Below are 72,089 nucleotides of genomic sequence, written 5' to 3' on the forward strand. Positions count from 1 at the left end.
TATGATACATAAATTTCCAATCAATGGGAAGTTCTTAAAAAAGCATTCTCTAGTTACTTGGGAGATACAAGAATAAGAAATATTTCATTAAGTCTGCAAAAAAAAAAAAATATGTATACAAAAAGTCAACCAGCCAACAAGTCGGCACCGGGAATATAATCTATGAGCCAAAATAACTTAATTGATAAGCCCAATGTTTAAGACAACTCTTCAATTCATATGGCCGATAAAGGTTATCTATGTTTGATGGCTACCTAGGCAACTATGAAATATAGACAACGTCCTTCGATGTATAAATTTTTTGATGAAATGATCAACTCGGCACCTGATAGTTGACGGTTTTATTCTGGTTTAGCATTCCAAGACAAAATTTAGAATCAAAGTGAAGAACTTACAAAGGCCGAGGTGACATCTTGGGCTGGGATGTTGAGATCCTGGTCTTGAGGATGAACCGGCGTCTCATGGTCACTTATTCCCTTGTAGAAGCCACTGGCTCAATGGCTGGTCTCTCAACAACCGCCTCAGGATTCGCATGACTAATAGCCTCCACTAGTAGTTGGATATCCTGGTCTAAATTAGGCGTGGAGGATATGACACCTTTGCCTTTGTTAAGAAGGAGGAGATCCTCATTTGTTTGCTCAGCCGGTCGAGGACGCATCATCAGCGGGACCAGCTCACTGTTGTTTTCCTGGTAACAAAAAATGATTAAATACCAATAAAAAATGTTTAAGGAAAGAGAAGCTTTGAAAACTCCGTACGCCTTTTGGAATATTCGACATCGGAATAATTTTTGGATTAGGAGAGGGAGTCACTTCGTCCAAAACTATGGTCGCCTCCTTCAGAATAACAGTTGTTCGGCCAACGTTTGCAACAAAAGGGATGGTCGAGGCTTGGACCACAAACTTCTCGGTTACTAGAGTAACGACTTGTTTAGCCACAATAGCAGTTTGCACCATGGGTTGAATTATGGTCGTATTATTAACATTTGGGGCTGAGGAATTTTGCGGTGTCCCTGTTGGGACCTCAACGCCAAGGGTAGGATGAGAAGCGTCAGGACTTAAAGTTCATGTTTCCTGGCGGGAAATGACAAGGATCTCACGTTCCCTTTTCTTGGCTCTCTTCTTTATCCATTTCATGGGTCAAGCAACTTTATCAGTTATCTCGGCCAAATGATGAAGCCATTTACCCACCGCTATCGGTTCAGCAGCAACGTCCGCTGAAGTTAGAGTGATCGAAGTCATCTTGGGAGAATAGGCTATAACAACAATGGCCTTCTTTGGTGGAAGGGCGATGTTTTATTATATTCGTGACCATCGCGACTACTTCGGCCCACATTTTATCGAGCAACCACTTGGAAAAACTAATTGAGAGTAGGACAAAGATGTTTGGTCAAGTATGTGTCTATATATATATATATATATATATAAGGTAGTGGTACCGTGGGTTTCAAAAGTATTCAGCTGAAGGTAGAATTTAATGCACCGTTCTTGAAACTATTGCTTTACTTCCTTACATTCCCTTTCTAAATAGCCAGAAAGTCGCTCTCAACTTAAAAACGAGCGAGAAGTGAGCAAAGGCATATGACAACCCTGAAAATAGCCTAGTTGTCAAGCCACAAAATGAGGATGGTAGACTTCCCAACTGGCCTGCCGAGCTTCACAACCAAAAGGAATGTCACAAGCTAGCACGAATGATCCCTACGTTTGCAGAAGATTGGTGTCTTCTATTTCCTCCTATGTGGATATAGGAAGCTGGATGGAGGATGGATAATTTCTTCGACAACAGATCAGGAATTCATTGTTGGTAAGGTCGTCTATGCCGAAGAAATATTTAAAAATTTCTTTGACTGAGTAAGTCAGGTTTAGGCGTGAAGCAGTTGAAGACCAATTGCTTTAGATGAGTCGAAGTTAAAGTTCTCTGGCCTCAGGATGGCAAAATAGACTTATAGCTAAAGTTGAAATACCCAGAGTGGGCCGTTCTGATGCAAGTTGATTTTTCCAACGGTTGCCTTGGCCAAACAGAACGTAAAGTTGGCAAAGATGGTGGGGCTAAGGGCCAGAGTATGACACTAGCCAGGGCTTTAACCACTGGCATATTTCGGCAAGGCATTTGTTCAACTTGGTACCAAAGATGAACTTGTTGTACCAATAGAACAAGAAGGCCTCGTGTGCAGAAATTCTTGTGCAACTTGGTTACTTCATCTTTTGATACTTCGCCTTGGTTATCTTTTTTCAAAACTTCAAAAATGTGCTCATCGAAGACTGTTTTTAAAATCCAAGTCAAATTGATACCGAGATATAGTGGTATCTATTAGAAAACCAAATGGTGAGGTGCCGAGGATAGTCGTCATGTCTATAACTGTTGGACCAATGGGGTTAAGAGAAAGCACCATAGTGTTGGTGGCCGAGCACCAAAAGCTCATAGTGACCATCAAGAGTTCTTGGTCTATGATGACCTCAATGGTCGAGATGTTAATGGCGTTGAAGATGCCAAGTGACTTCTAGTCGTCGCCGAAGTGTGGTTCCATTCGACTAACCTAAGCAGCCTAGGCTGCAGGAGCCGAAGACCAGGCTCCTTAAGGTTTGGCCAATTCCTATTTCAACCAATCATATCCTTGGAATAAAGGACTCAGGCAGTGGTCATTCAGCATTTCAGTGATGACCTATGGGACATTGTCTTTAAACAAATGACCCAGGATCTGGTGATAGACGACTGAATCTTCTTCAAATCGGAGGGTTTTGATGGCAATTCGGTCAATGAAATCGTGACATTTGTCACATTCTTCTACAAGCTTCGTGATGAAGGTATTGGCAGCCATTGAAGCAAGAGTTTGGAGTTTTTCTGGGTTTCAAAGGTTGGTTCTTTTCTTGGGTGTCAAATCATCAGAAGCAAAGTGTGAGAATTTAGAATTTTGAAAGCGTAAATGAAGAATGAAGCCAGAAGCAGTATTTATAGGCAGATTAGGAAGAAGATAAACGGTCTCAGATTCAAAGCGTAAGTGGTAAATTTGGTCGAAATATTTTTACAATCATTACGGAAATCAAAAATCCAAGCGAAAGGGCTGAAAAACACTCAAATCGGGATTGCACGATTATGTATGGTGACGAACTTTAGGGCATGATCATTATAAAGAGACGTTTCCATGTCTACGCGCCTTAGGTGTGTGGCACATGTATTGCCAAATCTAGACAATCGCAACGAGAAGGCGTCGCGTGTCAAAGCTTTGCGATTATCAAAGACTAACATATAGTGGGAGATCGTGTGTGATAGATGTATCTAAGTGGATGGGGAATATTCATTTTTGCAATGATCTTTTAATCGACCACAAAGTGTAGGCCGAAGGTTTATTTCTTGGTTAATAATGGATCACTTCTTCAAGGTCGAAGTTCAGCCAAATATGGTAAGTCGAAGACCTCAGAAGTGAGGGGGCAATGTTTGGGTCCAAAATAACACTTTGGGCCGAGCTTAGAATTGTTCTTGGCCCAGGAAGGAATATTGGGAATATTCTTTGCCACAGGTCGAGTCTAGTAGAGTTCGGCATAATCCTATCAGGAGATGGTTTGGCCTGGATAAGGTTGAAGTGGTCGAATCCTAGTACGATGAGGATGCTTCATAAGCTAAGGATGCTTTGAGTCAAAAAAGAAGCTAAGAATCAAGGGATGAATCTAAATGATTGAAGAGCTTGGTTCAGAGTCCTATAAGGGTTAAAATTGGTCGAGACCTGATCAGATTGGGTTAAGGAATTCTAGTCTGAGTGAAATTCTACCTCGGAGATGGAGGAAATCACTACTATAAATAGAGAAGGGAGTCATCATTCAAAGCCCCTCTAATTCAACACGCAACTGCCCTACGTAAACATCTCAAACATCTTGAGATTTTTATTTTCTTTTTTCCGCCAACACATCTTTAGTTTAGATAAATAACACTTTGAAGTCAACTGACAACATCTTCAATTTGGAACAACACTGGAGCTGTAGAATCAGCCGACTGAGGAATACCTTTAATTTGGATAAACAACACTACTTCGAGACCAACTGATTACCTATACAAGTCTCCTCTAGCAAGGATTTCTGAGTCCTTGTTGGAATAGGCCATCTCATCAGCTTTCTCAGCAAAGTGAGGTGTTAACAGGCTCAGCACATTGAAAGCAGAGTTTATTTTATGATTAGATATTCACGAATGCATTTTAGAGTTCGGCGCATTCTGATGGCCAAACCACATTTACAATCAAGACACTTATCTCTTTTGAGTATTTGTGTTCGTACAGTCTGGTACCAGTTCGGCGTACTTATATTCTCACAAATATAATTACTGAGGCCGAACTCGGCGCCGACGATTCATGGACTTTGAAGAAACTAACAACCTTGTCTTCAAGCTCTAGAACCCAAAGGCTGAGATGAGTTCTTTCTTCAGCCGTAATCGCAAGACGCAGAAGTAAGCAACGTGCCCAACGCTACATCAACATTCATTTTACTCCCCGGCCGAACTCGACCGACAAGTTGGCACACCCGGCATTCGACTGAAGGACTTGGTTAGCTTATTAATTACTCAGCCTAAATGCCACATAGGCTAATTAGTTTTTAAGGTCAACACACATGCTTACTGATAAGGAAATGGGGAAAGGACATAGATAGATAAGGTGTGAAATTAAAACCGAATTTTTAGGTTAAAATCCTACCAAAGGCGAATTTGAATTACATTATTGCTAGCCTATTTTGAGACTTAACCCGCCATACGAACCCATTAGTGTAAATACTATCGTTTGTTTAACAATAAAAAAATTTGGATGAACTTATAAAAGAAAGTTGACAACAGATGTGCTCTTTATCTTATTCCTACAATAACAAAAACCCATAGTTACTCTATTGCTCAATAACTCATCATAATGGGACACGTTACCTACAAAATTATTTTCCAATATACATGTGCCAGCGTGCCAAGAAAATACGCCATGCAACTAGCAGAAAAGAGAATTAAGTATAAAACCGTAAGAAGCATATGTATGACGTAACTTAACCTTTTTCATCAATATTAGAATGGAGGTAGATTGTCTGCCCTCCTGTTTGGGTGCCCTTCCCATCTCCTCCTATTTGTGCGGTCACGGTTAAGTCACATCAACATTTTATATTCTTATTGCTTTTTGTTTTTTTATCTCTATAAAAAAAATCAATATAAAATATTGATGTGGCTTAACCGTGACCGCACAAAATAGGAGGGGATGGGAAGGGCATCCAAACAGGAGAGTAGACAATCTGCCTCCTATTAGAATGGTCCTCCTCAAAATCATGTTTACTATACAATACAGAAAAATATTCTCAATGAAAATTTAGTAACACTATATTCATTTTTTTTTCTTCTAAAAACGATATTATCTACTTTATAGGGGAGGGATGGGCTTAGCCTCATAATGTGCTAACAATAATGTAGTTCAAAGCGAAAATCGAATTTAAAATCTCTTACTTACAAAAAAAAAATTTAAATAAGAAATACCTCTAAACCGTAATATTATGTGATACATTTTTTTTTTAACTACAATACAAAACTACATTTAACCATTGTACAATTTGTGGGGACAGAATGGACATATATCCCACTGAATGAGACAAGAACAAAATATTTGAGAGCAAATAAAGTCAACTAGACTAGAATTACCGCGACATGGGATCCAAGCTCCTGTGGTGCACATGTTAGGAAATTGGCATTATAGTGAGTTTGAGAAAACTACATAGTGTCACAGCCAAAAAAAATATGGCTTTTCCTACAATTTTTTACTCGACGAATAAAATTTTGTCGGGTAAGGGGACTTTTATCCGATGGCTATTTTAGTTGGTAGGGTAAAAATGATCAGTATTTAGGGTTACTCAAAATCTTTACGAGACAAAAGGCTATTGGAGGGCAAGTCACAAATCATCAAGGAAAATTTTAGTGCGAAGGGAAAAATTGTATGCAATATCTGAAGGTTTGCGCGACGAATCATGTCTTCGTCAACTAGGTTGGCTTTGCCCAACAACAATGTCTATCGGCTAGGTTCTACTGTTGGTGGTCAGATCCTCTGGCTATTGTTGTAGTAAGGTTTTTTAATTAATGTACACGTGTGAAGAAATATCAAAAAAAAAGTTTAAACAGTGCTTGTAATGAGAAGCTCTACAACTTTGTGAAGATGTCAACTCCGAAATTCACCACCATAATCCCATAAATCATAGATTTAAATTTAACCATTGATTGTAATTTACACTTACATTCTTCTTACCAAATTTTATTTTTTCAAATTTTGTTTTTTGAAAACATATTCTTTTAGTGGATGCAAAAAGATGAATGGTTCGGATCGTTGATATCACGTTCAAATTTTTAAGGTTAGTGTAAATATTGCTCGGAGGTTATAAAGTCTCTAGAAAGTATATAACATCGACTCATATTTAATTCGTCGTAGACATCGGAACGTGATATCAACAGTCCGACTGTTCATTTTTCTAACATTCGTTAAAAGATCATGTTTACAAAAGATAAAATCTAAAAAATGAAATACAATGAGAAGAATATAGTGTAAACGACAATCGACAGTTAAATATAAGAGATTATGGATTATGGTCTAATTTCGGAGTTGATTGTATATGTTTTTACATTTTTCACACTTCTACATTAATTATTATGAATTTTTATTAATTTTGCACACAACAATAAACTCTATTTATGAGGGTTTGGAGAGTTTTAAAAATCTAAATGACAATATAACCATCGTGTAAGCATAAAGAATGCAACCACATGCATTTGTATTATTTTCACATTTTTCAAATTATTATTATGAATTTTTAATTTGAACTCCCGCTAAAAACACTATTCACAAGGGTTTGTAGGGTTTTAAAATCCAAACGACGATGTTCCCGTCACTCAAGTGTAGAGGATACGATCACGAGCGTTTGCATAGTTTTTTTCACATTTTTTCACACTTGTAAATTAATTATTTTGAATTTTTAATGTGCTTTCATATTTTTAAATTGCTTTGGTATTTTTAATTTGCTTTGAAATTTTGTAATCTCACTTATGTGAGATCAAATACTTGGCTATTGTAGTAAGATTTTTTGGTAGTTTAAAATTATCAAACTAACTTTTTTCTTATTGGGTTAAAATGGGATACTCATAGGTAAACCTATTAAGAATCCATTATGTGACCTTGTTTGAATTCATTTCTAAAGCATAGCGTAGCGCAACTCTCAATGTCCAATTATAAAACTAGACCAGTATCATATAGTTCCAACATGGCTTTACTAGCGTTGGATGTTGAAATCATCGGCCTTGTTTTCTTTGTTTCTTGAGCTTCGTTTTGGCCCTTTTCTTCACATAGGGAAATAGGATGAAACTAATATTGCTACGAAACGCTCAAGTCTATTCTCTTAGCATGCCAACTATATGGTGAGAGCCCGTATTTTATATTATATTAATGGGTTTTCTTTATATTTATGTCAAATAGGGTTGCATATGTGATAACAAAAGGAAATAGTGGCGTGTATTTGAAATGATGGACACACAATTTTCTAGTTACTTGGAGAACACTCTCTATAGCTAGACTTGTCATGCATTCGGTGTTAACTATATCTTGTATTAGATATATTTGAGGTGCACTCTTTGAAGTGGAGGTGTCATAAGTTTTACCTACACTGGACAAGGGTGTGTGCCTAGTGTTTTAACTAGTAGGTGCTGTCAATATAAGGGAAAAACCTATCCTAATTTGGAACCCTAATATTATGAGGGCAAAAGGTGCTCTTTCATTAGTATAGTTTTCTTACTGTTGGAAGCTACACCCTAACGTGGCACACCAAGGTTTATAGCCATCTACGTGTACATCTTACATTGAGGTTTTAAGGTGCTTGTGAGCACTCTTCGCGTAAAGGAAGATGGCAGGTGTTCGTTCATATTGCATGACACCTTTTGCATGCATTTACTTGACCACCACGTAGTAGATTCGAAGATCATCTAATTCTTTGCCGCCTTAGGTGTCACTGGAACCTTTCCAACCATTTGATCACATCCGCCTTGATAGCCGATTAATCTCCTGTAAATAGGAGCATGCTCCATTGGTTTACATCATGCAAAAGAACGACAGCATGCAGTGCATGCAATATGGTTCTCCTAGGGTGGTAGAGAGATTAGGAAAAGAAACAGAGCTAGGGTTTGAGGGTTTGAAGTGTGTGAAGATGTTAGTTGGGTTGTCTTGCCAAAGTTCAGAATATCAAGGTGAGTGGTTTATTTCAAAATGTTCTTATTTTCGATAAATGAAAACTACGAATTATTGTGGGTTTTATTTAATTTTTAAATATCTCTCTATTTCAAGCCAAGCATGTTGAATTTGGTGGAAATACTTTTGGAGTTATTATATATGGTGATATGTGGTTCATTTGGAAAAGTTTAAGAGCATGAGAACTTTAGTGTTGCATTAATCTGAGGATAAATGTAAAATGCACACAAGGACATTAGGGCGAAATGGCCATTAGGGTTCACGTGGTGAGTTACATTTGATGAAGAATACAATGGACACATAAAGAGATGATGTGATATGAAATTATTTGTGGTTAAAGCTTTTGATCTATGTATGATATATATTTTCTAGCATTTGTAAACAACATCGCTTGACTTGCATACTGCATATTCTAGTCACAGGGCAACGGTAGTTGTTGCTCACCCCTCATCTTTTTATTTTACAGATGAGTTATTTGACAAGATAATTGTTAGACAAGCTGAGATTGTATTAGACGAAAGATTTAAGAGTTTTTATTATTTTGTACACCCTGTAAAGCTTTTGTAGTTATTTTTATAAGAGAAGTTTTGTTTTTGTTATTTATTATTTTTACTTTACGGGTATATTCGTTTGGTATTGGGTCGAACGTCGAAGTAGTTGCGTCATAGCCGAAGGCTTAGTAACCCCCATCCCATTGTTGGCCAAGGCATCTAGTCTCCCTATTGGATGCTTTTACCAGTTGTCTTAGCATCTGCAATGTGGTATATTAAATAGAATAGTAAATAGACCTCCCAACTCGCTCATAATGTGTGATCCGATTAGTTAATGTGTTAATTCGAAATTTGTTATTTTCTTATCATTTCAAGTCGGGTTACCAATTCGTCTAAGAAATTAGAAGAAAAGAAAAACTCTGCCGCCAAAGATTCCAACGCCATTCTGTTCTTAATCTTATTTCCGAGTTTTATATTTAGATTAGCTGCCCAGATATTGTCCAAGCCTGAAACCTCTGTTGTTTGTCTGTCCAAGCCTCGGCAACATTTAAAAAAAAAGCCCCATATGGAGGAAATTAGCCCAACCCATAAGTTTGGCCCAAATATATGAACCAACTTTCAGTCTTGGGATAAAAAAACCCTCGGCTAACAGTATCCAGTCCTAGCGGAGGTCAAACTCCGTTGACCGATGGCCATTTTCCCATTAGCAGCGAGCGAGAGGAGAGATTGAAACCAAAGGAAACACAAACACCCCAACTCTCTGATTTCCTCCGCCCGATTTCCAGTACTCTCCGCCGTAAAAAATCAGTTCTTTCGAGAAACCCACCTCGCAATGTCCGCTGGATTGATTTCCCAGTTCAAGGAAGCGACACAAACGGCAAGGGCCACGCTCCGGCCATGGGGTGAGCTCCTGGAGCCCACCTCACTCAGCCTCCCCTCCAGTCTATCTGACGCGACGACCCGACTCGCCCAGAACTTGACCCACTTCCGCTCCAACTACGCCCTGATCGCCCTGATCGTTCTCTTCCTCAGCCTCCTCTACCACCCGTTCTCCATCATCGTCTTCTTGATTGTCTTCGCGGCGTGGCTCGTGCTCTACTTCTCGCGTGACCAGCCCCTCGAGGTGTTCGGGTTTGTGGTCCCGGACCGAGTCGTGATGGTTGTTCTTGCGGTGGTGACGGTGGTGGCTCTGGTCCTGACTCACGTGTGGGTCAACGTCGTCGTTTCGGGGGTGATTGGGGTCGTTTTGATTGGGCTGCATGCGGTGTTTAGGGGGACGGAGGATCTTGTTATGGACGATCAGGAATCGCCGTATGGGGCTCTGCTCTCGGATGATGCTGACCCAAGTGGGAATTACACCATTATGTGACTGTTTCTCTCCAAATTTTATAAGGTGGGTCCGATTTTGGTTTCCCTTTTTCTTCTAGGTTTTGTTGAAATTCAATTTTGAAATTTTGTTGGGTTTGGTTGGAATTTTGGGTTTTGATTGCTCACAAGAGGGAAGTGTAGGGCTTTAGTTGATATCCTGAATTTGATTACTTCATTGTTATTTGCACTACTCATCTGTTTTCGGAATTTAATTTCGAGTTTATGGTAATTCTTGATTGACTGTATCAAATGTGATTTGCCTCCATTCATGCATTCCCAGTTGCAGAAAATTGCATTGTTGCAGTTGGCATAATGTGTGGCATGATGATACCTTATACCGCATTCATACCGCAATGCTGATATGTGTGTCAGTGGCATATAAATCGTGTACAGAATATGTAAACATGTTCTTCGTAGTACTTATGCAGCCTTTTCGTGCAACTTTATAGTTTTCTGATTGCATCAAAACATTCGGAACGTTGTTTATTTAAGTTGAACATATACCCATAGTTGGAAAATTTTATGTATGAATAATTTACAAACATTTACCTTTCTGTCAACAGTGTCTTTAAAGAATGGGCCCTATTTGAAGATTATGTGATTTTACTCACTATGTACCCCTTATAACTCTTTGCATTTCCTTAGTTCAAATCTTGGTTTGCTACATAGCATTGAAGTTCCTAATCATGTGAACATTTGGCGGTGCAATCGCAAATATACCTTAGCAACTTGTTTCTGGCTATTATTAGTTATACCTGTTATTTCTAGGAGTGCAGTTTGATTTGATCATTTTCATATCTTACTTTCTGACCATACCTCCACAATTGTCAAATAATTTGTTCGTTTTCCTTTTTGGGGTGAATACTGAATAGTAGTTCAACATTTTGCTGTATAGATTGTCAACGTTGTATGAAGATAAAATCAACATCCATCCTACCAATTCATGTCACAATATTTGGTGTCATATGTCGAAACTAGCAGATGTTTGATAATCTGACTCAGCACGATCCATTGAATTTTTTTTTCCTTTGAGTCCTTTCTCCACTTTCATTTTGTAAATTAGAGTTTCTGTCTCGGGGAAATGTATCTTGCATAATTTCTTTTCCTTTGGTGTGTTGTGGTAGCCATTTACCAAATAGAGTAACATTGCAGCACTTGGGAATTAATTTGTCTATGCCGTATGCTTCATCACACATACGTGGGACCGTGACATGATTATAAATATGAAAATCCTCTATCAAGAGTTGTCAGGATTGAATTGAGCTGTATGATTTTTACCCAAACTTGCATTTTTTTTCTGTTCTGATATTGACCCGAGTCTATTTTGTGCATATGACGTTGTGACGTTGTATGTAACAGCAGTTCTTGTTTGAACGTTTTATGTCAAGTGTTGGCTCCCGATGAACTGGAGATGGTGCTAATGCATTTTTGCTTGTTTTATATGTATTTCCCATGTATGCAATGCAGATGGTAGCATTTCTTCGTTCTTCGATCAGGTACCTGTGTCTCAGACAAGCCTCCGATGGGGGTCAACCTCTAACCAACAGATCCAGTTGTGATGTCGTTCTTCCTTCAGAAGTCTGAAATTGTGTATCCACCACCGTAGTTGATGTTCGGCACTTCTTCCCGATTCAAATCACATTTTTTGGGGTTGTATATACCATTGTTTTCTAATCATGCGTCGCATTGTCGGACCGTGCCATCGTGGAATACATTGGAACCTTGCAAATTGTGAAAGTTTAACTGCAAATTTTTGTAGTAATCGTTTATGTATGCTGTGGTGATGCCTTTTCGTTTTCATACGTATTGTAAGTGTATTTTATAGGAAACAAGTTCTGACAATCTGCTTTATGTACTTGAGTCAAAATTAGAAATAAACCAAAAGGATTATTTTTATTACAAATAGTCCTTAAAATTGATTTACCCTATCAAAATAGTTGTTGAATTAGAAAACCAATTAATGTCATTCCTGAAATTTACCACCAAACATCAATGTCGTTCTTACTGTTTAATTCTGCCAAATTTTCTGTTACTGTGTTGATATGGCACACATGTAACCTTACCACTCTAATGATATGATGCCATGTGGATTTTACAAAAGAAAGTTTAAAAAATATTTTAAAATTCATTAAAAAACCGGCCAAGAAGAACGAACCCAGCCGCTCCGCCATCCTGAACCCCAAGCAGCCCTCCATTTTGGCACATTGAAAGCATTCGTGTCGCTTCTTGCTTTGTCATCTTCACTTTCACTCTAATCGTTTATTGTCATCTTCACATTTACTTTAATCTTTTGCTTCTAAGAAAGAATCCAGCCGCATTATTTGTCAAAACCCCAGCCCATAATTTTTCATTTTCTTTTCATCTCTCTCTGCGATTTCTCTCCTGTATTTGTTCGACGGCACAAGAGTTATTGAGGTTAGAGGTAGGTGATTATGAAATCAGATTAGCCACCAGAGCTTTGGCACCTTCCATGATTTCTGACTGGCTTCCTATTTCTACAAACCCGGGAACGAAGACGAGAGATAAAACATCTGAAATGCAAGATCGATTCGTCCATCTCGATTGTTGGAATTTTTGGATCGCCCGGGCCCAACGCATTCTAGCGACACCGATACTGTTTTTAACTTTACCACCTGCTTAATCCGTCATGTGTGAAATTTTACCACTAAAGGTCTCAGTGTTAGTTAGAGCGGGGTAATACTAATTAAACCCCTTGGTTTCTTTTCACCCCACCGATGTGAGACTTTAACACTCTCCCTCACGTGTAACCTCATTTAGTGGTTCACACGTGGAGATCTATATCAGTAATTGAAACTCAGAGGTCAGCTCACGTTAGGTTCACTTGTTGTCAATTGGAACTCAGTGATCGTTTATATATTAAGAGTTCAGACTTGTTTCCTTCCCGGTGGTGACAAGCTCATTAGCTTTCACAGAAGCTCGTTGGCTTGCACGGGCTTGCAACTGTGGGCTCTGATACCATGTTGGAATTTTGGATCGCCGGGCCCGCCCCACTCTAACAACACTGATACTGTTCTCAACTTTACCATCTGTCCAATCCGTCAGGTGTGAGATTTTACCATAAAAGACCTCAGTATTAGTTAGAGTAGGATAATACTATTTAAACCCCTTGGTTTCTTTTCACCCCACTGATGTGGGACTTTAACATCAATTTGTTTCTGTATAATTAAAAACTTGAAAAATAAAAATGGAAAAAAATGGAGAAGAAGATGAATAGCTAGGGTGGGAGTGTAGACCATCTCTAACTAATCCGGTTAGAGGGCTATAGGGCTAAAAATAGTCTAAAATGACATAAAATGAAATTGAATGAATTGAATAAAGGTTCGGCCAGCCCTTGCGTAGAGATAATATAGAAATAGAATAAAATTCTAAATTTAATTACATTACTTTACTCGATTTTATTTAAAATGATATATTAAAATATATTTTCAAATTAAATTAAAATGAAATATATATATATATATATATAAAATATATATGATCCATATATAAAATATTTATGAAATATAATAAAATTATGTAATAACAAATAGTAAACATAAAATAGTAAAAAAAATCTTACCATCTAATTAAGCTAATTAAGATATTTAACTGAGGGTTAGGTCAAAGGACTCATGAGCCTCATCGGGCCAAAAATACCAAATCAAGCCAAACGATTGACCCAATCTAGCCAACCAGCCCGGACCGGCCCAAACAATTCAAATTCAACGGCTACTTGGCGTTAACATGACGTTAGCTAGCAACAGCTAAGTAATGTCATGCTGATGCTAGGTAGCCGTTGAAATTTTTTTTTTTTTTGGGACAATTAAAATAATAATAATAAATTCTAATTTTTTTTTCCCTATAACTACCTAAGCCATTAAATAACATTAAACAATATTAAACAACCTTAAATAACATTAAACTTAAACAACATTAAAGAACACAATATCCACCATAGTACCACTTGGGGAAGTTATTCAAACTTAAACAACATTAAAAAAAAATTTAACAACATAAAACTTTAACGTCTACTCTATGCTTCTTTTGGTCCAAAGATGTGCAACAAAATCCTGTTGTAAGTACTTGTTTGTGGCGAAGGTTCTAAAAAACGCTAGGCGCTAGTCGGACGGCGGGCTAGCGCCTAGCACCTAGGTGGCTAGGCGGAGTCTAGGCGGGCGCCTAGGTGGTCTAGGCAGATTTAGGTAAATTTCTTTTATATCTTGTAAGTAAGTGCATATTGACACTTACAAAAAATTATACTTGTATGAAATTCATGAATACAATAATAAATAATAAATAATAAAATGCAAAACTAGTATCCAAAGTTCAAGATTTAAAAACACACATATATGTCATATTAGTTAAGATATTTTGAATGATTATACCTAATTTTCATAAAAATAAAATTAAAAATCCCATGTGTTGTGTGAAGAGGTGCATGCATCCTCCCCAATTTCAAAATGCATGTGGGGTGACCCTTACCCCCCATCCCTAGTCCCCATCCCTCACATCAGTCAAGAAACTCCCTTTTCATGCCTTGAAAATTGAAACATAGATAAATAATAGAATAAGATCAAAATAAATAATAGAATCGAAACTAAACATAAATAAATAATAATAGAATAAGATCAAAATAGCAAATTGCCACACGCTTGAGCGTGTGACAAGAGACTATATATATAAAGGAAAAAAGCAAAAAGAGTGAAGTTTTCATGAAAAAACCCATGTACTAAGTTTATTATTATTTTAAAATTATATTAACATCCTACAAATTATTGAATAAACCTCATATACTTAATATACCCCACATTTGTTTTTTCAATTAAAAATTATCTTAATACACCCCACATCCTTCCCCATAATACTTTCACACCCCACATTCTTAATATACACCTTACATTTTCTACATGCACCCCATATTTTCTTTACACCTCACATTTTCAAATCTTATAAAGCTTTTAATTTGGACAAAAAATGCCGACTAGAATTTTGACAAAAGATACTGCCTGGAATTTAAAGCATATGTGGGTTGTGTTGGAAATGTGCCCTAAAACCAATCATATGATGATACTTTATGGACATTTCACATGTTAAACTAATCTAGTTTAATATTAAGGGCAAACATTATTGTTTGAGCCGTCTCATATAAATGTTATATGCTTAAACGATAAGTCCAAGGAATATGTGATTGGAAGAATGCGATCTAAAGAAGTTAGATTCATGAGACCATTCTTTCGTTGACACATCCTAAACGTTCTTGATCATAGGATTGTCAATTGGGCATTGACAGTCCGTTAAGATCAGTACGTGCTATGTCTTCTCTCAGGGAGAGTGACTAGTCTCGAGTCATTGGTGTGTGTGACATCAAGACAAGTACGTAGGTGCTCAATAGAGAATGAGTTCACTGAACACGATCAACGAAGAGTTCTCATATTCATGTCACATGAGAACTCATGGTTGGGATAATGCAAATTAGTCTTTTGACCTGAGGCATCACAGTTGTCTTGTGGTTAGGTCCTTAATCTTTGATTATGTCAAAGTCACTCCATCAGGAGGGTGTCCACGGCATCGTTGGGGTTAAGCCACTTAGCCATGGAGGCAAGTGAATGCGCAACAAGGGATCTCTAACCTTCAAACTGTTTGAGGGAGAATACTCTATGATATGATTAAGAATCTTTGGCCAAAGTATGAATGAGATTTAGGAATGTGTTCCAAATCACATTCAAGGTAATCATATAAGCACAAGACTCACATTGGATAGTAGACATGAATAAACTATCAAACCAAACAATGTGGTCAATAGTATTGTATTAGAGAAAGACCGTATTGCATTTGTAATCCTAAAACTGAATAGGTTCTCCACCTCTTCTGATTAGCTTGGGTAACCATGACATGCTGCTAGGCGTCAACCATGGTTTGTGGAAGCCCTAAAAGTGTATTATCACTAACGGGAGAATTGAAAGTAAGTTCCAATTCACAATCGATTTGAAAGAGTTTGAATCGCCCACTGCCTCGCTAAAAGGAACCTAATGGATCGTACACCGTGTAAGGTAGAGATTGAAGATTCAACGGAGATGAGTAAGAATAATTAAATGGTTTAATTATTTATGGCAAGGATTAATTAATATGATTATTAATCAAACGAATAAGTTCGTTAAAAGACCTCGGGATAGTTTTGGACCTTAAGGCCCAATGGGCTTCGAACGTCAAGTCCATTGACTTAAGTTGTGTGACAACTTAATGAATAATGATTCACAAAGGCCCAAATAGCCCAATAAATCCCATGTTAAAGAAGGAGTGGTTTTGGACTTATTTACAAGTTTGCCATTCAAATGAATTAAGGAATAAGTATGACTTTATAGCCAAAAATTCATTAAGGGTAATTTTTGGGGAAATGATGAGAACACAAGCTCTCTTTTCTCTCTAAAATTTCAGCCACCTTGGAGGGATCATCTAGCAATCAAACTCCTCCAAGGTCACTCATTTCTTCTACAATATGCCTTGGTGTGGAGACTTAGAGGTTTTCAATTTTGGGAACTTGGAGAAACCTTTTCATCCATCCAAATCCATGGATCTAAGATGCAAGGAATGAAGGCCCTCTCTTTGGGTGATTAGCCTTTGCTTATGCAAAGAGGAATCTACAAAGGTATTGATTTCTCAACTCACTTTGTTTTGAGTTGAGTCTTGGTTCACCTATCTACTAGGCTTTGAAGTTCATGGGTTAAGTTTTGTTTTTGAGTGCATATAAACATGATTTCGCCTTTTAATTGTTAATTGCATGTTGTTGATGTTGCTCAAATGAACTTGTTTTTCACAAAGTTTCCTTCAAGTGGTATCAAGAGCCTAAGTCTAGTAGTTGGTGAATCCTTTTAGGTTTTGTAGTTCATAGTTTGTGATTTGAGTGTTGTAATTGTTACAAGCTTTATTCTTGCTTCTTTGAATGTAAATTTTGTTAGAAAATTTGCCATCTCAAATGTTGTAGATGTAGTTCATATGAGCATGAATTTTGGAGCTAAATTTTGGTGCCATGTTTTTGGGGAAATTCGGCCAAATCCAAAGGGTGGATTTTTGGGTTCTTGTTTGACTTGTTAAAAGTGTTTTAAAGTGACTTTTGGAACCCCTATGTACCCTAGTATGGTTGTATGTTATTTCCCTTAAGTTTGAGTGATTTTGGTATGTTTTTGGGTGAAGAATGTTCATGGAGCTCTTATGGGTTTTCATGGATGTTCTTCATTGTTCTTGATATGTTCTTGCCAAGAACAAAAGGTTTGGTGTTTTGATTCAAAGTTTTGATTTATTTCATAAAGTTTTTGTTTTGAAATATTTCTTATGTTTAAATATATTAGATATTTATTTTGAAAAATTAAAGAAATTTTAGTGGGTAGGTGTGTAATGATTTATTCCATTTCACCCACCCCACTTACAAAAACTTTGAAATTTTTTTTTTATTACTTTGCTTCAAAACCAGCCACCCTACTCAATTAGGGTCCTTGTGGGGCTTTTATGCAATTACATAAAGTTTTGATACTTTTGTGTATTTGTACTTTGATCCAAAAGTTTACGTTTTTACGTAAAGGTCCAAAATCACTAAAAGGACAAATTGTTTTGCTCCTTTAATGAAGTTTTAGCTTTTGTGGAAATTTTTGGGTTCTAGTTGTAATTACATGAAGTAGTGGACTTTTGTGTTTTTTACAAAGTAGCCCCAAAAGTTTAAGTTTTTGCAAAATGGCCCAAATTAGGTAGAGAACAAAATTGTTTTGTCTCTTTAAATGAGAATTGGATTTTCATTTCATTTAGCTCCATTTAAATCAATTCTATGGATACAAAAACTAAATGAAAATGTTGCATTCAAGTTTAATTAGTTAAAGCGTTAATTAATTAAAGAAAGGGTGATTATGAACCTAAACCTACTATAATTGAGCTATGTGAAAGGCCGTTTCAAATTTGTTTGAACCATGGGAATGTGTAGATTAAATTTTGGTTGTAATTTGATATGATCAATTGTTGTAAAAGAGCATAAGCTCTTCTTTACTTTAAAGTAATTTGATTTGATCAATTGTTGTAAAAGAGCATAAGCTCTTATTTACTTTGAAGTACTCCTTTCTTGTTTTATTCGATATGCATGAAATTGGAGTAGTTGGGTCCAACGCCCAATAAGACAACACGCCTTAATGTGATTAAACGCGTAACTAAAATCAATCACCATCCCTAGACCGAGATTCAACACTAGGCTCGTGTTGAATCGAATCAAAGGTTCATAGTCATCCTAAGGCCCTAAGGCAACTATATAGTCCATCAATGAATGCAAATCTTATGTTAGTAGTACCATATAGTCTTGCTTTAAAAACCGTTTTAAAAGCATAGTGGGAGTATTATATACTACTAAATCAATCAAATGGACCAATAGTTGTAATAGGATCAAAATTGTTTTAATTAGATTAAAATGAATATTTATGTGATGAGACCTAAAACCCTCAACCAAACCATTATTAAGTTGATAAGCGAGAGATGCTTTGAATATCTCTTCGTGGCCTTCCACCGTGGTAGGCTCCAATCGTTTGTGACTTGTACACCGGCTTCACCCTATCATGGGGGAGTACAAAGTGCATGCTTACACTCAGGAGGAGTCTATACGCATATGATGAGGTGAGTGTAGGCAACGAGGATGGCCAACATCATATCATTGTGAGGCTATTCTTGAACCCCTTCATGAACTAAGAATGGTGGGAATAACTTAACTAAGTGCAATGGCGCCGATATCATATCATTGTGAGGCAACATTCTCTAGAGGCCAAATAAGATGGGTACTTGCAAGAGATGCAAATCAGTAAGCGTACTCTCTCATTATTATTAATGCTAGCCAACATCGTATCATCGTGAGGTGGGCTTGGTAATAGTGAGCCTCCCATACCCTACTAAGAGTTTCCTCCAAAACTCTCGAATTCCGATGAGAGATATGGAATTTGCCAAAAATAGTGGGTGGTGCTATTTGATTTAAAGACCCGAATCAAATGGCTTAAAATCAATCAATTTATATTCGTTATGTATTTGTTTACCAATATATTTGCAAACGCTATCCAAAACTTGACAAAGAAAAGCCGAATGCTTTAATTTCCGAACTTAGTTCTACAAACCCATAGATTGTCTTTAATGGCTTGTAGATGTAACTAAGTAGTCTCATCCTCACAATCTTCCTATTGATAATGTATCATTGGAAGAATATGTTAGATAAGTCTAACATGAGAAGGACAACACTTTTAATGTCATAATTCTTCAAATACAAATTGTTGTATGAAGAAATGAGAGTTGCCTTGAACAACTCTTGAAAGTTTGTAATTATGTTTAGAACATAATGGTTGGTTGACAAAAATAGTCCATCAATATGGACTTATGATGATTTTGAATCATTGAGTGTTGAAGTGTTAAACCACTTAACGAGACGGAAATTAGGCAAGGACTTCACCTTTGTGTCCCTATCCTAATGGTTCACTAAGTTTATTGTAAACTATAAAGTGAACAATAACCACACACTCTCCAAATTGTTTGATGTGTATTACACAATTGAAATAAGTTTCAAGAGAGATAGTGGGAGTTTAGGGACCATGACTATTGTAGTCAAAGGAGAAGTCAAATGAAGAAGGCAAAATAACTCCAAGGGAACAAACTTTCTTTATGAAAGGATGGACATTGGAAGGGGTATTTGCAAGAAATGTCTTGCAAGTGTCAAGAACACACCTTTCGAAGGTGTTGTAATATGTTCTTGAAATAGTTCAAAACAGTTGGTTCTTCTACTTGAATGCTTGATTCCGTATTAGTAACTATGTTTTACAATTGTTGTAAAAGTGTGCTAATAAAAAGTAGAAGATTAATGAGAGAAGAGAAAGTACTTCACATTCGGAAAGTGAATAAAATATAGATCTTTGCGAAAGCGGATTGTACTTACTTCCTCATATGAACTACCAAAGAAATTGGAAAATACTAAAGATTGTCTTTACATTCCAATTTTAAGGAACTTAAATCCGTCACTATAGTAGAGATGGATAAATGTTTTGTTTGACAAAACATTGTTCTTTATTAATCAATAATTAGATTATTGTAATTTAATTGGTTGTCTCTATAGTAGAGATGATGTGGTAGTTTAACTGTTTAGAATACGATGATGCTTAAAACCCAAAAGGTTGCAAGGTAGTGACTAATCTCAACTGAGTTGTGATACCTCTAAAACATAAGTTACGAGTTGGTCATAGATGGATGCTTTGGATCGTTAGATCCGGATCCAATACCTTCTTGTTAAAATTGTATAGAGGCGAAATGTTCGAATCTTTATTCTTTTGGAAAGAAGAAAGAATCACAAAGTTGTTGAGGTTAATTCACTTAGATGTTAGTGGCACTTGTCCACAACATCATACTACTCATGTTGTATGACATTCACCGAAGATCACTCTCGGTTGGACTATAGTTTATTTTTAATAAACACAAGTCCGAATACTTTGCAAAAGGTTTCAAAGAATTCAAGAAATGTAAGTAGATGAGTAAGACGTCTAAAGTATTTACCTCCTTAGATTTGATCCAAGGAAAAAGTAACACTTTAGATTAATTTCCTTGAAAAATATCAAGGAAAGTAGCATCGTAAGATAATGAATTTCTCCATTAGGAGAAGAATGAACATGAATAAGATTTAGTTCGTTGGACATTATCAATTACCCATATATATATGATATATACTTCTAAGACAACCTAGTTCCTATACCACAAGCTCCAAGGTAGTCCATAAGGATTTATAAACCGTCTCAGTTGAATGGTTTGAACTTTATGACTATGTCATAGAGTTGCACCTCTTAATTCGAAAGAAATAAGAATGAAAATCCTTATGACTACATTGAGTGTATATACGATATATACTCAAGGAAATGGTAAAGTACCATTTGACCCGAAATAATGAAACCTTCACAGCTAATTGGTAGCTTAAGGTGACTGCACTCAAAGAGAATGGTTGACTTTGAAGAAACCATCTTTGACGTAGTCTTGGTTTCAATTAATTCGAAAATTGCTAGCTACAACTAAATGGTGATTTAATGTTTGGACATAATATGGGTTTCCGAAACCATTATTAAGATAGTCTTGATAATATATGTCTAAAACTATAAATCACAAGACAGGTTAGTTGTAGAGATCCATCCATCATGGATCTTAGCAAGCTAGTGGGAGCTATAAGCGTCTTATGAGAAAAGATCAATTGTTTGATTTCTCATAAAGATGTAAATGAATCTTTTGTTTACTAGGTTTACAAAAGATTAGTGGGAGTTAATCGTATTCCTAAATTTAAATATATATATATATATATATATATATATGATATATTAATTTTTGGAAATGAAAAGAGTACTTCTTCGTTAAAGTTATTCTATAACGATAGAATGTATATGGGAGATATAGTCTATATAATGGAATGGAAATCTATAATGATATATTTCAAGATATAATTGGATTATATCAATCCCTAAAATAGACAAGAGATGCTAGGAAGTTTCTCATTTGATGATAAACTTCAATTAGAATGACAATTCTAGTGAGACTAGGAAGTTGTTCTTCTCAAAGGGAATGTACCCTTTGACTCCCAAAGAAATAATGCGTAAATAGAATCCTTTATGCATAAGCAGAAAGGTGATTTATGTATTTCATATTGTATGAAAAACATTGATATAAAATGTACCTAGAAAGGTACAAGACAATATCAGTGCAAGCCCAGGATCAGAACCATGGCAACTGTCAAGTGAGTCCTTAAGTATTTGAGAAATACTAAAGGATATATTACTCAATAATTGAGAAAGAATTAGAGTAACGTAATGGAAGCGTAAATGTATTAGATTATGAATCTAATCCATCATTGGATATTTCTTCATTATGAATGAAGAGATAAACAGATAACTCTTTATTATGACTAAAAAGATATTTGGATGGAAACATTAAAGTAATGACTTTAGTGTGTTCCATTACGATTGCAAAATATATTGCCATATAGAAGTTTACAACAATGTTGTTTGGATGGGAAAGTTCATTTATGAACTCTCTATTCGGTTCCAACCAGAAAGTGTATGACACTAATGAGGCGATATCTCAAGCCAGGGAATCAAGGTCTCATCAAGGTCCGAACTCAAATGAGAGACTGAACCACATGATTGAGAATCATGTATAATGGTGACGTCGTTATTCTCAAGGTTGCTTCTATGGATAACATATAGATATCCATTGTCTAGGCCTACTACTCAGCCATTTATGAAATGACTACAGAAGAGGTATCATCACTGATGACTAAGCTGATTGGCTCTAGTGCAAGTGGGAGATTGTTGGAAATGTGCCCTAAAACCAATCATATGATGATACTTTATGGACATTTCACATGTTAAACTAATCTAGTTTAATATTAAGGGCAAACATTATTGTTTGAGCCGTCTCATATAAATGTTATATGCTTAAACGATAAGTCCAAGGAATATGTGATTGGAAGAATGCGATCTAAAGAAGTTAGATTCATGAGACCATTCTTTCGTTGACACATCCTAAACGTTCTTGATCATAGGATTGTCAATTGGGCATTGACAGTCCGTTAAGATCAGTACGTGCTATGTCTTCTCTCAGGGAGAGTGACTAGTCTCGAGTCATTGGTGTGTGTGACATCAAGACAAGTACGTAGGTGCTCAATAGAGAATGAGTTCACTGAACACGATCAACGAAGAGTTCTCATATTCATGTCACATGAGAACTCATGGTTGGGATAATGCAAATTAGTCTTTTGACCTGAGACATCACAGTTGTCTTGTGGTTAGGTCCTTAATCTTTGATTATGTCAAAGTCACTCCATCAGGAGGGTGTCCACGGCATCGTTGGGGTTAAGCCACTTAGCCATGGAGGCAAGTGAATGCGCAACAAGGGATCTCTAACCTTCAAACTGTTTGAGGGAGAATACTCTATGATATGATTAAGAATCTTTGGCCAAAGTATGAATGAGATTTAGGAATGTGTTCCAAATCACATTCAAGGTAATCATATAAGCACAAGACTCACATTGGATAGTAGACATGAATAAACTATCAAACCAAACAATGTGGTCAATAGTATTGTATTAGAGAAAGACCGTATTGCATTTGTAATCCTAAAACTGAATAGGTTCTCCACCTCTTCTGATTAGCTTGGGTAACCATGACATGCTGCTAGGCGTCAACCATGGTTTGTGGAAGCCCTAAAAGTGTATTATCACTAACGGGAGAATTGAAAGTAAGTTCCAATTCACAATCGATTTGAAAGAGTTTGAATCGCCCACTGCCTCGCTAAAAGGAACCTAATGGATCGTACACCGTGTAAGGTAGAGATTGAAGATTCAACGGAGATGAGTAAGAATAATTAAATGGTTTAATTATTTATGGCAAGGATTAATTAATATGATTATTAATCAAACGAATAAGTTCGTTAAAAGACCTCGGGATAGTTTTGGACCTTAAGGCCCAATGGGCTTCGAACGTCAAGTCCATTGACTTAAGTTGTGTGACAACTTAATGAATAATGATTCACAAAGGCCCAAATAGCCCAATAAATCCCATGTTAAAGAAGGAGTGGTTTTGGACTTATTTACAAGTTTGCCACTCAAATGAATTAATGAATAAGTATGACTTTATAGCCAAAAATTCATTAAGGGTAATTTTTGGGGAAAGGATGAGAACACAAGCTCTCTTTTCTCTCTAAAATTTCAGCCACCTTGGAGGGATCATCTAGCAATCAAACTCCTCCAAGGTCACTCATTTCTTCTACAATATGCCTTGGTGTGGAGACTTAGAGGTTTTCAATTTTGGGAACTTGGAGAAACCTTTTCATCCATCCAAATCCATGGATCTAAGATGCAAGGAATGAAGGCCCTCTCTTTGGGTGATTAGCCTTTGCTTATGCAAAGAGGAATCTACAAAGGTATTGATTTCTCAACTCACTTTGTTTTGAGTTGAGTCTTGGTTCACCTATCTACTAGGCTTTGAAGTTCATGGGTTAAGTTTTGTTTTTGAGTGCATATAAACATGATTCCGCCTTTTAATTGTTAATTGCATGTTGTTGATGTTGCTCAAATGAACTTGTTTTTCACAAATCTTCCTTCAGGTTGTTTTCAATTCCACCATTAAAACCCAAGTTGTCAGTTTTTAATATTTGGTGGTAATTTTAGGTGTTTAATTCTTCATGTAATCCATGTGATCCCTAAAAGATGAATACAAACATAGAAGCTTGAATAACGCATCAAAAGCAAGATTAAATAATTATCGATATCGTCAAAATCACTAAAACATTAAAAAAATATGAAGTCTTACCTCATGTGAAGCTTCCGAAACATCGATTTCGTGTTTCATTCGTCAAAAAAAAAATTTCTTAATCAACATGTTTGTAGTTTCATTGGTTAGGATTTTGTTCAACAATAGAGGGTCGGAGGGGTTTTGATAGTTGAAAAGATAAATAATACGTAAAAAGTGATTTGGAGTGTATATAATTTTTTTTTTCTTTTCTAAACCTAATAAGGTCAAAATTGCCATTGCATAGTAAGTTAAATAAGTTATTTAATACTAAATTTTAATGTGAAATGCGTTCAACATTTTATAAGGTGCTAATATAAAAAACATTTTAATAAAAATTAATAACAAGGAAAATTTAAAAACAAGGGTAAATATCAATTTACTACTCTCATGTTTCGTGGTTTTCAACATTTAGTTTATCAAGTTTTTTTTGTCCTAGAGTCATACCTAAAGTGTAAATTTTGGGACAGTCTCATACATCCGTTAGTCAAACGGTTAACGCTCCCGTTAACTGATGACGTGGCGCCCATGTGGGCAATGACTGGGAGCCACGTGCCAATAGGGGGCCCACTTCAATATTAAAAATTAAAAAATGAAAAATACAAAACCACCCCACCCCCCCCGGTCTCCTACCTTCCCTATCCCCCTCCCTTCCTTCCTTCCTTCCTTCCTTCCTTCCTTTGCAACCCACACCTTCCTCCCCTCCCTCTCTCCTTTGTAACCTGCAACACCTTCACCATTCCTCTTCCAAGCCCCACGAGACTAGAATCGCCCCCGACCCTCCTCCTTTTCACTACCGAGAAGCAATCAAAAACCAAAACAATAAAATTCAAAACTTTCCCATAAAAGGAAATTTCTCAAAAATCCCATCTTACGGAATCAGTACTTCCGAAACACGAGATAGTAGAGAGAATGCTGCTGAAGAAGAGCCTACTGCATCAGAGCTTGTTGCTGCTGCTGCTTTAGCATCTGGTGCTGCATTTCCTCCGTGATTCTCCGAGAAAGTCGAGGTTTTGCCAAGAAATTTGAGGGTTAGGGTTCGAGCAAGGGGCCTCAGAGAGAAAAGAAAAATTATGGGTCTTGGGTTTGCAAAATTGTTGGACGAAAATGGAAAATGGCATTGTCTCCAGGGTTGAGGGAGATTCTAATCTTGCGGGGCTCGAGGATGGGTCGGTTGTGGACCGCCAACGACGAGGGTTGGGTTGCAGGAAAAGGAGGAGGAGGAAGAAGAAGAGGGTGGGGGTTAGGAGAGGAATGGTGGAGGTGTTGCGGGTTACCGAGGAGAGATGGAAGGAAGAGAGGTGTAGGTTGCAGAGGAATGAAGGGAGGGAAGGAGGGGAATGGGGGAGGTAGGAGACCCGTTGGGGGTGGGGTGGGGGGGGGGGAGGGATATTTTTAATTTTAATTTTTTGTATTTTTAATTTTTTTAATATTCAAGTGGCCCTCTATTCACACGTGGCGCCTAGTCATTATCCACATGAACGCCATGTTATCAGTTAACGAGAGATTTAACAGTTTGACTAACGGATGTATGAGACTGTCTCAAAATTTGCACTTCAGGTATGACTCTGGAATGAAAAAAAATTTGATGTACTAAATGTTGAAAATCATGAAACATAAGAGTAGTAAACTAATATTTATCCTAAAAACAATACATACATTTTATCAAATAAAAAAATAAAAAATAAAAAATCTGAAAACGGAAAAGCATTTCAAATAGTTTCTACAATTTCCCTCCTTTCTTCTCTCAGACTCAGAGAAACAATGGAGCCCTTAGCTCTCAACCTGAAAATGCTCCGAGGCCCAGGGTTTCATAATTGGAACGGCGACACCCGAAAATTCCGACCCGGATCCAAGGTCCGAATCGGCCGCGACGGTCGCTGCAACAACATCCCGATCAAAGACTCCGGCATTTCTTCCAAGCACCTCTCCATCGAGTCCGAATCGGGCAAATGGGTGCTCCGAGACCTCGAATCCTCAAACGGAACCCTTTTGAATGGCACCAATGTCCCCCCAAACACGCCGCTGGATCTCAGCCACGGCGACGAAATCAAAATCGGCGAGTGCACTTCCATTGAGGTTAAGATCGATGGCTACGAAGAGAGCCGGCTGAGACGGAATCCGAGGCGTGTCGAGGAAATTGAGGTCAAGGGGAATCAGAAGAGGGGTCGACCGCCCAAAGCTAGGGTTTTGAAGAGTGAGGTTGCGGAGGAGAAGCCTGTGGAGGAAAAATTGACACGGCAAGTGAGTGTGAGGCAAACTCGGATCTCGAAGAATGAGGAATTGGGGAAGATTGCAGAGAGCTCTTGTGTAGACACTGAAGGATTGCCGAAAAGGACACGTGGCGGTGTGAGGAGGGGGAAGAATGCACCAAAAGAGCAACCGGTGTGTGATAAACTTGGCAATGAAGCTTCAAAAGCGGTGAAATTGGAGGAAGAGAGACATGAGGAGGCGGATAGAGAGTTCAACGTTGGAGGAGAGAGTGGTGGAAAAGGTGAAAGTGGAAGTGGGAATGGCGAAAAGGTTGAAAATGGAAGCGGGAGTGGCATTAAGGGCTACAATGGAAGTGGGAGTGGTTTGGGTGTTAATGTGAGCTGTGACTTGGAGAAGATGACGCTCGGGGAGTGGTTTGAGTTTTTGGAGAGGCATTTGCCAAAACAGATCATTGGTGAGACGGAGGAGGCACTTGAGGAAATGACAGAGAAAGCAAAGCGAATTTGGGAGCACATTGCGCAGGAGAAGAAGTGAATGTGCTCGTGGTCTAAACGGGATAAGATGGGAGGATTAGCGCCTTGTGTTCTGTGGTAATTTTGCAGCTCAATTCTTCTGTATTCGTATGAATTACTTGGCGTATGAAATTTGTACTGTGTACTTTCATCACGTATATGTCGTTTCATATTCATGCTAAAGTTAGTCTTGATTTTGAAGTCTTAGATATGATATTAAAGACCAATCCATTGAATTTTAGGGATATGAGATGAGGTAAAACTAATTTTATTTCTGTTGTCAGCATCTTTCATATTGACGGGGGTGGTTTAGCACTGGTAATTCTATCAAGCGTTCTACCCGTTACCTATTTCTGATAGAAAAAGTTGTCCGGTTTTGGGTCTAAATGAGGCATCATCCATCTTTGACAGCTATGTTCTGTTTTGTCGCTCTCCATCCATATGGAGGAGCTACTGGTTTATGCAGTACCGCTGCTCTTGAGAATTGATCTGTCTATGTCGTATGATTTAGGCAATATCACACGTACAAAGGGCAGTGACATGATTTTTTCAGCCTTGAGAAATAATCGATGAATTAATTCTCTATCGGGATTGAATTGAGCCGAGTGCTTTTTACCCAAAATATGCATTTTTTTCATATATGAATGCTTTGGATAAATACACATCTGGCTAGGAAATGTCCTAGGTCGATCATTTGCTGCTGCTTGATTGCTAGTTATTACGGTTGAATTTGTTTCCAGGATAAATACACATCTGGCTTGGAAATGTCCTAGGTTGATCATTTGCTAATGCTTTCTTGCTCATTTTTATGTATATTTTCAACGTATGCATTGCAGGTGGTGGCATTTCTTCATTCTTCAACCGGCAGATCCAGTTTGAGATGCTGCGCCTTGCTTCTGAAGTCTGCAATTGTTCACGCACTGTACTTGTTGTTCAGCTTCTAACGGAGAAACTTGTATATATCAGAGCTTTCTCATGGTAAATGTGGAACAAATGGGTACGGTGTAGGTAGCTGTATCGGTTCATGCATTGTATGAGTGTGCAAGTTGTGTACTGCAATTTTCTGGGTAATCATGTATGCATTGCTAGTTCCTTTTCATTAGTGGTGAAAATTGAGAAAAAAACCATTCATCAGTTAGTCCATGGGCACTGGGGCTCCCCAGTTTTAACATTTACGGAATATTCACATTCGTATTCTCGATCGGTGGATCTAACATTCGTATTCCCAAATGTCCGCCATTCGCATTTTCTGCTCGTTCAAAGTAGATGTAAGATTCCAGTTAACATTTAAGCCCTTCATCTGAAATTATCAGAAAGGGGGAAAATAAATGTTTTAGGTATAACCTATTAACCGATATTGCGCCAAGAGTTATAATTTAAACCAGCTTCATCTGTTTTGAAAATCTGTTGTTTTTCGACGAGAGAATGCTACAAAAACTTAGAAACCATGATACAGAGTTACGATCCTAAAGAACAGATCCTATTCAAGTAAAACTCGAAAACCTGCTTAGAGTAAGAAGTACCGGGAACACCACACTGCAAGCAAAGCAAGTATATGCACTCAGGGATGAAAAGAAAGAGCAAATGAATTTTCATGCGGAGAACAACACAGTGAAGGCGGTTCAGACTGCCGTTGCCTGGACTGATCACTGTCACAGGACTGTGACCACAGGAATAGCTAAAGCTACCGAGGCTGCATTTTTCGACCATACATGAGGGGCATCACGTATTCCTTTGCAGAGCTTCCTATGGAGATCTGAATGCTTTGTGAAGCCGGTGTTGTCTGTAACCACAAGTTGACTAAGTTATGCAGCTGCAATGTCGGAACTATTGGGTTACCACGCAATGTGACCTCCACCTGCATTAGGCATCAAGTGAAACTCAGTATCAAATATAGGCATATGTACCAAGGCAGATTATCACCAACCCAAATTACCCAAAATCTCAAGTGAACGGTATGCAGTGATGGACAAATCAAATCTCTCTGATTCACTTCTTTTCTTTTCTTTTCGAGAAATAAAACAGATAAATTTGGTTTTGTTGCAGGACAATGTTTCTTCATTTTCGATATAAGAAAAATGCTTCTCGTCTCCTTTTCTTCACCATCTAAGTTCTAAGTTTCATAAAAAGCAGGAACTGAAAAGGGATAAAGATGATGTCACCTCATCCTCGCTGGTAAGATTCAGCTTTTTCACCAGATACTTTTTTATGAAAGAAGCGGGTAAGCTACCATCCCTACAGAATTTCGAGAAACAAAACCGAAGTTAGTGTCTGCCCTACAAGATATTACACGAAAAAAAGTACACTAGACAATGCCGGAAAATGGTAAGAGAGCATTTTCATCTAATGGTCAGTTCAGTCCCACAGAATTAATTTTGTGTACTCCTGCCATGTATAATCCCTAAATGTTAGAAGGGCACATGCATTCTTCAAACAGGTCTGAAAAATGTTCCTAAACGACGATCCATGGAAAGCCAGTACAGTTTTGTAACAACTAAAAATGGAAAGGATATTTCTTTTGTCCTTCAAAAACATGTGGCATCTGGAAAATGATATATTTTGTAAAAGCCAAAAAAGCTTCATAAATGCATATCATATGTTGCAGAATTGCAGTAACAAAAGATTGCAGTAGAAACAAATTTCATTTTTTGTGATACCAGAGCAGTATCTTCATGTTATCTTAAACACCATAGGAAGCCTCTTAGATAATTGAGTTGAGCATATCATGAATCACGAGCGAAAAATCAAATTGCTTGTAATATATGATCTATTGCCATGAACTTTACATCGAGACTGAAAAATTCATAGTGCAGGGAAAGGTACAATTAAACAACAAGACTTCCATTCCGACAGCCAAAATGGTGAGGGATCAGCAAAAACAGTAAATGCAAGAAAATAGAAGGGCATGAGGTTAATGAAACTTACTTGACTCTCAAGTAACATGAAGGTAACTGCGGCAATGGTGGAAAGCCTTCCCTGCAACAATCAATTCAAAAGTGTTAAACTCAATACATGAAGAGGGAAAAAACAACCAAAATCAGTTATTGGTTTAAGCTAAGGAAACAAAATCTCACTGGTGATTGGAAGCAAACAATGAGAACCAAATTGGACGTAATATTCTGTCACATTTATTATTTGCATCAACCAAAGATTGTGCTGGAATATTGAGTCCCTCAGGTACAGCTAGTTTTCTTTTGCGGCCACGTTGTGGTTTCCTAAAACTCCCTGAGCCCGATGGAGCAGGATTAGATTGATTCACACTTCCACCGACTTTGGATTTGTTACCATATTCCATAATGGGCTTCACCTCACGTGCTTCATTGTTGAGCGCATCAGGCAACATTGGTTCGGAAACAGGAAGTTGCAGTTGCAGATTAATCTTATCAGAACTTGATTTTCTTGCCACTTCAACCAGGCGGTCTAATGGTTTCCAGATCTCAGGTTTCACATCTTCTGGTTGAGAATTGTCCTCCACAACCAAGTTAAGCATGTGCTGCTTCGATGATCCCTCAGTAGAGTTCTGCATCAACATAACTCAACATGTTTGAGAGGATAAAAATGGAGAAGCAAATGCATTGAACCGACTATTGTTTTTTCCTCTTTTACCTGTCTGGTATATAGTGCATTTTTTTTCAGTGTCTGAGGTGACTTAAGTCTCTCATGGAAATCTTCCTCTTTCTTTTCAGGCTCCTGAAATGAAGGATACTCTCGTAGAGGAACTCTCCTTCGTGTAGGATACCTTCTTCGTCCACTCATCTCAGGTCCACCTGATACTTGAGGTGAATTTATCACCAATGAAGAGAGATATTTCTCTTTTCTTTTAGCTGGGATTGGAGCTGAAGACACAGCAGGTGCCTTAACCTTTTTCCTTTTGGACGGTAGTGGGTCTACCTCTATATCTTGCGCAATGTCATCTGCAGGTACCTTGGACTTTCTACTTTCGAAAGGAAGCAGCTCTTCTGTTATATCTTGCACATTGAGGTCTGCATGTGCCTTAACCATTTTTGTTTCGGAAGGAAGGGGCTCTGCCGTTGTATCTTGCACATTGTGGTCAGCAGGTGCATTGACTTTTTCTGTGTCAGGACGGAAGATCTTGCCTGTTATACTATCCCAAAGGGGGTCTGCCCTGCAGACAAGGAAAAAAAAAAAAAAGGACTAACGTAAAACAAACACAGATATTAAAAGTGACCTTTCCATATCAGCAATCTAGGAAACCCTCATCAAATGTGAACCTGCTTGCCACTGTATGTTCGCTCATCAAGAAATTTCAAAAAATGGTAACTAAACGTTGAATGTAATGAAAAGTGGAAGTGTAAATAAAAAGAAAACTACACTTTGCATCTGTCCTTTGCTGAATACACAATATCCTTCCCAGCACAGCAGTTGGTCTGAACAACTGGTTCTACACAAAATTATAGTAGTTAAACTGTACGCTTTTCAATTTATCCGGTGTCGTACTACTAATTAAATAGTTTGTGCATCAAATCTTTCTTTTTTTTTTTTTTTGGTAACAAAGTACGCGATCAATAATCCAATTTACAGTATAACCATTCTTCTAGCATGCAATAAAATTAGAACATGAATGACTAACCGATGTTTAAACATTTATAAACATAGGACTACTATTGATGATCAAATTCAAATACCTGAGTTTTTCCAATGGAGCAACCCCTAAATAAGTATTGCATTTTGGACAGCAGTCCAACTCTTCGTCTACTATCTTTGAGTATATGCACTTCTTGCAAACTGTTCTCGAAACCAAAAGAGACCAGTCACATATTTGATTGATAGAAGAACAACCAATATGCAGCTCAGATGATTATACGAGAGATTGAGGTAAATAAAACACAGAATGCAGCTTACTCCATATTATTCAGATAAATTTAGACAGAAATTAAGACGGTATGGGACGAATGAGCGAAGAAAGATAACAAAAAATGTGGATTACCAAACAGTGTTCCGGTGAAACATAAGAAATAACAGGAGTCTAATATGTGATGGAAAATAGAGATAGTGCTTCTTTGGAAATATAATTGCCAAGTAAATTCGAAAAACTTAGCCGCAACTCTTTGCTATTAGGTCTTGTCTTGTCCAGTGCAGAATAGTGAAACGTGACCAAGATATTAACACTACATAAATTTATAGACCATGCAACCATGAAGTCCAAGTCGTTCATTACACATATGTAAGGAAATAGCAAACAATGATCAGTAGTTTGACATATTTCAAAAGGGAGTTGTTACTGACACTCCAAAATGCTCATCATGACCTTATAGACATGCTTTCCTCTTATGTTTTTATAAGACATAACGCATAATAATATTTTTGAAGTGCTAATTACAGTTTCTTCAAAAAAAACTTAGAGCCAAAACGCAAATTGAATAAAAACCCCGATCACGAAAACGTAACAACAAAGAACCCATATCGAGGAAAGGAAGAACTTCAAGAAAGAAACATGAAATCCGATTAAAAAAAAACATAATATTGGATGAAACATGAAGAGGGAGAGAGAGGGTACTGACATGTATGAAGGCATTCACATATGGTAGTGGCCTCGCAGTAGTGCCTCTCGCAGAGTGGACATGTCACGCATGCTTCGATCTCCCTTCTGTTTCTCTTGACCACCGGACCACTCATGTCAACGAACACAAACCAGTGCAGTTCTACTCTCTTTCTTTAACTATTCTGCAACTCACGTACACCTGGTGCATGTTACCTTCAATATTCTTGACCAGAAAAATCAAGAAACAGGAAAATCACTGAGAAATCGAGCACGCAAACAAAACCTAGTACGGGTTTTCTTGACTCTATGTGTTGGTGAATGATGATAGCTTTGGGACGTGTTTGGTGGGCGAGAAAAAACAGACGGAAAACACACAAAAAACAGAGTGGATAGAAATTTTGGAGTATTCGAAGAGGGTTCTTGTTCGATTTGGACAATGGGATTGGGGTTGGATTGATGATCTGTTCGAGGCACAACAGCTACAATCTCACCTCCTCCCAAAAATCATAAAGCAAAAACAAACAAACACGAACGCGCGCATGAAAAACTATAACTATGCGTGAGTTTGCTGAAACAGACAGAAATATACATAACAAATCCTAAGGCGTCATGGTAGGATACGCTGGCGGTGTTTATGGGCTTAAACTACGCCCACAAGTTTTATTTTGTGAGTGGATGTTTTCATGTTTTTGGGGTTTTATGGGTTTGTTTCTAAACTTTCTATTTTTCTAAATTCTATCGGAACCAAAAACCAAATAGGGTTTTATTTCCTTTGTTGCCCAATTTTCACTTTTAAGTTTCCCTTGGGTTGCAGGATGTCACACTATTATGAAATGGTATTTACGTATAATTGGAAAGTCCTAATCCTAATATTAATCGTTAGCGTTCAAATATGAGGAGACTGGGGGAAGAAAAATCCTGCATTTTTATGCTGCCAACAAAACAATACATATTAATTTGTGTGTGTTTAGTTTGTGATTTTGGGGAGTAAACTTGGTTCATTGTATCACCAACACAGATTAATCCACTCGAAAGAATACCTAATGTACAACGTTCAATATCTAATTAATCCACACCAAAGATACAGCAATATTATCCTACCTGCAAAATCTATTTCCGGGAAACTATTCTTCTACCAAATCCTTGTTATTCCTTGAAAAAAACTGTTCCAAGTATTGAACAAAATAAAGGAAAGTGATAAGAGGAGCAGCATTTCTTTAAAATTTGATGGGTGTGAGAATAGTGGCACTACTGATATAGGTAGTGATTTTCACACTTTCGTTTTCTCATTCTATGTTTAATTCTTCTTTGATTTATTCAATCTAATTCTTAGAAAAATAAAAAAGGGCTGAGAGAGAAAGGGAGGTGTAGAAATCATTTCCCATGATATAGATAGTTTCCTTTTATATTTTAACAAAGACTTATAAAAAGTGTTCCACAACATGAATTGTGTTTTGGATATGGTTGCATTGTGGTAGACTAGCTATCATAGATTTGAATGACTTGTGTAGCACAATTTTTATCAAAATTCTTTTGAGTTATCACACAATTTAACATGTTATGTGATCAACTAAATAATAAATGTTACGCATTTAAATATATATATTTCTTCCACTTATGCAACACTTATTTATAATCAACAATGTAACATGACAAACTATGACTTAAAACTACTCAACTTCTAACTCATTAGCAAAACATACTAAACATCTGAATTTTAAGGACATGTTTGATACTCTACTTTAATTCAACTTTTTGACTCAATAACACTTAAACTTTGAATATTTGTTTGGTAAGACTGTTTTTAAGAATTGAACTCGAAACTAACTTAAAAATTAGCATATTTCTAGAAAACACAAAGTGAGTTTTTAGAGTTTTTTTAACTCTAAACCCACTACTTTCTCTCTTCACTTCACTTACTTCTGATCATCTCTCTTCTTTCTGATCTGATCATCTCTCTCCTCCCCTTCGAATCTCTCTCCTCTTTCTTTCTCATCTCCTTTTCATGTGACCCTTTCTTTGGATCTCTCGAATCAATGGGGAGTTGCTAAAGATTGTCATTATCTTTTTAATTACTAAATTTTAAAAATAATTTTAAATTTCATACCAAACAAATTTTTGAATGTACCAAACAAGCCCCAAAATTTTATGCCAATAAGTCAATTACATATTGAGCGGAAAAATATGTGGAAAACATGAAAAGTACAGCAAGATTAAAATGGAGAGTGAAGCGGGTAAATTTGGTCTTTACTCTTTAGCCAATAGATACACTTTGTCTATTTGAACAAATATTTCTTTTTTACCTCATGTGAAAAGAATAAGAAAAAAAAGAGAGAGAAATTGATAATTAGGATGCAAAAGCGGGACGGTTATGACTGCAAATGTAAATCATGCAAGCGTTTTGGTTACATGCAGAGACAAATGTGCGTCCAAGTGGCAGCCCACTGACTCATATTTGTCGGCCTCCGGTTCAGAGCTGACCGAATACTCTCGACTTAATTTCACCTCACTAACCATGAACAAAGAAAGATTTATGTGTGTTGGTTAATTATAATTAGAATTCATAAACCTTTTTTTTTTTTGCTGAAAGAAAGAAATATATCAATATATATAAGGAATTCACTAAAACTAGAAACGAAAAGGAGGTTTTGCGATAGGAAATTGAATCAAATAATCAGATGATTATCTTCTAATTGAAATTGAACCATGGGGAGGCTATAGCCAGATCTTGAGTGTTATGAGGAAATTCGATGTTTTTTTTTTCTTTTTTTTTTTTCCGCAGAAAAAAAAAAGAGTAATTGAATTTACTGTTTTTTTTTTCCAAAAATTTTTTAAAATCATTTTGGGGGAATCATCTTTTGATGACTTTGCAGCCAAAATAACACAATGCAAATCTTGGATGTGAAAGTTAACAAGAAAGGAGTCTTGGAGGACATGCAAATCTAGTTCAAGATCTTCCATATCTATGTTTTTTTACTATTGACACACGCCTACAAACATAAGGAGGAAGAGGTGTAGATTTACCTAACTTTGAATCAATTTCTCGTCCTTCTGCCTTCGCGTCTTGTTATGGTTTACACTCTGCTTATCACTCTGGATCCTTTCAGACTGGAAACCATTTACCCTATTCTCATCACTCTCGATCCTTTCAGTCCTGCTATGTTTATCATTTTCTTTTTTCAGGTTTGGTGAATGTATATAAGCGCTTTTTTGACCGGAAAACTGGATACGTTGGATGCTACGTGTAACTGATTTGGTATGTAAAAGACTCTTGTTTTTGTAGATTCTAACAACCAATTCATGTTGTTGTCAATCCACTAGTTTTTTTTTTCTTTCAGTCTTCACCTTATTGAAAGAAAATGATAAGTCTAAATTTAATGAATGGGGCTCGGTTGAAAGAAAAAAAAAAAAAAAAAGAAGAAGAAGCAAACAAGAAGCAATGTTGTTCTTGTTTCGTTTTGGATCACAAATGCTATTATACACAATCTACCCTTAGGGAAAGGGAGAGAGTTGGAACTCAGGACGCAATGGGTTGAACAGGAAGGCTCTAGCTGTGTATGCAATTTTTCACCAAGGGTAGATTGAAGAAATCACCCCTCCAAAACAATCAACACTGTTAGGCTAATGACAAACACCCAAGCAAAGGGGGAGTGTGTCCACCAAAGGGCATTCGATGTTCAAGTTAGAAATAGTTTGAGGAAAACTGAACTTGATAGAGTTCTAAATAGTAAATGGCGATTACCGATGGGAGAGACTCCTCGTTGGCAACCTGACAATAAGGTTGCATGCCATGGTAGACTAACCTCAATGTTCTACCAGGATTGTGCTGATGTGAAACCCCGTTCTTGTATTTCACTATTTTAAATTTCGTAATTTGTATGTAGGTGAATTTATTTTTATTAATTTGAGAAATTTTAGTTGACTAGGTACAACGTTTATTTTTACTTAATTAGTCATTAAAATTCAATAGACCTTTCGGGTCACACTAAGTATATTTGGATAGAGCTCAATGCCACGAAAACCGTTGGCGAAATGAAGTTATAAGGAAGGAGAAATAAGTGAACAAAGGCAGGGGCATTTTAATAACTTGGAACTTCTATATTTAGGAAAGCCAACTCGCTAGTTGACCTAATTTCCCTCCCCGACTTAGTTACTGACCCGTTTTCTTACAAAAAATTTCGATGTCGATTCAGACATTTTCCCAGCAAATAGATCTCATCCCAAGGATTATTTTTCACCCAATATTTCCTTCATTTAACCACCATTCTTGGGAATCAAGGCTCGAGTTTTTCGAGTGTTCGACGCCTAAGATCTACCTCATCCGTTCACCTCAACGCCAAACACCACCACGGACTGATTCATCGTGACCCTAGCCACAAAACCTGAGCTTTGGTTTGGAAGTTCGAGCTCTAACGAGTCCAAGATGAAGGTACACCCATTCTCGGATCCAATGGCTTCCTGACGAATTTTAACGCTTTCTGACCAAATTCGCACTCTGGCAAAGGTATGAAGATTTTTGTATAGCTCACAAGCTTCATTTTGACAAATTATGAGTCAGCTTTGGTATTGCCCGAATTCTGGGGAGTCATGGGCCCCCGCATGCAATGATGCGTTAGTCTAATGACCCACTTTGTCTACCTATGCTAATTTAGATACTCTGAATCTGTTTGATGAGATCCAATTGTTTGGCCCCAATTTTGTAAATGGCCGCCACTTAACCTTTATGGTAGGTGGAGATCCGACATTTGGATCATCATAAAACTTCAGTATGTCATGCATATACTTTAGGATCTTAAGAATTATAGATCGGAAATCCAATGCTCGGATTTTCCGAATTAGAATATTAAGGTTTGTAATCTAGACGAGGACCGCTTAATTGAGGATTCATTTTTTATCAACATGTCATGATTCCTTCTTGAATGCTGAATTAGCATTGATAGAGACTCGATAAAGCGTAGTGGGCTTACTTGGCTTGCGTGTCATCTCAAGAGTTGTACACCTCAGTTTGTGTGTAAGGGTATCTTACTGAGATTTATGTGTTTGCTGGACTTCTAAATGAGTGTATTGGAAATGGATGATTGCCGATATGTGTAGATAAACCGAGGACCATATTAGAAATATATCATAGAACGTGTAGGTCTGTGTGGTTAGATATTATTGGTCTTATGGAATCGATAATGTGTGTGTATACAATTGTGATTTATGTTGAATTGATGTATGAGGTACAATATAGGATATCTGATATGTGATGATAAGATTGCACCATGTAGTAGTGTGGTACATGGATGGTTTTGCCTGGTTAATCCCCTATTGGAGACCATACTATTATGGGTATGTTTATGGTCCCTCCTAGTTGATCCGCATTAGGGGGTCACTACCTACCTTGATACATTATTTACATAAAGTAGTTCAGCGTGGTTAATTCATATTGGGGAACCACGCTATTGGATGAATGCTTATGGTTTCGCTTGGTCAATCAGCATTGGAGGACCATGCATTTTAAGGGAGATTCCGCCTGATTAATCCACAATGGGTGGGTCAGTGCCTACGTGCTCACATTAGATCCATAAGTGGTCATGCCTGGTTCATTCGTATTAGGAGAACACGCTTTCATATTATGCTTATGGGTCCGTCTGGTGTATCCGCATTGAGGGGCTATACGTATTCTAGAGTTGGATCCCATTGAGTGGACCAAAATTCCTTTCCATATTTGGTTCCGTTGAGTGATCTGAAACCTTATCTTCGTTGGATTCTGGTGCGTGGTCGAGAGTGATATATTCGTTGATAGGAGCATATTCATGCGACTTAAATGGCTTGTTCTCGTGCATTTACGTTATGTTTCTTTAGTTATTTTAGTACTTTAAGCTATTTTCGTGTGTTTATAGGTCCAAAGGGCTAAAGGAGCAAAAAGATGCATTTTGGAGACTTTTGGAGCACTTTTGGGCTAAGGATGGATAGCTTATGCTTGGAGCCAAAGTGTTGGACGAAATTGAAGACCTAATTGAAGACCAAAGTGTTGGAACCTTGTTCTCTTTAGTTTTAGGACATTTAAAACCTTTCCTAATTCCAATCATGCCATGCATAACACATATCCATTCTAACACATTGTCATTGCACATGCATTTCCTTCATTAGTTAATTCACATGCTCCATACTTATCATCACCACTCATTACTTATCACATATCATCACCACTTATCACTTATCATTCACCACTTATCATATCATACATTCATTTATCACTTATCATAATCATTCACTTATCACTTAACATATCATACACTTATCACTTATCACTCATAATCATCTACAACATCCACCTACTTCACCTACAACATCCACCTACTTCACCTACAAATGACATAGCCATATGTTCCCTCCTCTACTCCTATAAATACCCTTGCATTCATCCATTCAATACACATCTCATTTTCATACAATTCCACACACAACACATCCATTCCATTGTACATACCACAAACACCATTTTTCCATTTCCCTATTAATCCAAACACCACTCCCCAAACCATTCACACCATCAAACTATCCTTAGACCTTGTGCTACAACAACGAGGAAGAGAAGAGTGCCTAAACGTTCATACAATTCAAGTTTGAGTTGTTGGAATGTTTAGGTGTTTCTTTGATTTCAATGTTTAAATTCAATTCTCTTTGTTTGTACGTATGAGGAATGGAAGAGAAGAGTGCCTAAACGTTCATACAATTCAAGTTTGAGTTGTTGGAATGTTTAGGTATTTCTTTGATTTCAAAGTTATAATAAACTAAACCCCCTTTAGCTAGGGGGTGATTCGAAATATATGTTTATGCTTGCATTTTGATTTGATTAATTCTAATTGCGTTTCATAAGTTGTGGTTCAATTTGTTTAACCGTTTGATTGATAACTTATTTATGAATGTTTATTAAGAATGCGCGCTTAATTTTCATGCATCAATATGACGCTAGAATATAAGTGAGTTTCACCTAATAGTTACGAACTTATATTCACAAGTAGTGGAGGTTGCTTATAAACAATCGCGTTAAATGAATTCTTGGCACGAGTTTCATGCATCATCATAGTAACGAATGCCTCGTCAACACTCATAGTTTTCATAATGCTTAATGATCTTTGATTGTATCTTTATTGTGCTGTTCACGTAAAGGACTTTTGGAGAATGTTGTGAATTGCGTTGCGCTAACCCATCCAATTCATTAACTTAAGGAAAACTTGACGGTTAATTTAAGCGGACCTAATTAACCCGGGGTGATGAGTTTCATAATTTATCGAAAGATCAACTGGAAATCTTTTTATTATGCAAGTGTAACATATGTGGAGATGACCCCCTTAGCTATTCTATCATCCATTCATTCCATTTCATCAATTTCATATTTACATTCTGTCTAGTTTATTTAACTTGTTTCGTTATTTCAATTTTCGTATAAACTTAAATCCCCCTTTACTTTAATGTCAATTTAGTTAGAAATCATTTTAGTTTGTGTTTTTAAAAGCATTTTGAGTTTTTGGTTTGTCTTAGTGTTTTAAAGTTTAGTTTTACATTCTTTGAGTCTAGTTTAGTGTTTTATATTGTGTTTTTACGTTTTTGAGTCAAATCCAAGTGATTAACAATCCCTCCTAATCCCCGGTCCAGAACGATCCCTACTTATACATATACTATAATTTGACGAAAAGAGGGTTTAATTTGTGTGCGTATAAATCTCGCATCATTCGTGTGCATAGAAGTTGCTCAAATTTATGCTTGTGGTTGTAACTTAGGGTCATAATGCCGAATAATTGGATTTCAAGTAGAGAACTACGGCAAACCTTGGGAATGTTGGCTTTATTAAAATTAATGAAGTGATATTTGATTTTGTTGGTTAATCAACGTAGTTAAATGTTAATATTGTGCATCTTTGATTCATGGAATCAATTAATTGTTGTGATTATGGAATTGTGTTGCAAAATATTGTGATATATGTGAATGATGAAATGACAATCCTGGCTAGCATATGGTTTCGTTATGTAGTCTGGAATATAATAAACCATGCTAGTTGAGTACCATTGAGTGATTGTGGAACTCTATGTTTTTCTGCTAGAAAGTACTATGAGAAATGTCGGAGTTTAATAAATGGTGAATCACGAATGGCTTGATCCTGTCTTGGAGTACGTAGTCAGTCTAACACTAAGGTTAGATGCAGTCATAAAATAAAAGAAAAGGTTATGCATTGTTGAATTATTGGGTTGTTTTAGTCATGCCTTAAAAGTGAAGCGTGTGTGGTACAATTACGCCCTAACGTCATGTGTCAGTCTGGGAGATATCTCAAGATCGGAGCGTGATAGCTAAGCTCATGTTCTACAACCGCTTGAGAAGATCTCTGGTTGTAGGCACAATCTTTAGCATATGGGCTCGGCGAAGCGAGGACACCCAACACTACTAAACTAAACAGTTTGCGCAACGAGGAAGATTTTGTCGCACAAATCATTATTAGGTCGTACAAAAACTATGGCGACCAGAAAATCGTTGCGCGTATTTTGTCGCGCAAAGGTCTTGAAGAAAGACATTGCGCAACGATCAATTTCAAACTCGTTGCTAAAAAAAAATGGCGCGACGCTTTACTACCTGTCACGCTAAAGTTATACGGACGAAGGTTTTCATTGTACGATATAAAAGGGTACAAGTGCGCTTTGTGACTAGTTCGTCTCGAAAAGTTTGCGCGACGAAAAACGTTAGAGGCGCGTGGTAATGCGCGATGAAGTTATAAGACGCGCTTAATTTTGTGCGACAACTGGTCGGCGTTGTGCAAGTGTAATTTTTATTAAAAATAAATAAATAGAATAAAAAAAAAAAAGATTTCATAATAATGACAAAAAAAAAAAAGCAAATTAATGAATAAAAAAACAATTTTTATTTATAATATAAATAAAATGTACGTACAAATATAAAGTTTTAAAAGAAAGTAGGAACAAAACTATGAAAAAAAAGCGGAAAAATCTATAGGATTGCCGTTCGAAGGATCTTGCTGGTGCTTAGGGAAGGGGTCGGAGGTTGACGGGCCTGATTGTTGTGCTTGCTCAGTGTGGAAGGGTTGTGAGGGCGATGGTGCAAAAAAATCGGGGAGCTGTATTCTGGAGGAACTGAGGGCTTGTGCAAGCATCGACATTTGAGACTTGTACGATGCCAGCTCACTCCTTAGGCTAGCGGCTTCTTGTGTCAAAGTCGTAACCTGGCCTTTTGATTGCGAGGATGACGAGGCTCTACTCTCCCGCCGCTTGGCATTTCCCATCCCCCGACAATAAGTCCTTGGCCTCCTACCAAAAGTCAGGTTCAATGTCTCTGTCATGATGTGAAACACTGCATCCTCAGAGGATCAACAGGCTCAATCGGCGTGTCCGAGGGAAGCTGGGAGGCAGACTCTTGAAGCATCGACTGACTCTTCTCCACCATAGTCGCCTGTTAAAAAAAACATGGATGATTAATAGAAAACAATTTGAAATAATTAGTATAAATGTTGAATGCATAAGAAATTACTTACATGAAGGGACTCAGTCAACTCATGCCTAGGCCGAACATAAACTTCAGCAAAGACGTCGATCTCCGGAAATTTTGAACCTTCCTAAAATCGAAAAAGATAAGGAAAATGTTAGTAAGAAAAAAAAATAAAATTATTAGCGACATTTTAAAATTGAAAATAAAAGATGTAATATATACCTTCCGTCGCGCCTCCATCCTATAGGAGAAAGGTCTCGAACCCGAATGATGGACAAGAGTCTTCTTTTCTCGATTGATCTTGTTCGCCTTCGCCTTCTTCTATTATAAAAAAATAAACGTATTAGTTGTAATACTTAAAGAAAATTAAAAAAAATTATAATAAACATTAGTAAAAATTAAAAAAAGTAAAATGAAAGAAGTTGTAATTAAAAACGCACCACATAGCCCGGCTTTTGAAAATGATTGCGAAGTCCAACCCAACTATCTTGTTGGTCCTCCAACTCTTTCGGACAACCCTCCTTGAGAGCGACCTGTGGATCATCAAATTGCTGGAAACATTGGTGTAGGTCACTTTTCCACTACTTGTAGCGTTCAGAGAAGAGCAGATTGAGGTACGCGAACATGTCTTCGTCCATGTCCTCCAAATTGTAGTTTGTTTGCAATATAACAAATATTTTGAAAGTATTAGTAATAAAAGACAGTAATAAATATAAATATATAAATTTTACTTGAAAAGCATTAAAAAGGCAATGCTACTTACGTTCAATTGGTTGCGCACCGTGTTCTTCGTCTCCTCAGGCATTGCCTTCCAAGACTTCCACTGCATAGGGCAAAAGGTCTGCATGACATGCCCAATGTCGTGGGCCAATGCACTATGCTGCTTCGCCGTTGGTGCTGCCCAATGTCATTCATCATATCTGATTGGGATACGACCGTTGGTCACCCGGGTGACCTTCGCCGTCTTCAATTGCCAACAAGGTCCCCGGGTGTTTTGCTTTGCTGCAAAGAGATGAAAAAAAATCATTAACCCAAAACTAATAACAAATCCTACTAAAATTTCGGTATAACCTCCCCTATAATTAAAACATTTCCCAAAACCCTGAAAATAACATAAACAATATAGTATCCAACACAATGATCACAACAGTTTAATAAATGGTTCAGAACGATGACAACTTTTTAATCCTTACATGACATGACATAACAAATTGAACCTAAAATAACAAAATTCAGTTAACATGGGAATGAGGGAGTGAATTAGGATTGTATACCTGGCTATGTACTCGAGGCATTGATTGTGGATCCCGATGGCGACATCTAGTCCGTAGTGCGGGGGCGCCGATGAGTAGGTCAGGTGCTAACAGGCAACGCCACTGAAGAAGTCGACGATGCCTGCGCCTGTGGGACTAGAGGACCAACTAGGTTAAATGGATTGACCGGCCTATGGTCCATCTCTGTCGGAGCAGTGGTGGCAGTAGTAGGTGTAGTCGTCGGACTAGGTTTAGCCATCAGACTAGGTGTAGAAGTCATCACCTTCCGGTTTCTAATGAGGTGTGACATCTACAAAATTGGAAATCAATTTGTTTCGTACATAAAGATTCAACTTACCGTACACATGCTAATAATTTCAACTTAAATTTAAAACGAAATTTAAAAGCCCTAATTCTAAATCCAATTCAAGTTAGGCAGAAACAAAACTCAATACTGATATATTATACACAAACTAATCAATTCATATAGGATATAAACCTAACAATTATAACTTATAAGAAGGAACTAGCATAAAGGAATAGTTGGAGGCAAAATCTGTATGTACGTGCTCTATGTGTGTCAAGGAATTCAAGTGACAAATAAGCCACACGCTAGCAATTTGGCTCCTCGAGGGTAAGTAGAAACCAAGAACATGCACCCAAGTTAATGGATGGAAACAAAAAAGTATGGCACATATTCAACAATAACCAGGGATACAAGCATCATAGCCAGAAAAAAGAAAGCATTAGACATCTTAGGAGTTACAAAGTCCGATATATCACGCCAATGCACACAACAGGTGCCATAACACAATTAAAACAAAGGGAAGCAGAGGATAACTAATAACCTTCTTTGCATCTCCCTAGAAGCAGAGATGATAACCTTCTATTTTCAAAAATCGAAGCACACGTATTGGTCAATGAATACAATTAGAAAACCAATGAAAAGAGAGTAACCAAAACATCTAATTCTGATATGTAAGCTCTCATCAAATGAACCTTAAAAAAGCAAGTCAACCACAACAATATCAAAATCCATGGGACTACTTTCGAGCAGACCACTTGAACTTGAAGTCAAACAACAATACTAGAAAGCAATGGAAGGTAACAAAATTATGGAAATAGTAATTAAAATTATCATAAAGTAATGCAGGTGACCAAATTGTACGTCCAAAAGCTAGTGGATTTTTCTCTTGAACATTTGAAAAAATCAAGAATGACAACCATATCATATGAAAGTATTTTTGTTGAAGAATAACATTATTAGCAATGAAAGTATTTGTTGACAAAAAACCTCACCTGGTATCCAAAAAAGATAAAAAAATTTCTTCAAGAGAACAAATAAATACCCATCTAGAATATAAGAACTTACAACGCAATATCATTCTCCAGGAAACACAAATTTGGATGAAAAAAAATTCCCAAATTGCTGAACCCTTTCTCCAGAAAATGAAATTTTGAAATATGAAAAATGCCAACTCGCTCAACCCATGTTCTAGATGTGTTCATGTCTGCATATTTTATGAAGAGAGCAATGTGCAATCACAGAGAAAACAAAAACAAAGGGAAGCACATGGAAGTTTCCAGAACTAATCTTCGAATGTGCACTTTCCATCCTCAAACCTATGAAACCTATTGTTATCCCTCACTATGATAACCCTTCCTGAGCACTTGGACATAAACTTGATTGCAGTATGACAATTGCCACCAATTTAAGAACCCCTAATTTAATAACCCTAAATCTAACCTCCAATTTAAGAAAACCTAATCTAACCTTACTGCCCAAAATCATTCCCTAATTAAGAACCCTAAAACCTCTAATTTAAGAACCTAAATGTAACCCACAATTTACGAACCCTAAATCTAACCCCGACTGCCCCTAATTCTAACCCCTAATTTGAAAAAGAAAAAGAAAATTAAAAAAACCCCAAATCTAACCCCCAATTTGTAAATAAAGAAAATTGAAAATAAAAGCTAAAGAGAAAATTACCTCTTAGAGATGAAGTCGCGATGGCCGGAGAGAGGGACAGAGAGAAAGATGGAGATACAGAGGAATGAGAGAAAGGGTATCGCACAGGGAAAAAGGACGAAAAGGGAAGTGAGGGGAAGAAGAGATACGAGGTTAAAATATAGACTCTTGCGCGACAGAGTCTTTGTCTTGCAAGGCTAAACAATCGTCGCGCAAGTTTTTCAAAATTTCCTTAGAAAAAAAGCGCCTTAATTGAAATTTCAGACACTTGCACAACGAATACATATATTTCATCACGCAAATACACTTTGTGCGATGAAATATATGTATTTGTCATGCAATATTCCCGCGTAAATTTAAAATAACCGTTAAATCATGATTTTTTGTTTATAACCGTTGAAAAGTTTTGTCTCGTTACTTGATCTCTGAATGTTTGTTTTTTGCGATATTTGGTGTATGCGATCTTGAACCATATAAAAACAAGTTTGATGGTTGGATCATTGAAATTAGTTTTGTACAATGCGTATCCCATCAAAAAGATAGATTCACTAACACTTGGAGTTTATTTATATTTTTATTAAGTATAACATAAGATTTTGTGGTATCCACTAGTGTAAATAGTTTAAATTGAAGATCGAATTCATTCATCATATTCATATAGGGTCAAGGAGTGTAGCTGTAAAAAAATCATCAAAATCGGAATTAGAATAACCATTAAATCGTGATTTTTCATTTCTAACCGTCAAAAAGTTTTGTACCGTTACTTGATCTTTGAATGTTTGTTTTTTGTGATTTTTGGCGCATGTGATCTCAAACCATATACAAACAACTTTGACGGTTGAATCGTTGAAATTAGTTTCGTACAATGCGTATCCCATCAAAAAGATAGATTTACTAACACTTTAGAGTTTATTTATACTTTCATTAAGTATAACATAAGATTTTGTGGTATTCACTAGTGTAAATAGTTTAAATTGAAGATCAAATTCATTCATTGTATTCATATAGGGTCAAGGAGTGTAGCTGTAAAAATATCATCAAAATCGGAGTTAAAATAACCGTTAAATCATGATTTTTCGTTTCTAACTGTTGAAAAGTTTTGTACTATTACTTGATTTCTAAATGTTTTTTTTTTTTGCGATTTTTGGCGTATGCAATCTCGAACCATAAACAAACAAGTTTGACGGTTGGATCGTTGAAATTAGTTTAGTAGATTTAAATTTATTTATTTTGTACGTATAACACTTAAGAAGTTGAATGGTATGTATATTTAAGCCGATCCAATGGTCACCAATTTTTTAAATTAAATTATATATATATATATATATATATATATATATAATTTTTATAGTTTTTAGGGGTCTAAAGTTGTTAAATTAATATATATAATTATTATAGTAACTTCTTTTAGGGTTATAAAATTATAAAATTAATATTTTGCTTGTCGTGTTGGGTTATCGGATCGTGTCAGGAATTGCCAAGCCTAGCTTGTGCAACCAAAAATTGTTATGCGTCGTACAATTATGTTTTAAAATGGTTTTTTATTTATTTTTTATTTTGTTTACAATTTATTATAAAATACAAACATACCAAATTTATTTATGAAGTAATTCACATATAAAATGTGAATCATTCATACCATTTTTTCAATCACTCTATATAATGCATTGGCCATTTCATGTGTCAAAAAAAGTTACAAATAAATTGCCTTAATCTTCATCTAAACTATAATAACTTTCACTTTCGTCACTATCATCATTTCAGTGTCCCACTCCTCATCATCGATAGGTATGTCACCATCGTCGTTTATGAGCACTAGACCATCATATTGTGGAATATTACCGAGGTCAATTGTGATCGACCGAATCGGTATTTTGATTGAAGATACTCCTTCTATTTGAAATGGTTCTTGGATAAGATTAGTATCTTGGAGTGTTTCCACACCACTTTCCATCAAAGATTGAAGACGTTGGTCAACAACATTGTCGATGTCGTCATCAGTACGATGTTGTTCTGGTATAGCATACACGTTCCTATGATCCATCATCTGAACAACTTTCCAACCTTTCCTGGCTTTAGGGTCATCTATATACAAAATTTGTTTTGCCATGGTTGCTAAGATGTAAGGGTCGTCATCGTACCAAGTTTTGGTAGTGTTCGCTGATAGTAATCCATGATCTCTTTTCACACTTCCATGCCTATTTGGGTTTGTATCAAACCATCGACACTTAAATAGGATCACTTGGCATTGGTCTTTGTAAAGCAACTGCACGACACTTGTTAGTTTACCATATAATTCAATGTCTGTACTTTCGCCTCCCCCGGGGACATGAACACCATTGTTTTGCGTACACAACTTGTCATCTCGTGCACCTGCTAAGAACTTGATGTCGTTGACATGGAAACCTGAGTACAATTCAACGCGAATTGGTCTGAACGCCAAGTTATATAACTCTTCACTGTATGCGGGGGAATTCGATGATTTCAGTTGATTCACCTAATATTAGACAAACATTTAAATTTGTTAGTTCGAGCAACTTAATTGGTACAATATATATGTCCAATACAAAACACTTCAAACTTACATATTCGACAAACCACTGAGGAAACAATTCACGGTGTTTCTTGGCATACAAATGTGAAGGATGTGCCTGCTTCATCATATTTTCATGCTCGTCTAGGCATGGCAGTGTCTCATCACAATTGTTGAGTACAAACAAATGTGCTACCTCCATGTTCTTCTTGGAAAATGACTCGCCACAAATCGGATCTTCGAATGGTCAAGCAATTTGGGCAAAAACCGAAAGTTTCTCCTTTCTCACACCCCGTCATTATTGCGAAAAGGACGATTGAAAGTTGTTTCAACATCCTTTAAATACATTCCACAAAATGTAAGTGCCTCATATGCCACCCAAGCTTGTATAATGGATCTTTCGGGCTTTGCTTTGTTTTGTACACTTTTCTTCAAGTCTCCGAGAAGCCTGCCAAAAGAAAATGATACGATACACATATTACTAATTGTAATATATTTAATATTGATTAATAAAAAAGACGAGGAATATATACCTTTCTATTAGATACATTTATCGAAAGTTGACTGGTCCAGCAAGCAATGCCTCTTCTGGTAAGTGAACCATCACGTGTATCATACTTGTGAAGAAAGCTGGAGAAAATATCATCTCAAACTTGCATAGAACTTGCACAATGTCATGGCGCAATTGATTAACGTTCGTTTTTTGCAACTTGATGTCAATTGCAAAAAAAAAAAAAAAAAAAAACTGGACAACAAAATGATTGGTTTCACTACATCAGCTGGCAAGAGATGTCGAATACCCACAGGAAGGAGGCATTGCAGAACCACATGGCAATCATGACTCTTTAGGCCAACTAATTTACCCCCGTCAACGTTCACGCAACACGCGATATTTGAAACATACCCATTGGGAAACTTTATAGACGATAAAAACTTTAAAAATTCTTTCTTGTCATTCAGTTTCATTGAAAAAAATTCAAAATCCCTTATGGGTTTATCATTGTCCTTATTCATCCATAAACCTCGTCGTATTCCCATTCGTTCCAAGAGCTTTGATCGTTTCTTTTGTCTTGCCCTCAATATCTAGAATTGTGCCTACCAATATGTCAAATACATTTTTCTCAACATGCATAACATCGAGGTTGTGTCTCAATTTTAGTTTGGATCAATACGGAAGCTAAAAAAACATAGACTTGTGCGTCCAGTTTATATGAGTAGAAGGTCTTGTCCTACTGACATTGGTCCCAAAAGAAGCAAAATCCAAACGGTTAAGCTGTTCCAAAATTTGAGCACCAGATCATTCTCTTGGTCTGAGGCAATGCTCTTTTTCCTCGTCAAACTCTTCATCCTTCTTTCGCCACTCATGGTCCCAAGGTAACCATCTTCGATGACCAAGGTAACAAACTTTTCCGGCGTGCCAACTAGATGTTTCGTCTTCCTTGCATATAGGGCATGCCATATAACCCCTAGTGCTCCACCCAGAAACCATTGCATATGCGGGGAAATCGTTTACAATCCACATCACTGCAGCCCGCAAAGTGAACATTATGCCAGTACATTTATCGTATGGGCGCACATCGTGTGTCCATAAATCTTTTAGCTCATCCACCAATGGCCATAAGTATACATTGATTGACCTACCAGGATCCTCAATTATCAATAGAGTCATCATCATGTATTCTTTTTTCATACATTTGCATGGCAGCAAATTATACGGAAATACGAAAATCGGCCAAGTATTGTGGTGTTGGTTTAAACCCCAAACAGATTAAATCCATCAGTGGCAAGTCTTAATTTAACATTACGAGAATTAGCAGCAAACTCGGGGAACGTTCGATCGAACTCTTTCCATGCCTCCCCATCTGCAGGATGCCGCATCACATCGTCGTTTACCTATTTTTCCTTATGCCATATCATGTCTGTGGCAGTAGGCGTCGACATACACAATCGCTGCAACCTAGGTTTCAAGGGCAAATAACGCATAACTTTTTGTGGGATCTTAGTTGTTCTATTCTGAGATGTCATTTTGAACCTCGACTCATTGCATATAGGGCATTTATCTAATGCTTTATTCTCTTTGTATAATAAAATACAATTGCTTTGCAAGCGTGAATTTTTTCATAACCCAATCCAAGACCATTCAACACCTTTTGCGCGTGTCTATGGTCTTTCAGCAAATAATTTTCATTTGGAAGCATTCTCTTGAAAACCCCCAAAAAGTAATCGAAACACTGGTTTAACATACGATACTTTATTTTTCCATGCATTAGTTCCACAATGGTCTTGAGAACAGAAAAGTTCTCGCACCCCGAGTATAACTGTTGGTTGGTATTTTTTAATAGTTTTTCATATTGTTCGAACTCTGCACTGTCCATTGGTGTAGGCATATCATCTTCCCATTCCTGATTGGTGTTTGTCGATGCAAATGGAAAAGCATCATTTATAATATCCATGACTTATTCATTAGGATCCACAATAGGTTCAACATTATCCACTCTTGTGGCGTTTGAAGACGAAGCATTGTCTAATTGTTCCCCATGATGGTTCCAAGTATTATATGTTTCAATCATTCCATTCCTTACTAAATGAAATCGAACATTTTCAATTGTCTCCCTTAACATGTTGTTACACCTCCTACAAGGACACCGGATTCTAGTCGCACCCGGGTTGTGTCTACGTGCAAAGTCAATAAAATCCTCGATTCCATCCAAGTATTCGTCCGTGCATCTATTCGGGTTCTGTATCCACGTCCTATCCATAATTTCTGGAACGATAATTACAATACAACAATCACAACAACTACATACAAAATGATAATGTCACCTTATGCCTCCGGTAAGGGCCCTATCCCATTTGGGAATGCATAGTCATGTCACGTAACTTAACGTAATTTACGGCTACATCAGATTAGATTTCGACGTGGATGAATTTTGGCAGCATCTCGAGACAGTTCTTCAGGTGTACAACCCGAAGAACGTATAGAGATGACACCGAAATCTCCACAATCGAAAACTAATCCTTCAACCATAAACTACGCATTCACAAACTGTCCAAATAATGGGACAATTCAAGAATTAATTGGACTGCAGTCATGCTTTCGCATCCATGCGCGAAATCCAACTAATCCTCGAACGGGAAACTAAGTTTTACTACAAGTACGAAGTTAATTTCAATTAACTTCATACATCACAACACATATTTGTACGTCACGTACAAATTTAACAACATAATATAAATATAATTTCACAATACAATATAAACATAACAAACTAAATTCAACATAATTTAATTAGTTTTATATGTTTAAAAAATAAAATGAAGAAAATACCTTCTCAATCGTTCTCCACCAATCGCTAATCACACACAATATCCTTAAGACAACGAAATTAATGGCGTTAGTATGAATTTACATTAATACTTTTACCGTAACGACAAAGAACGCTTACCAAACACACTGAGATAGCTCAATCAACCTAGAAAAGAAGATGAAGGGAGTATTAGATGATGAAATTGAGAGAAAATGGAAATGATGGATGGCAGATTGAGCAAAATCGAAGGGATGAGTGCAGAGGCACAATCTGCAATTTTTTTTGCAGTTTGCCTCTGCACATGGCTGAATCCAGATTAAAAAGCTCACTTTTGGACCAACGATTTTGAGTGACGAAGACTATCTTCGCGCAAACACCCATTGAGTGACGAATATGGTATTTGTCGCGCAAATGTTATTTGCGCGACAAAAAAAGAAGCATTCGTCGCGCAAGTTTACCATTTTTGTATTTTATGTCCTTTACTTTACAATTTATTCTTTTCAACACATGAATGTATCGTCGCGTAATGCATATTTTTTATTTTGTTTTCCATATTTGTTATTCATTTGTATGTACAATAAATTTTTATTTCAAACCTAATTAAACATTAAATTAATTAACAAAACTAATTTACTATCCCAAATAGAAATTATAATTAATGCAAATATTAATACTCATCCACATAATATATATTTATTCATTAAATTAAATATAAAGTCCACAAAATCTTAAAAAAAAAAAAAAAAAAAAAAAAAAAAAAAAAAAAAACCAACCCTCATCAACTTCAATCCTCTACCTGAAACACATTAAACTTTCAATGCCAAAAACTCTGCTTGAAAAGTCCATCCACATAAATCCGTTGCTTCTCATCAGTTTCATCAACATCCCAATGAACCTCCATTAATGCCAGTAACAACAAATTAGTAATTCAAAAAATATTACGTTTTAACAAAAATAATTGTTCATTATTTACCACAAACTTACCGATAACTCTCCCAACATGGATTTCTTCAACTCCTCAAGGACCTTTTTCCAAGACTCAAACTTAGCAGAACAATCCCTCTGCACCAAATTCCCAATGTTATACTTAAACTCGGCGTACACCTCAGCCAAATTTTTGCCGTAAATTTCAAATTCATCGTGCAAAATGAGTAATCAATGCGCAATTAATTGGAAGGTTTGAGCGCATGCTGACCATGCTTTGTGCGACAAACACATGTATTCATCGGACAAAGGTTCCTTATGCTACGAAGTATCATCGATCAATATATTGCGCAACGAATAAAATATTAATTATTTTTAGAGTAAAGATTTAAGGTATTATATTTAATACCTTATATATTTATTCTAAAAATAATTAATACTTTAAATATTTATGCTATAGATAATTAATACTTGAAATATTATTCTATAAATAATTAATACCTGAATTATTATTCTATAAATAATTATGGCTTTAAATATTTAGTCTATATATAATTAAGTACTTAATCCATACAATTATTCTCAGCATAAGTACAATATTCATTGAAAATTGTAAACACATATAAACCGAGGATAGGGTGCTTACATTAGGTTTCAATAAAAAAACCAACAGGAATTTAGACCTAATTAAGTCCGAATACATAATTGAAACATAATTAAGTCCGAATGCATAACATATAAAAAAAAACTTAAATTTAAATATTGTCATACAAAACATAAATTTAAAACTACTATTTCGATGATCCTGGTCCATTCCGCAATACTTCATAACGTCATCGACTGTAACCTCCCTCCAACGCATTATCCATCAACTTCATCAACTATTCGTTCGTATCATCATCAAGAGTATACTTCATCCATCATATCCTTCTTCACATTCCCAGGCACATCTTCCCAAGGACGCCACTCAGCAGTGGTACAATTATTCCCTATGGCTACGGCGATTGCATGCGCAAACTCAAAATGATCCCTTAAATCATGCGGGTTGGCATTGCATACACTCTCACCCTTGTTCTTATCCGCCATCATAGCACGAATAAAATTTTGAAGAATAAGGATAATAGAATTCTGAAGAATCAAGACAAGAGAAACGAATATTTATAGGTAGGTTAGGACCTTTGCGCGACGAAGCCTTTGTTGCGCAAACACCTGTATTAAATGCGGTATTAATTCCTTGGATTCACCTGCGGTGAATGGTCAAAATTGACAGGAACTTGTGCGACCAACTATTGGTCGCGCAAAGTCTCCATTTCATCACACAAGTTTTTCGTGCCAAACAAAATTACCCCGCGTTTTCTTGCTCACTTTCCGCGATGCCAGCGATTATCGTCGCGGAAAGTATTCTTGCGCGACAAAACTCTTCGTCGCGCAAATTTTTTTTTTTCTTCTCCTCTCTTTTCTATTTTGCACGACGAAGTGTATTTTTCGTCGCGCAAGTACGTCTTGCGTAGCGAAATATTGTTCGTCGCGCAAAATATCGTCACACAAGTTGTTTTTTCTACTATTGCGAGGATGACTTTGAAGAGCTGGCATGTGTCTACTTAGGCCTAGAAAAGGCACAGTGGCATGACTGAGGATATCATAGGCCTAGAAAGTAATAATAGTTTGAATTTCGTTATTAATTTCTATTTTTTTTTAATTTAATAAAACTTACTCAATCCTATTTTCATTTTAAAATTGGATTTGAAAGGGGATACAAAAGTAGGGTTGGTTTCTTCACTCACAAAAGATAAAAGTTTAGACCTAAAATAAGAAAATTTTGTTCATTCTAGATCTAATTGATATGTCATTGAATTAGTATCATGTATCTGAATGGAATGTAAGACAATGTATGCATGCATCTCTTTGTCGTCATAGACCAGATATGGTATGGGAAATATAGGAAAAATGTACTATTAATGAGAAGAAAATTATATTTAGAAAATAATCAACACAAAGTGACTTTACCCTTCTTTACTTATCATGATAGATTGGCTAAACAAAGGAAAAATAAAAAAGAAATCGCATTGAAATATATTTTTATTGACCAATCAGAATTGCTCCCCAGGGTCTATAATTGCCTCAAAAGGTCCAATATACATAAGCCAAAATTGAGAGGTTGAAATTGTCTGAACCCTTATTATTTTAGTTGGGGTTAAGTCTGACGAGAGTAATATTCTACAACTAGCAATTCATTTATTTTCAAACCGACCCATTTAGGTCTTAATTCGGAATGAAATAGTTCTTGTCTTACAACAAAAAAAAATAATCCTTTATTTCATTCTTAAGAAAAAAAAAGGGGGGGGGGGGGTTCCATTATATTGAAATATGGATTTCAGTTTCTCTAACTTAATAAGTTGGGTTTGTGATAATTTATAAAATACATATACTTGTGAAAAGTATGATAAGTAAAAAAAAGTCTTTGAATTTTTTTGACTGAGACTAATATTAGTATTAGAAAGTGACTCTTTTATAATCGAAATAAATTTAATTAAACTTTGATTTGTTTTATTAATTCTTTCTTGATTTGCTTCATTACTGTTAATGTTTTTATTAATAATTTTTGGGAGTCCCTAATGATTAATTATTAAATAAACCAAGATTTTACCATGATTGCAATTTTAGAGAGACGCAGAAACGGAAGCCTATGGGGTCTCTTTTGTAACTGAATAACTAGCACTGAAAACCATCTTTACATTGAATGGTTTGTTGTTTTCATGATCCCTACTTTATTGATCGCAACTTCTGTATTTATTATTGCTTTCATTTCTGCACCTTCGGTAGATATTGATGGTATTCGTGAACCTGTTTCTAGATCTTTACTTTATGGAAGCAATATTATTTATGGTGCCATTATTCCTACTTCTGCAGCTATAGGTTTGCACTTTTACCCTATATGGGAAATGGCTTCCGTTGATGAATGGTTATACAATGGTGGTCTTTATGAGCTAATAGTTCTACACTTCTTACTTGGTGTAGCTTGCTACATGGATCGTGAGTGGGAACTTAGTTTCCGTCTAGGTATGCGCCCTTGGATTGCTGTTGCATATTCAACTCTTACCATTATCCTTTTTGTGGTGACGAATCTTGTATGTATTCCTAAGAAAAGGAAGTTGTCCATTTTTCGGTGTCTTGAAGGGGCGTGGAAACACATAAGAACTCTTGAATGGAAATGGAAAAGAGATGTAACTCCAGTTTCTTCGGAAATGGCAAGATCTTTGGTGCAAGAAGAAGGAGTTGACCCATATCATCTTGAATTGGTTCTGATTTCTCTATTTTTTTTTTTTTTTTTTTTTTAAGAATACCGAGTCAGGCTCTTCCCTTACCCGTATAGAATAGAACATGCTGAACCAAATCTTGTTCATGTAAAACCTACTTTATTTAGATCAGGAAAATCGTACGATTTTTTGAAACCATGTGCTATGGCTCAAATCCATAGTCAATCCTATTTTTGATTCTGATAGGAACAATTGACAATTGAATCCAATTTTTCCCATTATTTTCGTATTCATAATAGTGCAAAAAGAAGGCCTGACTCTAAGCTGTTCAAGAATAATGGCATTGAGTTTCTCGACCCTTTGCCTTAGGATTAGTCAGTTCTATTTCTCGATGGGGGGCAAAGCAAGGGAAAGGATATAACTCAGCAGCACCAGAAATAATATTGTTTATATAAAGTAAAGAGCCAGAAACAGGTTCACGAATACCATCAATATCTACCGGAGGTGTAGCAATGAAAGCAATAATAAATACAGAAGTTGTGGTCAATAAAGTAGGGATCATCAAAACACTAAACCATCCAATGCAAAGACGGTTTTCAGTGCTGGTTATCCAGCAATAGAAGCAGAAGTGATGTGGATTATTCAAGAATCGAAGTCGATTTGCTTTATAAAAAGAAGATATCAATGAACTTTTATGAAATGGTTTCACGAGATTCAACCAATTGTCTTGATCGTGGGATATCATTGAGAACTAGGAATCCATGTTATCAAAAGATTTTCTGCGATTATTTCTAGTATAGAATGAGTCAATCATCCACTTTGGTATCTTATTGAACAAAAATGATGATATTGTTCCTCCATTGATCAAGAATTTTGATTTTTGGGAAGTATCATGATCATCCAGTAAGAAGGGTTTTAATTTTTTCAAATGAACAATTTGAAGACCTATTGATTCTACAACTGATTGTAGAGTTGATCATTCAGACCTTTCAATTCATAGATGTGGATCATTGAAGGACATGATCAGCTGTGGATTCTTACATCTACCACTTTTTTATATTATATAGGAACGAAAGTGCTCTTGGCTCAACATCATTTGTTCTGTTTGACTGGAACCTTTCGATCATGTCGTGTATGATATGAACAGGCTTCGTAAGATCCAGTAGAATAAGTGATTGGCATAATTTGGATTATGTCTTATATATTTCACTTACTAAATAGTATAGAAATGTATTCATTTCCTCTCAAAGAGTGCATAACCGCATGGATAAGCTCACACTAACCCGTCAATTTGAGATACAATTCAGAATTTTCCTTGGGAGGTATTGGGAAGGAATTGGAATGTAAAAATATCAATTTATATAGATCCATTTATACAAATACAGAAAAAAAAAAGTTTTCTATTTATTCAAACGATGTACCTACAGGATAGAGATAAAGAAAGAGGAAAAAAACCAAAGATTTCACATATTACTTTTGATCGAAAAAAACAATCTGATTTATTTCGTACCTTTTGCTCAATGATAAAATGGGTCAGATTCTACAAGAGCAAACCTATGGGACTTAAGGAATGATGGAAGGGAATAAAAAAAAATAAAAATAAAAAAAGAAAGGGAAAAATAATTCAATAAAAATGAAGTAGAAGAGCCCAGATTCCAAATGAATGAAAACGTGTGTGAATTGGAATTATCATCGGTTCGGTCGGTACATAATAATCTATACTTTTTTCTTCTATATGAAGACTGGATAATGTATGACGAAGTCTCAACAAGAATTCAATCAATTTAACCCCATTGCATCCCTATATTTATTTATGGCCTTCAAGGAGCCGTATGAGGTGAAAATTTCATGTACGGTTCTGTAACAGCGATGGTAACAGTGATGGTATCACCGAATATAATTATCTAACAGTTCAAGTACAATTCATATTGTTGAGGCACAATCAAAATATGGTTTTTGGGGATGGAATTTGTGGCGTCAGCCTATAAGGTTTATCATCTTTTTCCTATTTAAAGATCAGCCTGTGGTTTCACATCGAGAATTCTTTGCAGATGAAGAGATGTCAAATGGGCTTCTTACTTCCCAAACGGATCTTCCTACATCTATATATAAACGCTGGTTTATCAAGAATACGTAAAAATCATGGTATCCTTCTTATTATTAATTACTTAGAATTTGAACAAATAAATAAATTCATTTGATAGAAAATCATTAACAACATCTCTCAACATTCATATTGACAACAGTGTATCAAATAAATATAATCTGATCGTGGATATTACATATAATAGATATTTAGACCTGAGTTGACGAACAACTAGTACCAATATTAGTGTTTATTAGTGTCGACTAGAAATGGGGCGTGGCCAAGTGGTAAGGCAACGGCTTTTGGTCCCGCTATTCGAAGGTTCGAATCCTTCAATCCCAGAACATACCTGACCCACAATCATTTTATTAATCTATAATAAAAAATAAAATAATATCTATATCATAATAAAATATATCAAAATAAAAATTGTCTTTTCAACCAGTCTTTCGTTTAAGAGTATAATATTGTTAATCATATATTTTTCACAAATTTAATCGAGTTCAAATAACATGCATATGAAATGATATATATATATATCGTTCTCTTATTAAATGTGGTTAATTTTGTCTTGTACTAATCACCATTTCATATATATATATATATATATATATATATATATATATATATATATTTCGTTTTCTTATTGAATGTAGTTAATTTTGTCTCGTACTAATCACCACTGCAGTATTATTGGTTTAAAGGCATTTGGGGTTCAAGTTATATTTAGAATTATATTTGAGAGATAATCATCAAATTTTTGGAGTATGAAATTTGGGATATGATAAAAAAATCTAAAAGATTAAAATTGGCCGTGATAGGAAAACTCGAACCAAAAGCCCAAAGAACCTAATATATAGTAGTGCTCACTTGCTATCAATGTTCATGGAACAACTCCGTCTTTTCGGCCATCAGGTCTCGTTTATTTCAATACTTGTGAGTAGTTCAAGCATAAATCCCCGATATAAATTCGAAATTTACAAAATTTTAAAATGCATTTCACTTCTAAACCAAACTTATTCGGAATTTTCCAATCTCATATGTCATACATGACATGGGTACCCCAAAGTTGAAAAAAAAAAAAAAAAGGATCACAATAGCTGGGAATCAAAATTTCTCATCCAACTTGCACCTTATTAGAAAGTAATTAAGAGGATGGCCAAGTCTCATCCAAGGCTTTGACTGAGTCAAGCAGAATCTTGGACAAACTCCACAAAGTGTCCAAGAAAGGGAAGGATTTTAATTCTCTTTCTTAGACATCAACAAGCCTCCAATTGTATTTGGTAAGACTACTTTGTTCGTGTACGGGTTGCCCTAATTGCTTTTCTATTTAATTTTATTGTTTCAATAGCATATGGCTATTGTCACTCAGTACTACGGTCTGGTAGTATTCTTCTTCACTTAGAAGTACGAGATCTTAGGTTCAAATCTCGTAAATGACGAATTCGATACTAATTAAACTTAGAAGTACGAGGTCTTAGGTTCAAATCTCGTAAATGACGAATTTGATACTAAATTAAGTTGCTAATTGTTGGCTTAGCCGAACTCTAGCATATGGCTATTTCTGAATGCAGAAAACTTGACCTTCCGATCGATGTATAGTTTCAAGGTAAAGGATTAGATCAAAACAACCCGAAAACTCGAAAATTGACACGAGCGTAAACGGCCTCCAGAAACAGATTGCAAGAAATCATGTCACATTACAGCTGATAGTGCCCACATTTCTTCAGAGAAATTATCAGTTTTGTGGAATGCATTAATCACTCCGTATGGCATTATTGCCCATTACAGTTTAACAGTATAAATCTGTTTGATCAAAAAACTTCTGTGCAACACAACAAGAATTATCGACCAAAATCGAGAAATATGTATGGTTCTGCAGACAAGTTTTACAGTCTGCGTTTGTGACCGAATCCTGTTAATTAGACTGTTTGACAATTATAAAGCTTTGCATGTCCTTGGGTTAGAAACACCCAAAAAATTCACCAAATTCAGCAAGAAATTTTTACTCCTTCACACAGCCTTGCTGAAAATCTTCGACACCTTATTTACTTTCAGAAGATCCAAAAGATCAATCTCAGGGCTTCCTTATGATGTTCAAGATCCGACTAGACCCTTGTGGCGAGCATATGATACGATTATTACGAAACCAAAAAGACAGCAAATTCCCGTGACAATGCAGACCTGTCAATGGAAAAATATTCAATTCTCAGACATGTTTACAGTCATAATAGAAAAGATTACCAGCGGAAATAAATACTTTGCCTACCCATTTGAACATGTATCCGTAACCCTGATTCCATGTATACGGGATATTCATCCCAAAAATTCCAGTCACCAATGCAAATATGGAGGTGCATACAGTCCCGGAACTAAGAAAAAGCTCAAGCTGCAAGCATGAATGTGAATAAAATAAACAGTAATCTTACAAAATACAGATCCTTGTGGATATGGAGCAGCAAAGTAAAAAGAAAATACAGAAATTAAAGGAACAGAATCCAGCATAGTACAGTAATATGATACACTACATCAGAAGACAAAAAGGCACCTGAATCAGCTGATTCCTGTGGTTATCGAGCTGCAAAATGAAACCATAAGTTAGATAAAAAAACATAACAAATATTATCATAGAAATTTAAGATTTATGAATTAAGTACCTGAATATTAATGTAATCCTCTGTATCATCAATATATTCACGTAGCTGCAAAAGTTCATATTTAAGCAGTTGCAATGTTGATAAAAAAAGTCTATTCCACGTAAAAATGTCTATGAGAGTTTTTCTATTGAGTTTGGGTGGAAAAACATTGGTCTATGAGAGTTTTTCTATTGAGACCAGTTGGAAAAACATTGGACTATTATAGTGAATTTAAGGGGATGATTCATTTGTTGACTCAATACCATTCTCCTCTTAATCAAAATTCAGATCTTGATATGCAATTCCTCTGTCGCTTCCTTAGTAGTGTGAGTGTACAGATTACTTTATACGTCCTCAACTGCAGGTTCACACTCATGATAATTCTGCTTTGATAGGTCAAAGTCATGATAACTTATAACTCTACTTGTTATTAGATAATTCGCAGCATTATTACTAGGGGTTCCCTTCAAGGTAATATGTATGGTGGTCGTACTGTGTTTAAGGACCACCTTATTCCTTTGGGGCCAGGACAGTTTATGACTGTGGTGTACCTCAGTGCACTTTGTGCGGGGCAGACTCATACTAGTGATATACATTATGATTGGCATGGAATACGGTGGGATGAAGCTAGATCCCAAAGTTAAGTTTTCCTCACAAACCAATAAAAGAAGATAAGTTTGCATCTAAATAGCACATACCGTGGCTAATTTGTTCAAGGTGCCATCAATCTGCATAAAATAAGCCTACAAAGGCATTGCTTGCTGGTTTAGTATATAGCTTCACTAAAATAAGGAAAACAAGAACTATGCAACATTACTACCTCAAGTAACATTTCAAGTTTCTCAATGTCATTCTCATCATATAGCTTCACTAAATAAAGCAATCAGGAAGTATGCAACATCATTACAATATTACCTCAAGTAACATTTCAAGTTCCTCAACGTCATTCTCATCTCCACGAACAGTGACGATACTTGCCCTACTTGCCCGGGATATTTTTGAGCCTATGGTAGGGGAGGCAGGATACCAATTGGAAGGACCAATGTCACTAACTGGCGAAGATGCACCAGCCAACTTTCTGGACAAGTAAAGGTCAGCCATATCATCGTCATCATCCAGCAGTTGTTCAAGCTCATCCCTGACCTACAATAAGCAATACAGAATTTCCAATTAACGTGATTTACAGTAGTAAAGACTAAGAGGACAATGATAGGTTGTCCTCAATCAAACTCTGACTAAGAAATTCCACACAGAAAATTCATTTCGATAGCATAGTCTGCAAACTCAAAATGAGATGCACAACAGATAAAAAAAAAAAAAAAAAAAAAATTGATCTACAGAAAAATAAAAAACGCACTTTCATGCAACTAATTTAGACTGGAAGGTACGGAGGACCTCATCTATACAAATTTAACTAAATTGGTTGTGTATATTTTCACTCTGATCTATACAAATTTAACTAGATTTCACCCATGTCCCTTAAATAACCCAGATAGCGAACTTCCTGATATCAGTACTTAACAGAAAAAAAGCCATCTTAACAACTGAACTTTTCCAGACATCTAAGGACCTCATATAAGAACCTCGGCATGCGTTCAAGTGTGCGCGCACACATACTTATATAATTGGTAATTATGTATATACTGTCACCTATAGGGTGTTATAATTCTGACTCTCTCTGGATCTTGTTCTTTGATCTATCCGGCAATAGACTAAACTTCGCAAAGTAGAGAACAACTACAAACACTTATGACTTCTACTGGTTTGGCAGAACTTTTGCCTATGTCCAGTTGTGATTTCCCTAGGTAGAGAAACCACAGCTTCTTTGATTAATAATAGGGTATACAGTACTTTTGCAAACCTTAGAACTAATCTCTCTCTTTCCCGCAGTTGTCTCTCTTTCCGGCGGTCTCACTCTTTCCCTAGCCTTGCCGAACCCTTAGTATAGGGTGTGGTTTACATGCCTATTTTCTGATTAAGTTTCCGATTCTATATGGAATAGGAAAGAAATTCTTTCCTATTCCAAATTATCTTCTAGGATTCCCAATCTAATTGTACAAGAAAACTTTGATTCTTTTTTAGTTCTTTTGGGAGAAGAATCGGTGCACCTTTAATTTCCCTAATAGAATCCTAAACAAAATAGGACACTAACTTTGACAAGCCAAAATCCTAACATTGGGAAGTGCTCAAACACTTACCAGTCGGTACTATATAAAGGCATTGCCATGTTCTAAGCCCTTGGACAGAAATTCATAAATGGTTAATACTAAATAGGGCATTCTTATTTACTTACATACGTTAATACTTTGTCTTGACTCATAAGCAAAAAAATCTCTGCTCACCAACTGTTGGATCAAAATCTAATGACTCATATGCACTCAAAATAGAACGATTGCTTTATCAGGAATTGAAGGTCAACAATCAGGAATTGAATATCAAACATAGGATGAACTGAGAGATTGCACATGGTGGATATGAAATTGAAGTCGTGTGTAAATTTACTAGGTTATGACAGGAATGCCATCCAAATCCTTGGGTTCAACACAAACAATACAACTTTGGACCTTGGTTCCATAAAATGAAAGTAAAATAGGAGATTTCAGCTTGTGGAGCGTATTAGTGCAGTATGCATCCAGCACATTTACAAACCATTAGAACAAATTTACTTTCTCAAACGAAATATTACAAGCTATCTAATGAAGTGATGTTCGGTAGATGGTGGGTGACGAGTAAAATTACTCCCTCATCTTTCACCAAACACCAAAGTGAAGCATATCTAATCAATGAACAATTGTGTTTAAATTCAATAACCCTCACAAGAGGCAAGAACTACCATTCAGTTATGCACACACCACAGGAAGTTCATATACCTTTTGTACCCGAGCAGTCAACCTAGTCATTCCACTCTTCAATTTACGAACCCTATCCAAATTGCGGCTACTAATCTGCAGGTAGAAGGGGTGGATATTTTAATAAATAAAAACAATAAAAAAGTGCCGACTCGAGGAAGAAATATAATTGGAAGACAATTTTCTTTAATACAAGTACAAGTGAGAGAAATATTCTGTCATAGCAAAAGATGCTAAGTTTACAAAACCATTCAGGCAAATATGCAAGCCAATATTTCTGTGAAGCCAAATATTAAGTTTAACAGCAAGAATGCAAAGATAGAGGTCTACCAAAACTAACCAAAGTGTGAAGCATAACATCCCGAATCTCTTCTAGACTCAACTTCACACCAAAATGCAAACAATCATCCTAGACTTCGTTATCTAGTACTTTAAGTAGGAAATATTCCTCACGTAGCCAATGCTGACAAAGAACATGCCTGAAGGCTACTATCAGTGATTTACTTAAATCGGCCAAACTAGTGAATGAAGTACTACATTCAATCAGTTTCTTTGTCTATTTATCTTTCAGTTGGAAGGCCACAAGAAGCAGAGAGGCAGCAACTGAAGAATCCACACAGACACAAAACAAAAATAAAAGAAAAGTCAAGTCCTACCTTAGCAGTAAGCTCATCTAAAGCAGGATAAGCAGCAGTCTCAAGTTCTGTCGTACGTGCAGCAAGAAAGCTACAAATTGCTTCCAAAGCTACCTCCAAGGCCCGGAACTCAAATGGTGACTCTACAATGCATAATGTATATCATTCAGATAATCATGGAATAAAACCAGAACCCAGAACTTTTGATGTTTAGAATGATTTATTCAAACATTTCTACATTTCCAAGAACACTAATGACAGCCATAGATACTATTTTTGAATGAAAAACTTTGAAAGCAATAAATTATACCATCTTCTTCACCCGCCTCAACATCATTTTGCACAGCAGGGAACTCTTTCCCATTTGTTTGACTTTCACGTGAGACATTTACAGGAGGCAACCGTCTTTGAAGCTCTTCAACAACAGGAATAACGTTTTCATCCAATGGATCCCGGAGCAGCACCTATCCCATAACAAACTAACAATCACCATCTACAAAAAGCTCCAGCTCATAGAAAGCACCACACATATTTTTCTTTCTTCCTAGAAGACAAGGACGGACTATGGTTTGACTTTATAGGAAACATACTTTCAACATTCTGAATTTGCACAATCTATCTAGCTGCTCCTCTTACTTAATTCTCCACAAAAACAATTAATACTTCTCTCTTAAAGCAGCAATCTTTATCCGCGGAAAAAAAATACAAAACTAATACCGATGTCTATCCTATTCAAACTCGGTGACTCAAAACCCAAAAACAAATAAACTCCGCTGAAAAGGAAAACGAGTATATCTAGAGAGAGCGAGAGAGGCTAACCTCTTCAGCAGTGATTATTGCTTTAATATGCTGCAGAAACAAACCCAATTCAATAATGAGAAATACCACAACCATAATTTCCAACAAAAATATATAAATTACATTGCAAAACACAAAAATAAATAAATAAATAAATGAAAAGACAAACAAGAAGAGGAAGAGCACGACCTCCAAATTGAGAACTATGGCTCGGTCACGGCCGAGAATGGTGGAAGGGTAAGAGAGCAAAGGGTCGACAATGCGAAGATCGCGAGCGTGAATGTGAACTCTCTGCATGATGCCATACTTGTCCACGTCCAAGACGGTAGCTTTTCCGGTGCAATCCAACAAAACCCAACTCCGAGAGGACTTCTTCTTCACCGCCACAACCGCCTGTGGGTCCAGCGGCACCAATTCCCCGTCTGGAGCCATATCTGACCATCCCCGAAACCACCGGACCCAAACGCGCCAACCTTATTTCACTCACATCTTCAACAATAAAAAAAACCCAACAATTCAAAACGTCAATTTTCAGGTTGCGCCATCGAAAATTTAAATGGGGCAGTGAAGATTCGGCGTGAAAAATACCAGGGGCGGTGATTTGTTTATGATTATTTGATGTTTTGTTAATAATTTCTTCGTTAATTTGGGGATCTGTATATTAGGGATTGGAATATGGACTGGGGGCAAGCAGTTGAGCGTTTGGGAGAGAGGGGATGGGCTGTGCCGTTTGTTAGGGGAGTGAATGGGGGAACTTGACACGCAAGAAAAAGTTTAGTTTAAAGTAGAGTAGGGGGCCAATTGGACCACACGATTTCTGAACCTGCGGATCTTTCAGTTTCTAATTTAGCTTATGTCAGGTGTTTGCACTGCCCCCATCAAACTCGATGTGGCTTTCCACCTTAAAACAAAAAATTTCTCATTTTGTACTTCGTTACTCAATATTCGCTCAATTTTAGTTTGTTTTTATTAATTCCGTCAAACTAGTTACATGTCTTTAAAAAGTATGTATTAGCGATCTAAGTGGCAGATCAAGGGATGGTTCTTTTGGTAAAGTTGCCAAGTGAATCACCACCACCTGGAACCCAATACCGACCTAGCCCAAAGACGACAATCTACACAATTGTCGAAAAGCAGTGGGGTGTCCAAGTTTCAAACCTTAGGAGGGTCTCAGTCTAAATTTTAAGATATAAAAAGAGCGCGAAGCGTGTTAAAAAAAATTGATTTATAAAATGTGAGCTTATTATCGTCAGCAAAATCATGTTACGCACATTTCAACAAATATCGATATATGCCAAAACAATATGATACTTGATATCAATAGCATTTGTCGAGTACTGCTGAGATATGTCTAACAAGTGTTACATCAAACACTTGACGAGTACAAAAGAAACTCATACCAAACATTCGAAGCATGCCCACGAAACTTTCATACATGTTTCCCCGCATCCAAGTGGTCTTGGTACCACCTTTCTTTCTCTTTCCAATGAACATCTGCCATATCAAGAGCACCTCTCTTTCTCTTGCCATCGCTAATCAGCAGTCAATTTTAAGAAATCCTTGCTGCCACTCACAGTGGTTATTTGTTACCTAAAAACATTTTAAATACTACCGAAGTTATTTGGATTAGCCCAACTTCCTTTGTTGTAGCTTTTATTATTGCTATGCTAGGGAGACCAAATTTTTTAAACAAAATGATGTGGTCGTAGATGATTGGATTATTAATTATGTGTTAATTAACATGTTTGTTTTTTATTAGTGACACATTATTTAGTTTGCAGATTTAGTTTAAAATTTTGAACTTTCTATTCATTTGCTTTTTCACTGATCTCTCTCAAAACATGGCCTCAAAGGTAGGAGTCATCCACCACCGTCTTGGTATCCACCGCCATTTTTCATGTTCTATAAAGAAGCACCAGAAATATATTTTCTGAAAATATGGGGATGTTCGTGGTGTTGAGTAGATCACATTGGTATATTCAAACACCCCATTTGAGCAATGTATGAGAAGTTATTAGCTAGTTTTGTTTATGTGCTTTAAATTAACGTTTATATAGTTGTTTCGCATATAGGTGAGACCTATCCTCAGGACGAGCACAATCAATCAAGGCTTGGGGGCTACGACCCTTCCACATACCAATGAGTGGGCTTTTGGTTTTCCGTATATACCTATATACTTGAGATTTTTCCCAGAAAATGAAATTGAATGATTATACGTTTTAAAATACCATGCAAAGTATCTGCCTATTTTATTTATGCATTAGTAGTTGCATATATTTATGATTGGTGCTACGGACGCACAAATAAGTGCCAGGTAAGTTTATAGATTATGGTTGTGAGATTGATGATTATGTGAAATGTGTTGAGAGCTCATAAACCTGAACCCCGGTGTTAGTGCTCCCGCCCAGAGTTAGGGCACAGTCCTTCACGTGATGTTCACCTCCCGCACTATACGCTCACCTTGAATCCAAGTTAGGTGCACAGTCCTGTCGTACAGACCACTATAGGTGGTTCCGACTTGTAAGTGACTTGCAATTATTCGCATAGTCTTCACGTGATCGTAGCACTTGAGCATATTTATTTACACCCAATCCTGTCGTATAGACCACTTTAGGTGGTTCTGAGTCGTGTGCAGGTATATTTGTTGAGATGTGGATTTAAGCCGTACAGGTCACGTTAGGTGACTCCGGCTGACATATCATTTGCATTGATTTCTATCACCTAGCTTGCATATATTTTATGCTGAGATATTTGACATGGCATATATGTGGATTAGCTAACTTGAATATGGTTTCGATATATGTATATGTGCTATTTTCTAGGAAATTATACAGGTTTTACGGCGAGGAGTTAGAACTTTTGAGAAATGAAATGATTTTGAAAACTTTGTTTTTGCCCACTCACACTTTCTGTTTTGCGCCCTTCCAGATTCTAGTTAGGAGTGCTTTTTGGTGGCTTGTGAGGAATCCACGGCAGCTCTGACAGATTATCACCATTGTATGGTCACCTTTGGGTTTTGTATAATTAGTATTTGTCCCGCTGGACTGCACTTAAGCTACTTATGCTTTGGTTGTGTTATCACACTTAATCTCGCACTAACACCTTATTTTAGCCAGTACTTTTAGTAGTTGGTTTTTATTTACTTGTATTTCCCTATATCATTTTGTTTCCTCACTGTGCATATGGTTACGTCACTCTCATGTGGCGGCCAGCACGTCCTGATTTAGGTCGAAGTGTGTCACCGTCTATTTGTGAATGTGTACACATATGATTTCTCCAGTTGTTAATTGTCAAAAGCATTTCTCTTTCTTATAATTAAGGTTACTTTGTTTTAACTACATAGCTCAATAAGAAAGGAATGCTGCTGCTTTTTTATGCTAGAGGGGGACTAATTAGTTTTTTAAGTAAATTGCTTTACAATTTCTTTCATCTCTCTTTTCGCTCGTTTATAGGGTTTTTTGCCCCACAAACGGTAAGGAAGTCGACTGAACATCTTAATTATTGGTAAGAATTTTGTATTAAGGTGTTTGAAAATTAGATGCATGAATAGAAATCTTAATTTTCTTTCCTCAAAATGTTTAATTTGTTCTATGCTCCCATGAATTTGGTTCCCCATATTAATTTTTTTTCATCTATATATAGAACATGAACAACATAGTTAATGCATTTTTCCTTTCATTGCATTGAAATATTCTTCTTTGCACCAATTTACAAGGATAAAAAACTGCAGTACTGCAACCTAAAAACATATAAATAGAAGAAAATAGGAATCACACACCATTTTCTCCTTTTATACATATCAATTTTTATTTCTAACCATCAAACTAAAAACGTAAACTAAATGCGTAGTGTCTAATGTGTGTTCTTTTTTTAAAAAAGAAAAATTCGACGGGAGATGCACAGTTATCATCAATGACATCAAAAGGCATTTTGAAATCTGTGTTTGGCTCAACTGCTCAAGGGGATGGACAATTAGACACTGACTGGGTAATCTTGTCGTGTCAGTTATCTGGTTTCTGATCAGTGTGTGAAAAAAGACAAACAATATGATAACTGGTAGGCTAAAGATTTCCTTATTATTTTCTTTTGTTTTTCTTATGGATCACTGCAGGCCCTTGGATTAGAATATTCCCACCTTTTGGACCTTTGCTATCAGGGTCTAACCAACCATAAGCACTAGCGGTGTCGTTTCATGTTTGTCTAATCCTTAGCAAAGGTATTGAGTGGCGGTTACGAATCAATGCGAGATTTGTCAGTGTGATCGGTATATGAGATAGTACATCACATGTTACTATACAAATAGTAAGATATGTATGTTAAAAAGTTAATAACTTAAAAAATAAAATTTTTCACCACTTACATAAAAACACATAATGTACCATCCGTGTTCCTGTCACAATGAAAAATTTCTCCAGATCAACAAAGACCAAGAGGCTATGAAGCATGGCAGATTATGGTTCAAATTACTCTCTTATATTTATCCATTTTTATCTCTTCACTGTTTTGCACTACTATGTACGAGTTCATAACAAGTAGCATTTTTGCTCATCACCATTTAATTACATGGTATACTCACTACATGTCTTATAGCTTGACATGTATGATTTGATTTAACTTTAGTTAACTTTTTAATTAATATTTTAATTTAATTTAAAAATTATCAAAAACTCAATATTGTAGGCCCCAGCAGCCCCACCTCTACATCACCCCAAACCCCCGGCCTTCCGGCTCCTCCCCCTTCTCTATCCTTCTATTAGGCAACCTCTAATTTGTTTACTATAATTCATTTTCTTCCTTCCACTAGTCTCACTGTTGGTTAATTTCTTTCAGGGTAAATATCAGTTTACTACCCTCAAGTTTCATGGTTTTCAACATTTGGTACATGAAGCCTTTTTCGTCCTAGAGTCATACCTAAAGTGTTAATTTGGGGACAGTCTCGTACATCCGTTAGTCTGGCTGTTAAATCTCCCGTTAACTGATGACATGGCTCCTATGTGGACAATGAATGGGCGTCATTAAAAGGTCTACGTGGAAATTAAAATTTCAAAAGAAATAAAATTTTGGTCTTCTTCTTCCTCCTCGACATTCCCTTCCTCCCTTATCCCTCTATTCTCTCCTCAAAACAAGTCCCAGATTCTGCAACAAGTCCGGAGCTGAGAACCTAGATATGCACCAACCCACCAAACTCTTAGGTCCGATTCAACTCCCGCAAGGTGTGGATATATGCACCAACCCACCAAACCCCCACAAAACCTAGATCCCGCAACTGCCAGACTCGTTCAATTCAACTCTCAGCTCCCATCCACCATCGTTGACTGATTAACGACCATGGTTCGGACTAATTGAAGAACCAAGAGGAGATGAACGTGAGCCACGGGTCAGTTAACTCGGTTAAAGATGTACCCACCACAGAGGGGGCCGGCCCAAACCCGCTTCGAGTTCGAATGAAGGATTTTCCTAGCATGCCCGGCACCCCGAGGGGCCTCGTCTTGCGCCTCGCTCAATTTTTCTTCTCCGCCGCCCCGCTCGTCGTCATGGCCACCATTTTTTACTTCCTTTCCGTCATCGAGTTTTGGCTTATTTTTTGTAATTTTCTTTTAATTATGCTTAAATTTCAATCTGATAACAATTGGGGTTTTTTAGGAGGGTTTGGTGGGTTGGTGCAGAGGAGAGAATGGAGGGATAAGGGAGGAATGAAAGGTTAGGCATCTGGAGAACTTAGATCGGGTGTGGTGAAGGGAGGACTGGAAGGCGGCAACAGAGGATCGTACGGTGGAAAGGGTAGAGAGCTGGGCGCGGTGGAGGGAAATCAGCTGGGCAAGGAGGTCGGAATGGCAGGAGAGGACCTCGGAGCAAAGAGAAAAAAGGGTACGGGTTGCAGAAGGGAGGGGGTTGAGGGAGGTAGAAGACAGACGGGTGGGTTTTGTTTTGTTTTGTTTTGTTTTGAATTTTTAATTCCCACATGGACCCTTAAAGACACATGGTGCCCAGTCATTGTCCACATGGGCACCACATCATCAGTTAATGGAAGACTTAACAACCAGACTAATGGATATATAAGACTGTCCCAAAATTAACACTTTAGGTATGACTCTGGGACGAAAAAAACTTCATGTAACAAATGTTGAAAACCACGAAACTTGAGGGTAGTAAACTGATATTTACCCTTTCTTGCAATATAATTCTTCTTCTTCATTTTACTGGGCTCAGAACGGACAAAGATTCAATGGTGATGATTGTTCAAGAGCGAAGTGAAGTCGTAAGTAAGAATTGGTCTGTGGTGAACTATTATGGGTGAGATTCAAACATATTAAACGATCTTACTAGATGCATAAATTTCTCAATTTTTTCCTTGTTTTTATTGAATTTCTGAGAATGGCAACACAAAAGAATGAGGGTGGTGGTGGCGGCGGCGACAACGCTAGCGTGGTGGATGTTAATCGTAGTTGCTGATGTTGCGGAGGTGGTGGCTACGTGGCCAATCCTGAGACTTGTGAGGCCTCGGGGGACCCAAAAGATGTCTATCTTCATATACAAAAAATTATTTGTTTTTACGTGTAAGACTTCGATAAAATTATACCTTGGAAAGTACTTCAAACTTAATAATTTATACACGAAAAAAACTAATTTATTTTGTATTGAGAAAAGGGAACCAAAAAACTCCGAGCTTACAAGTAGATAAATGATAAGTTTTGGGGTAAATTACATTTTACCCGCTCAGGTTTGGGGTTGATTGCAACCTTATACAATATCTTTAAAACATTTCAATTTCATACATTTACTTATTATTTTATTTCAGTTTTATACATCCGGTAGAAAATCCGTTAAGTGATGACATGACAAATATGGGATCCACATTTGTGCTGATGTGATTGCCAAATTTGTGCCACGTGGCAAAAAAATAATTTTTTTATGCATTTAAAAGATACTAATTTACCCTATTTATAATTTTTTTTAAAATAAACCTAAAACCCATCTTCCCCGACCTACCTTCTCCCTTTCCTCCACTCTCTTCACCTCCCATCCCATTCAAAAAACCCACCCGCAACCCAAAAACACTCCCCCTCCCCAACCAACCCCTTCCCCACAACCCAAACCCCCTTATCTTAACCCACCCCCATCTCAAAGATCACATCTTTCGGTGACCTGGGTTTCATCGTTTGCGACCCAATAGGCTGGTTCTCCGTCGATGTCATGATTTTCCTCACCTAGGCCAGGTTTTGCATCAGCTACCTAATCTTCATATCAAACACTTTAGCCTTCGTCTTCAATTCCTTAGGCCCCGACCGAATGGTCTAACCCCGAAATCAATCTACCTCTGGGGTTATTTCCCATTCTAGTTGGGTCTGAATTCGATTCCCACCCTGACCCATTTTGCCCATCTGAGCATTCTCGATTCTAACCCCCTTAGCACCATTGCTGTGGATGCAAATTTCTTCCTCCTTGTTCTTAGACAAAATTGCACCTACAAAACAAATAACACCTTAGGTCAAGGCCAAGAGCCTCACGCACCCATGATGAATTTTGAAGGAAAAGTGTTTGGAGAATTTAGAGAATTTAGCAATAGAATTGGAATTGAGTTTTGGAGAGAATGAGGTAGTATTTATAGGGTTGTGGCAGGGCCCTTGAAGAGGAGCAGGATCGACCACTTGGTTGGTATTTTGGGTGAGGTTCATGATTTGTAGCTAATTAGGAATAATTGAATAATAAATC

At 36.7% G+C, this 72,089-nt stretch overlaps 4 protein-coding genes and 1 pseudogene across 5 annotated transcripts; 2 read left to right on the forward strand and 3 right to left on the reverse strand.

The window, feature by feature from the left end:
• The first annotated feature begins 9,385 nt into the window (after nucleotides 1–9,385).
• On the forward strand, nucleotides 9,386–11,995 carry LOC137737836 (PRA1 family protein D). The gene is made up of 2 exons (XM_068477405.2): nucleotides 9,386–10,117; nucleotides 11,560–11,995. The coding sequence occupies exon 1, from the start codon at nucleotides 9,557–9,559 to the stop codon at nucleotides 10,091–10,093; it is 537 nt and encodes a 178-aa protein (XP_068333506.1). The 5' UTR covers nucleotides 9,386–9,556; the 3' UTR covers nucleotides 10,094–10,117; nucleotides 11,560–11,995.
• Nucleotides 11,996–26,121: 14,126 nt separating this feature from the next.
• On the forward strand, nucleotides 26,122–28,390 carry LOC137736458 (FHA domain-containing protein At4g14490). The gene is made up of 2 exons (XM_068475723.2): nucleotides 26,122–27,223; nucleotides 27,982–28,390. The coding sequence occupies exon 1, from the start codon at nucleotides 26,184–26,186 to the stop codon at nucleotides 27,165–27,167; it is 984 nt and encodes a 327-aa protein (XP_068331824.2). The 5' UTR covers nucleotides 26,122–26,183; the 3' UTR covers nucleotides 27,168–27,223; nucleotides 27,982–28,390.
• A 439-nt stretch (nucleotides 28,391–28,829) lies between these two features.
• LOC137736649 (E3 ubiquitin protein ligase DRIP2-like) lies at nucleotides 28,830–32,782 on the reverse strand. Its single transcript, XM_068475883.1, has 7 exons — nucleotides 32,668–32,782; nucleotides 31,792–31,891; nucleotides 30,752–31,271; nucleotides 30,220–30,665; nucleotides 30,071–30,121; nucleotides 29,308–29,380; nucleotides 28,830–29,003 (listed from the first exon to the last, which is right to left on the reverse strand). Exons 1-7 carry the CDS (start codon nucleotides 32,780–32,782, stop codon nucleotides 28,830–28,832), a joined length of 1,479 nt encoding a protein of 492 aa, XP_068331984.1.
• Nucleotides 32,783–41,978: 9,196 nt separating this feature from the next.
• LOC148691875 (uncharacterized) lies at nucleotides 41,979–49,761 on the reverse strand (annotated as a pseudogene).
• Nucleotides 49,762–59,138: 9,377 nt separating this feature from the next.
• Nucleotides 59,139–65,253, reverse strand: LOC137737492 (magnesium transporter MRS2-2). 2 transcript variants are annotated; one of them, XM_068476989.2, is made up of 12 exons: nucleotides 64,965–65,229; nucleotides 64,566–64,865; nucleotides 64,398–64,427; nucleotides 63,889–64,042; nucleotides 63,600–63,721; nucleotides 62,965–63,039; nucleotides 61,010–61,237; nucleotides 60,793–60,837; nucleotides 60,116–60,160; nucleotides 60,007–60,036; nucleotides 59,728–59,847; nucleotides 59,139–59,642 (listed from the first exon to the last, which is right to left on the reverse strand). In XM_068476989.2, exons 2-12 carry the CDS (start codon nucleotides 64,806–64,808, stop codon nucleotides 59,556–59,558), a joined length of 1,179 nt encoding a protein of 392 aa, XP_068333090.1. In that variant the 5' UTR covers nucleotides 64,809–64,865; nucleotides 64,965–65,229; the 3' UTR covers nucleotides 59,139–59,555. The 2 variants fall into 2 exon arrangements, with proteins under 2 accessions (XP_068333090.1, XP_068333089.1); XM_068476988.2 differs by having other exon boundaries at nucleotides 64,566–65,253.
• Nucleotides 65,254–72,089: the final 6,836 nt, after the last annotated feature.

This window comes from Pyrus communis, chromosome 13 (genome assembly GCF_041283825.1).
Source record: "Pyrus communis isolate YQ-2024b chromosome 13, ASM4128382v1, whole genome shotgun sequence".
NCBI classification, from domain to species: Eukaryota; Viridiplantae; Streptophyta; class Magnoliopsida; order Rosales; family Rosaceae; genus Pyrus; species Pyrus communis.

What these genes read in the sequence shown, in the direction of transcription:
- LOC137736649 (XM_068475883.1), bottom strand. Translation starts at nt 32,782, where the DNA reads ATGAGTGGTCCGGTGGTCAAGAGAAACAGAAGGGAGATCGAAGCATGC. An exon ending in GCTCCATTGGAAAAACTCAG is followed by an intron (nt 31,272 to 31,791) that starts GTATTTGAATTT and finishes CCTTGTCTGCAG; the next exon opens with GGCAGACCCCCTTTGGGATA. An exon ending in ATGCACTATATACCAGACAG is followed by an intron (nt 30,666 to 30,751) that starts GTAAAAGAGGAA and finishes ATGTTGATGCAG; the next exon opens with AACTCTACTGAGGGATCATC.
- LOC137737492 (XM_068476988.2), bottom strand. Translation starts at nt 64,808, where the DNA reads ATGGCTCCAGACGGGGAATTGGTGCCGCTGGACCCACAGGCGGTTGTG. An exon ending in TGACTGCTCGGGTACAAAAG is followed by an intron (nt 61,238 to 62,964) that starts GTATATGAACTT and finishes TGCTTATTGTAG; the next exon opens with GTCAGGGATGAGCTTGAACA. An exon ending in ACAGGAATCAGCTGATTCAG is followed by an intron (nt 59,848 to 60,006) that starts GTGCCTTTTTGT and finishes TCATGCTTGCAG; the next exon opens with CTTGAGCTTTTTCTTAGTTC.
- LOC137737836 (XM_068477405.2), top strand. Translation starts at nt 9,557, where the DNA reads ATGTCCGCTGGATTGATTTCCCAGTTCAAGGAAGCGACACAAACGGCA.
- LOC137736458 (XM_068475723.2), top strand. Translation starts at nt 26,184, where the DNA reads ATGGAGCCCTTAGCTCTCAACCTGAAAATGCTCCGAGGCCCAGGGTTT.